At 48.9% G+C, this 71,135-nt stretch overlaps 1 protein-coding gene and 2 pseudogenes across 1 annotated transcript in view; 1 reads left to right on the forward strand and 2 right to left on the reverse strand.

Moving 5' to 3' along the window:
• Window positions 1–8,655, reverse strand: part of LOC138993692 (polyunsaturated fatty acid lipoxygenase ALOX15-like) — a 10,240-nt gene extending 1,585 nt beyond the window's left edge. Inside the window, exons 1-11 of the mRNA XM_070392997.1 lie at window positions 8,511–8,655; window positions 6,728–6,932; window positions 6,330–6,411; window positions 6,116–6,238; window positions 5,852–5,955; window positions 5,509–5,669; window positions 4,716–4,859; window positions 3,115–3,324; window positions 1,021–1,107; window positions 754–923; window positions 454–575 (exon numbers count right to left, since the gene is read on the reverse strand). Of these exons, the coding sequence (XP_070249098.1) occupies window positions 454–575; window positions 754–923; window positions 1,021–1,107; window positions 3,115–3,324; window positions 4,716–4,859; window positions 5,509–5,669; window positions 5,852–5,955; window positions 6,116–6,238; window positions 6,330–6,411; window positions 6,728–6,932; window positions 8,511–8,645 (1,543 nt within the window). The 5' untranslated portion in view covers window positions 8,646–8,655. The remainder of the gene's footprint in view (window positions 1–453; window positions 576–753; window positions 924–1,020; window positions 1,108–3,114; window positions 3,325–4,715; window positions 4,860–5,508; window positions 5,670–5,851; window positions 5,956–6,115; window positions 6,239–6,329; window positions 6,412–6,727; window positions 6,933–8,510) is intronic.
• A 17,418-nt stretch (window positions 8,656–26,073) lies between these two features.
• On the reverse strand, window positions 26,074–39,294 carry LOC138994660 (proline-, glutamic acid- and leucine-rich protein 1-like; annotated as a pseudogene).
• A 378-nt stretch (window positions 39,295–39,672) lies between these two features.
• LOC138994661 (polyunsaturated fatty acid lipoxygenase ALOX15-like) lies at window positions 39,673–54,127 on the forward strand (annotated as a pseudogene).
• Window positions 54,128–71,135: the final 17,008 nt, after the last annotated feature.

Consider the following 71,135-nt stretch of genomic DNA (forward strand, 5'->3'; position numbering starts at 1 on the left):
TCAAGGACTCTGAGGAACTATTGTGGGAACTGACTTGAGCATGAGTTGTGGTGGGAGAAACGGGAACATCTCCTGGGCAGTTCCTACTCAATGAGGTACTGTTATGGCTCACACTGGTTCACACGTGTCAGTTATGTTCAATGTTGTGGTATTTAGCAAGCTGGTTGACATCACAACAGTAGCTACGGTGAAAATATTTACACCAAGGAAGTGGGCAAACGCTAAAAATCAGGGCAATTTTTTTCCCCAGAGAGCCAGTGGTTAAGCATTTATGAGCAAGTACTGGTCCCACTGCCTCTGGGACCTAGAGGGATTCTTCTTGCATAAGAATCTGAAAAGGCCATGGGCATTTTAATAGGGGTTGGACATGCTTCTGGACAGTTTCATAGAAGCAGGGAGGGTTCTGGGAGGAATCTTCCACACTGGAGGTCTCAGAGCAGGGGCTCAACTCACCTTGGTCCTGGGCCCCTAGCAGGCCAATCTCAGTGATCTCTCGACACCAGGTCTGCAGTTCAAGGTCCTCTTTCACCGCCTTGTCCATCTTATAGTGAAGACTCACAATTCCCTCCACATAGCTGTCAGCCAAGGGGTTGGGCCAAGAGAGCTGAAGCTGACAGGGAGCTGAAGGCCCTCTGCTCCTTGCCCACATGGCCAGGTCAGGGCACCCAGCCCTCCAACACAGATCACCTGTTCTCTCAAGCCACTCCCTGACCGCCCACCCTCCCCCCAAGCCCTGCCTTCCCCTTGCCTCACCGATACATGATTTCCCAGAGCCGCAGAGCATCCTGAGCATAGTAAGAAGACTTGACTCCCAGAAGCCCCCGGTCAGACAGGTCATCAGGGGGACAGAATGATCTATAGGTTAAAGAGGTTCTAGCGCACTTAAGCAGCTCCACGTGGCCCCCCCCACCGGTGCTCACCACCTGAGAAGCAAGAATGGGCAGGGTCAGGCAACTCCACCTGCCAGAGGCCAGAGCCAGAGGGAGCATGAGCTCCAGGAGCCCCCTTCTCTCTGCATACCTGGTCAAAAATGCCCATTTCGGAGACCAGCCCATTCCTGGCCCTCACATTAATTTCCATGGTGTAACGCAGGTGGGGGATTATCAGCTGGAGGAAGAAAGCGGGGAAGAACAAGTCAGGAGAGACCTGCAGCAAGTCCCTGCAGGAAATTGGAACTGAAGAACAGGAAAGGTGCCAGGTCTTCAGGAAAAGCAGAGACATGAAGTTCAGTGGTCCCTCGACACCAAGAATGTTCAGTCAAATTGTAATTCATTCCACAAACCATTGACTTAGCCTGACTGGTAGGTTAGCTTGCTGCTGTGATCCAGCCAATTAGGACTGAGCAAGAAGGGCCAGACACATCCTGGAGCCCTCCCGCAGTTCCCCCCTGGCCCTATCATGCACCATTGGGGTCCCTCAGCCTGGCCTGTGCCCTCTCAAAATGCGGGATCCCTAGGGGAATGTGGGAGAGCCGGTTTCAGCCCAATCCCACAGGCCACTCCCCTTGGGAGGGCACCAGAGGCAGGGCTCATGGCTGGCGAGCGCTGCTGCTGCAGCATGAGCCTCTCCAAATCAGAACTGATTGAGCCTGAGCCCCTGGCAGTCACAGTGGGGCTGGGATGAGTGGGAGAGGCAGGTAGGGGCTGCAGGCAGCATTGGACTGCGGGTTTCGGCCCAATCCCTGCAGGCCAATCAGGGGGACCCACCCATTCATGAATTCGTGCACTGGGCCTCTATCTAGTTGCTGTATGATAATGGAAGAAACCATTCTCTTTTTCTTTTCATATACTAGTAAGACTGTTCAAGTTCTAGTTCAATGTTTCTCAATCTTTTTCATTATCACTCCTGTACAGAGCCTTTTCAGATAATGTTTTCTCTCCTGCCCCCGGGAAATTTTAATGCTACACTATACTATATCTGTTATGTACTATATATATGTGTGTGTATATGTGTGTGTTTATTTTTTACTGACTTCAGAGAGAAAGGGAGAGGGAGAAAGGGATAGAAACATCAATGATGAGAAAAAATCATTGATCAGCTGCCTCCTGAACACCCCCTACTGGGGATCGAGCCTGCAACCTGGGCATGTGCCCTTGACCAGAACTGAACCTGGGACCCTTTCGTCCATGGTCTTGACCCACTTTCACCCCCTGGGAGGGGTCTAATTGCCTCCATTGGAATGCATGCTCTACCCCGCCTACCTGCAGAACTTCCTCTCCTCTCTTCTCCCTTTTGGCCATTACACTCACCTCCTTTCCGTTCTTCAAACAGGCCATGCTTGCTCCTGCCTTGGGACCTCTGCACTGTTCTCAGCTATTCCCTCTGCCCAGAACAATGTGCACCTTGATCATCTCAAGGCCGGCTCCTCAGAGCCTCATTCTCTATGTCAGCTCAACAAGGGAGCCTTTCCTGGCCACTCAGTCTGAACTCCACATCACATCGCTCTGCTTGGATTCTCTGCATTGTAGTACTTAACACCGCTGATCTGTCATAATACAGTCTTTATTGTCTGATAGCCCGAAATGGAAATGAAAATCCCCAAAGATCAGGACCTCTGTCTGGCTTAGCACAATCATCTAGAATGGTTCTTGCCCCATTGGAGGTGCCCAAGAAGAAAAGTTAATAAGTAAATACTCAGTTCAAATTGTCTGTTAAAAAAAAAACAAAAAACAAAAAACAAAAAAAACAGGCCACTGTTGTTGACTGGAGCCAGACTAACTGGCCTGTGTGTTACTATTTTAGAACAGGTCAAAACTGGCTGGAAAAGTCTTCTATGTTATTTGCTTGGTCTTCCCTTTTGCGATGGAATCCGCAGTTATTTGTGTGCACTATATACTGTATGTCCATCTATCTGTGTTTTAAACATAAAAAGAGCAACACTTCTCATATCCCACCCCCTCATCCCCCTCCTTGCCAATTAATCATTCCCAGCTCCTTGGGAGGTGATGTCACCTGTTGAAAATGCAGAGCAAGCCACCTCACTCTCTTGCTCCCTTGTCTCTCATTGGTTGGCTTTTCCCCACACCCTGAGACTCCACAGAGAGGGTGCCTCCAGAGGCAGGACTGTGCCATGGGGCAGAGAGGCAGGCAGGAGAGAAGGGGATAAGGTATTACCTTGAAGATAGGGTGTATCGATGGAAGGCATCTCATGGTGGCCATAGCGATAACCTCAGCCATCAAATGTCCCCTCAGAAGATGAGAGACAAGCTCGTGAAGCTGGAAGTCAGAGCTCCGGACCCAGCATTTGGCCAGGAGCCAGGCCATCGCGGGGTCCGTGGGCAGGAAAAGTGGTGGTGGTGGGGATCCCATGCGTGGCAATTGGAGCTGGAGCGAGGATAGAGTGTGGGGGAAAGAGGATGAGTGGCCAGGTGCCCAGCAGATTCCCCCCCTTTTGCATATTTAACCGCTCCCTTCGTCCCCAAATTTGCTTAGCTTTTTCCATCTCACTGCTGCTACTCCCAGCAGCCACTATTCCTTCTCCTGACTTTCCTACCCACTCAGTGCATTAACAATGTACATGCTGCACTGCCCGGCCTTCCACACAAGCTCCTCTTCTACCGACTTCCTGGCCTCCACTTGCCCTTTCACTCCCCTCAGTGTGGACAAGATTCAAACCCTCTGCTTCCTTTATCCCACACTTTTTCAGAAATTTCTGCTTCTCTCTAATCTTTCAAAACCACCCCCATTTTTCTGATTAAGTCTCCAGTTCTCAGCTAGTCACTATCTAGATGTAACAATTTGAGTGTCTCCCCATCTATAATAATAAAAGCTTAATATGCTAATTAGACCGGATGTCCTTCTGGATGACCTTCCAGACGAAGCAGGGGCTGCAAGAGAAGCCCGGGTCCTGGGTGCCTGCCAGTGGCTGGAGAGAAGCCCGGGTCCCAGGTGCCAGAGGGAAGCCGGTGCTAGCAACTGGGGAAAGAAAGGCCTACTCTTGCACAAATTTCGTGCACTGGGCCTCTAGTTACCTCATAACTGCCCAGACAAAGGCCCTCCTGAGCATTTTTTCTTCTTTATTTGTCCTATTTTTGCAGGTGTCTTGCCTAACTCTTCCTTTTCTCTTTCCTTGATTCCAGGCCAGTTTAATTTTCCTCTGCATGCCCACCTAGCTTTCTTCTGCACTCCCACAGCTATTGCCCACGATTGAGTCCATTACCCCCATCTTGGGCAATTGCTGTAACATGACACCCTAATCTCCAGATTTAACATTTCCCTTCTCTGATCCATCCGAAACAAAATGACCCAAAGAATGTGCCTATAGCATCTTTCATAACAGCCTACACCAGCTTCCTGTGTCATACACCTTGATTTGGCATCCACCACCCACTACAGTCTGGACCCTCTCACCTCACATTACCCCCCAGCACAGCAGCCGAATTGTCCACTGACAATCTAACTTCTCACACTCTGCACACCCCATCTCTGCCCAACCATCTTCCCCTGGGAGGAGGTCCTGCTCCTTAGCCAAAGCTCATGCCCACCCCACCTCCCATGACCCCTCCCACACTATCTCCATCCTCAGGTCCTTCCTCCGTACTGGAGCATATTTAGATTTTCCCAGTCTCTCTCTCCAGCTAGATTGCACCTTTCTGCCTTTGCCCATTGCCTCCTTTACTGCCACCTCCAATGCTTTAGCACAAGTGAATCCTCAGTGAATTTCCATGAAGGGCTGAGCTGAGAGGGCCAACAATGGGGAGCAGAAATCCTCTCACCTGGATGACCATGGGCAAGAGTTTCCCATCAGGCTGCAGTTTCAGCATGACCAGAGGGGCAGCCAGGTATTGCTGGCTACATAGGATGACGTTAGCCTTGATCCCATCCAGCAGGGAGAAGTCGGCTTCAAACAGCGTGCCTCCCTGGATGGGGGCGAGGGCTATCAGTATAAGGCATCTTCTTCCCACCCTAATTCCCCAAAGGAAGAAGAACAAGAAAGAAACTAACTTATCCCCATCACCTACTTTGTAACAGGCAATGAATCACATGCTATGGCTTCACATAAGTCTTACAAGCACTTGAATTAACTCCAGGTTTATATATATATAAAAAAAGGAAACATAATAAAATAAGATAGGTAACTTGCCTGAAGTCACACAGTTTATAAACAGCACAGCCAGGGTTCAAACCCAAGTCTGTCTCACCCTATAATCCATGAATTTTCTCTACCCAACCCATCAATTGATCCTTGTTGACTCCTGATTAATAAGGCCACCCCTGATCTCATTCTCTTGCTACACACTCCCCCAAATCCTTAGCACCAAGGCCCAGTTATTTCTTCATTTTGATTGCATCTATCACCCATCACGCACTTCCTCCACAATATGCTTTTCTCAGTCCAGGAGGAAGGCCATGCGGTTGCACACCTCCAGGATCACTCAAGATTTCCCCTGTAGAATCCCCTCTTGCTTCAGGGGGCAAATTGGGCTCATAGTGGGGCCCAGAGCAGCATAAACACTGATCACACTCCCATTTCACTGTGTGGCCTCCTTTGGGCCATTATGTCCATACCTGCAGCTCCTGCTCCAGCTGGGCCTGCACCTCCTCCATCCCAGAAGGGAACACCAGGCGGGCAGGAAGGCGACTGGAGCGCCTTAGCAGCATGGGGTTGGCGCCATTGAGAAACTGGTACCCAAAGAAGGCATCCTCCTTCCAGGAGTCCCGCACCTTCTCTGAGGGTGGCAGTTGTAGAGCTGGTTGTGAGATCTGATCTCCTGGTTCTTCTATCCCCCACCAAACCATTCCCTCTTGCCCTCAGCCCACCAGAGGAACCCAGACCTCAGGTCTCTCAGCCCTGGTTCCCTCAATTGGGTGGTAAGGGTCCTGGGAGAAGTACTGGGATAGGGATACTGACCAGCCAGCTTGTTGTGGTCCCACCAGAAGATCCTATTGAAGTCATCCAGATCTTTCCAGGGAACAAGAACGTTTAGAGAGTCTTTGATGGCTAATTTGGCCAGCCTTCAGGTAAGGATAGGCGAAGGGTTTGACAGTTAGTCTCAAAATCACACATTGTAACTATAAGCACCCCCCTTGGGCTAATCCAACCCTGTCCCTGTTCAGTCCATAGGAGCCCCTGGACCAGGATGCCTCCCTCTCCTCCAGCCCCCACTGCTCTCACCCCTCGACCAATGAAGTCTCAAAGTCAATTCTTTTGTCCTCCAGAAACCTCTCATCTAGCGGCAGGTCACCTAAATTGGCCGCAGCCACATTCAGGATCAGCCCATCCTTCCAGCTACCCCATCTGTGGTGTAGAAATGAAATCAGGCTTTGATGCCTGGAAGGACCAGGACTCACTGCCTGGTCAGGAGGGGACAGGGTGGGGTAAGGCTAACCGGTACAGCTTCCTTCTCTCTTCCAGCTCCTCCTCCCGGTGTTTCTTGAACAGGCCTTGAGGGTCCTCTACCAATGTCCGGCCTAGAAGAGGAAAGACCGCGGACAAGGGCATGGACTAAGAGGCTTCTCCTGAGAACCCCCTATCCCCCTCCCCCAGAACCCCCTCCCCGCCATCCCTGCCAGGGGTGCCTCTCAGCACACCCTTGCAGGGGAGGGGTCACCCTTCAGCATCAGGCTCCTCCCCAGCCTGTGCACCAACTCCAGTAATCCACCTCTTTGGAAAGGAAAGAAGACCAGCCCTCTGTTTCCTGCCCTCACACCCTGTCCCCACTTTTCTCCCCCACCCCCAGCTTCTCTTTGGCCCCAGAGGCCTCCTCACACCCCACCCTGCGCTCACCTGTGCCCTCGGGGAGGCTCAGGACGCCACTGCCCTCCACCCAGCGGTAACACGGGAACCTGAACTCGTCCCCACTGGCCCCAGGGCCCTGCACGGAGATCCAGTTGCAGAACCAGGCGTCATCCTGCAGGAAGTGCCTTTTGCGCACTTTCACGAACAGCAGCGGCCCCAGGTACTCCTTCACGTTTTCCTGGAACTCCATCTCCTGCAGGCAACACAAGCAGCTCAGCATCCATGGCGATCGCCGGGAGCGGGGACTGAACTGAGCCCAGCTCCCCGCCCAGGCCCTTCTGCTGGGCCTCTGGGAAGCAGCGCCAAAGGAGCCAAAAAGAGAAAGGGGGGCGCCAACCAGGTGTTCCCAAGTCCCCATAATGGGCTGTGGAGCTCTACAGCCCAGATGAGGTGGAGGAGGGAAGATGCACTCCTTCCTGCCCTCTTTCCCCCTTGTAGTCACTGATCCAATGCAGCGCTGAGCTGGGTGCTGGGCACTGAGCTGGGCGCTGGGCACCGCCGTGGGCGAGCGCACCATTGCGTGGGGAGATACACTGTGGACCAGGCACTTGCAGCCTAGAGACCCAGGTGCCCCCTCAGCTTGGTGTGAGCGGAGACCTCTAGGTGTGAAGGGTTTAACCAGGGAAAGTGAGAGAGGGGGGAGGTTGGGGAAATGGTGCCAGGGAGAGGAAGCGAGAGTGCTGAGGCTATGCCCAGCACAGAGTGTGTGGGAGATGAGCATGACTAGACGGTGAACAGTCTCGAAGGGTAATCCAAGAATTCGGTCCTGAGAACCGCAAAAGCCATTCAAATGTTTGCAGGGAGGGGCGTGTTAGGAGTGGGGGTGTATTTGGAAGATGTGGATCTGGCTGCAGGAGGGCTTGGAAGGGCAGGAGAGGAAGCGGCTGGGCAGGGAAGAGGCTGAAGGTAGCCATGTAGGTTCAGGCGGACACTGGTGGTCGGGGGCGGGGCGGGCATCGGACCTGGAAGCCGGAATGTCCAGGAGGCAGAATTGACAGCGCTGGATTCTTGGTTGGAGGCGAACAGAGCTGGAAGCTCACGGGACCCCTGGGGGGTGGGGGTGGGGGGAGGCAAGTGGAGAGATGTGGGGGTGGGAAAGGGAGGACCTCCTCTGGTCAGGTTCCTTTGAGGCGTCCTCGGGACAGGCATCGGGATCTGGAGGGTTCTGGAAAGAGCTGGGTGGGCGACGGAAATGTGGGGATGGGAAATGGGGAAGGAAAAGTAACAGGAGCCCGGGGCGAACCAGGTAGATGTGATGAGAGAGGGGAAGGGGCCAGGAAATTCAGCTCTTCGTTTCTCTCCTCCCCCAACCCCCACCCCCCATGCCCCGCCTCGGTGGAAGAGGTTTGAAATAGAATCTCAGAATGGAGGAAACTTCCCGGGCCAGGTAGCTCCCTTGGTTAGAGCGTGTCCTGACACCCCAAAGTTCCACGCTCATCCCGGGTCAGGACACATACAAGACTCAATCACGCATAAGTAAGTGGAACAAAATCAATCTCCCCCCCCCCCCCTTACTCTCTCTTTTCCTCCCTCTCCCTCCTCCCCTCCTCTCAAAATAAAATCGAGGAAACCAGAGACAGGCAGCCCCTTCATGATCTCTGCATAAAGAGAGCTCTGTGAAGGAGGGCGGGCAGGAGCATCCTCTCCATCCCACGGAAGTCAGATGGCCCGAACATTTATTGAGCGCCTGCTGTGCGCCACGCTCTGCCCAACTGGTCTCTTCTCAGGAATGTGAGGGCCTCCGGGCTGGGGGCCAGCTCCCGCAGCTCACCTTGCCCCTCGCTGGCCGCAGGCGCTCCCGGAGCTTGGCTTCCCCGTGCTGGCCCACCAGCCACAGCTGCACCTGGTTGTTGGAGCCCGCGAAGAGCGAGGACCCCGTGGACACGCGGATGCGGTAGACACCCATCTTCCACAAAGACGTTTCCTGCCTTCTGAGGGGGAAGAAGAGTGGAGGTGCTTAATAAAAGGGCTCAAGACCCCGCCCCCCTAAAGCCTTGTTTTGAAATTGCAGACTTGCAGGGTGTGGATGGATGGCAGGCCTCCAACCAACCTGGCCTGGCCACAAGCTCTGGGCAGCCCAGAACTGGGCCCCAGCTCAGGAAGGCGGGGCCTAGGCAGTTTCAGGTGCAGGCCCTTATCTTTGTGGGAGGAGGATGGAATGAGGAAGCAGAGAGGATTTGGGCCCAAAACGTGTAGGAAGAAGAAATTGTCGCCTAGCCCAGCAGGCAGGTGGAGTGTGGCTGGGAAGTTACCTCCATCTAAATGTTAGGTTGGAGAGAGCCCAGGATCAGATACATGCAGATGCGTGATGAGGTAATGGACCTTCCCTGGAATTTCTAACAGATCAGCGAGCCAGACACAGATATGGGCTCCTCCCTGGAATCCACATGACCCCCACACAGATACTGACTCCTACCTGAATACCCTGCCGACCCCTGCAGCAGGAACTTCCTCAGCTGAATACCTGTGATGACCCCCACGGCAGGAACTTCCTCAGTTCAAGTCCCTGCCCCTCACCCAACCACAGTATATAAACAGTACCCCCCTCCCTGTTGGCGCCAATCCACTGGCCCTGTCTTTGGGGTTCGTGGGTCGCCCGGGGACGCAGAATAAAACTTTCTCCTTTCCTATTCTCTGACTGGCTTGGTTCTCCTTATTCTCTGCACCACCTCCTGAGCCACCTAACATTTGGTGCCTTGAAACCCGGGTGGTGCGAGCACCCCATTTGGCCATCCCTCCATGGCTCAGGCTGCCCGCCTCTCCCTCCTCATGGCTCTGGACCCCTCAGGACCGCATTTCTTCAGCTCGGCAGCCTTTTCCCGGTTTGGCAGCATCAGCGGTGAGTCCCTCTTGGCCACCCGCCCGCCGGCGTCTCTGTCCATAAGACGCGTCAGAGATTGCCTTTCAGGACCCTTCCAGGAAGGCTCCTCCGGACCTCAGAAGGTAGCAGAGACGTCTCCACCTGGCACTGTCCCTCCGTCCGTCTGTAGCTTGGGTCAAACTGCTGGGATGCTGGCCTTTGACCTAGACTACAAGCCACAGGTATCGAGCACGGGGAATCCAAATTCTAAACCTGATCTGAGCACACCTCTAGGGTGCGTGCCCGCCAACCTGGCTACACACTAGGCCTGCCCCGGACCTGCGTCCTATTTCTGTAACGTAGCACGGGACTTTGACTTTGCCATCTGTACTGATCTCAGTAATTTCTGCCAGCGAACTGGGAAATATGTCCAAGCCTCTCTCTCTGTCTCTCCCTCTCTCTGCATCCCCGTCCCTCCCCTCAATGCCCCTTCTGACTTCTCTCCTCGCCCCATCCTCCCTCCTCCCCCCAAGCTGTGGCCGAGCTGCATTGTGCACCACAGAACCCGTGGTGTGTGCAGTGCGTGGGGGGGGAGGGGGGGGGAGTGGCAACGGCACGGCCATCGTCCCCGCATCCTCCAACCACCCCCCCAACCCCACCAGAGACCACTGAGAACTCCTCCAGCACAAGCCACCTGTTCTCCCACCGGCGGGTGCTCCTGTCCATCCACACTCTCCCTTCCTCCCTCCCTGCCTGACCCTCCTCCAGCAACACCTTCTCCACTACCTGCTGACCTCACCTCCCCTCTTCCACCTGCCCCGGAGCTGCAGGGAAACTCAAGCAGCTGGGTGACTAACCCCGCCCCAACTCCCGCCTGCTTCCCCAGTCAGTCTTCGCAGGCCCCTGGGAGGTTGTAGCATCTGAGTACAATTGAGAAGTGGCTGGGGTCCTTCTCTGCCAACCCCAACCTATTCACCTGCCCAGGATCATTCATCCCCACCCCTCCCGTTCTCACTCCCCCTTACGACTCTGACATAGAAACCTGTACCTCACGCTAGCCCTACCCTCTGAGAGTTCTAACCATCCACCTTCCTCTGTGCACTCCACCGAATCTCCGCCCCCATGACTGCCACCAATTGAATTCACAGATGGCTGGCCAGTTCCCTTTGCGAGAGGTTGCAGCTGGGAAGGATTTTATCTGGGTAGCCATTCCCTCTCACTCTCTGATCTTCCTCAAATTGATAAATGCCTCAGCTCTTTCTCTTCAGACCCTCTTAACCAACAGCCACCTTCACCCCTCTCCCTGAGAGGCCAAATCCTGAGAACTTGAGCTCCAAAACACCCTTTCCCCTCCAACACTCATTCTCATTCCACCCAAAGACTGCCTTCCTCAACAGCCTCTTCTATTTCTGCATCCATTCTACCCCTGAGGAAGGCAGCAAGAACTGAGGGCATAGTCTGAGTCTATGCCCCACTCTCTATGTCCAGCCTCACAGATTGAGAGGCATCTCAGGTCCTTTTCCACTGACCTGACCACCTTTACCGTAAACTTCCATAAACCCCTAAAAAGACCTCATTAACCTGACCTTTACTGCCGGGAACCAATTCCAGCATGTCATAATTTTAAGAGTTTCATCAGACAGCTCAGGGCATCTTAATCTACATGTTTTTGCCTCCTACTGGCCAAACACCTGAACAGCCGTAGGCTATTCCCCATTCTGACAATGGACTCTGTACCCTTTAAAACCTTACCCTTTGAAGTATATTATCTCCACCTTGCCTTAGGACAAATTGTGTTAATAAAAGCAAGGGTCCTAGATAAGGAGGGACTCTTCAGTTCCTTTAGCTGAAGGTCCTCTGACCCCCAATGACTTTCAAAATTATATCTCATCTCCAGACTCTTTATTAGTCTCTGGATTTCTATGTCATCTGTGCACAGCTTTTCCAGATTCCTGAATCCTTCTTGATGCTGGGACATGAACCCTGGCACTTTACGGTCCTTCATGGCCCTCAGACCCCAGCCCAAGATCTAGTGAACATGGCCTTTAAGATTTTAATGCCCATGAGGAGCAGGCACAGTCAAATCGGGAGGCCTGCCTTCCACAGAAGATAGACCTGCAAACTCATGCCTCAGTTGTGGCCCTGCGGCTGACGGCAGCTGCCATGGCCCCAAGGGGGCTGTGCATGGTGGGGGTGCAACGAGAGAACGTACACCACCCGGAGAATGCTTCAAATGTGGAAATGAAGGCCACTCCGCAAAGCAGTTCCCCCGGCCCTGGGCTCCAACCAAGCCCTGCCCGTTGTGCGGTCAAAGCGGCCACTGGAAAAATGACTGCCCCTGGAAAGGTGGCAGGCCCTCTGCACCCCAGCATGGAGGGGCTGCCTTTCCAGGTCATGACCATCAGCTGGCCATGCTGGGACTGGCTCAAGACTGAAGAAGCACAGCCTCAACGGCCCCCACCACCCTTGTTGAGCCCAGGGATGCGCTGAAGGTAGTGGGTCACCTTCCTGGTCGACACAGGGGCTACCTTCTCAGTTCTGCCCTCCTTTTCAGGGCCCTTTTTCCTTCCACGATCTCGGTCATGGGTATTGACAGCAAATCCACCTGCCCGCTGACTGTTATGACCAGATTTCAAGATTCCCAAGAACCCACATCAGGGAGCCATCCAATCCGATGCAAAAGCATAAGAATCTGTATTTCAAGCTAGCTTGAGCTCTCCATCCACCAGACTCACCGACACATCGGCTAGCCAAGTGGCCAAGAGAGCCAACCCCGCCCAGAGACCGGTTATATAGGGGGGGGGTCGGAGTAAGGGAAGGAGAAAGGACTGTGCTCTGCCGATTGGCCAGGCGCAAGCTGGGTCCTGTTACACAGGATGTGGTCATATCTATGGCGCGCACTTCCCTTGATTGTCACTGGTTAGTTTAAAATCCCGGGCGTGGCCAGCAGAGGCCTGGGCTTCCGGGAAGAAGGCCGCACGTGGCCCCAACATGGAGGATACAGGCAAGATGGAGGGCATAGCCCTCGCCCTTTCACTGACCACTGGACCCTTCCCTGCCTCCTTGATGATAGCCCCATAACCCACTCGTTCTTAGCCATGCCTTCATGCTCCGTGCCCCTTTTAGGATGAGACATCCTCACCAAATTAGCGGCCACTCTGCAGCTCACTCGGAGTCCTTCAGCCTCCCTGCTCCTTCTGCTCCTGGCCCTCTCCCTTCACGGGGACACCAATCCCCCACTGCCAAGGGTCCTCTTATGGGGCCCTGTGGTCCCAGACCACAGTCGCCTACCTCAGTCTCGCTGTGAATGCCTTATCTCTTTATCTCCTCCACGACTGTCCCCTCCTCTGAACAAGAAATGTTCTCCTTCCTCAGACTCACTGGGTATTCTCGCCTCCAGGGTCACAACTGTAGTCTTCTTGCAAACCTCCTCTATGACATGACATGTCGAAGGAACCCCCTCACGGAGCCCATAGATCCCAAGGCCAACATCCTCACCCCTTTAATCCTCTGAATACTGCTCTGACCTCAGCGCCTTCTCATCCCATCCTCCTCCACCCTTCCCAAAGGAAACTTCCTTGAATGCACAGCTTTATTCAACAGTCCAGCTGTTATCAGAAACTGAAATCATTATCTCTGGGGGGAAAAAATGAGGCAACTTTAAAATCCAAGCAGCTAGAGGCCTGGGAACAGGCTGCACGACCTGCTCCCTCCCTCCCCCTGCCTTTTCTCCTGCCTCATATCCAGGTCCCTGGCTTCCACTGCTCCTTTCCTTCCCTTTCTCTTTTCCCTTGGATAACAGCATATTCTAACATTCCCTCCCACTTTCACTGCAATACCTACCTCTCTCAGGCTCATCAAATGCCTCCCACCATTCCCAAAGAAGAATCAGCGACACCATCCAGGACCTGATGACCCATCATTCCTCACAGGCTCTTACCTGGCAAAGGACCCTCCAATTTTTACTCTGGAAAAAGCTCAGGTTTTTAATATTTTCAGGTGAAATGGACATGGAATGATTAGGGAGTCATCAATTCTACTGTCTGGGATAGGAAATCCTCTAGTGTCACTCTCTATTTACAAACCCTGGACCTACTCCTATGCCCACCCTCATCAACACAACTTTCCATCTACTCTCTAACATCAATCCCTCCTCCTCTACATCCTGCTGGATTTGTCTGTCACTGGCTCGAACCCTCATTATAGCCACTAAATTCCAACCTATTGGACCATCTAACTAAACTTTCTGTAGAAATTCGCAGCTCTGGGCTGAACCTCCTGCCCATGGCCCCGACCAGAATCGGGGCTACACCAAGGAGCCCCACCTTCTTAAGCCCTTTTTGAACTCCTATAGGGGAGACCCTTCTTGCTCAACCACCGTCTCCCTACTGAGCCCTTCATCCTGGTGACTCGATCCTCCTTAAGAATCTACATCCCAAAGCCTTGGAGCCTAGGTGGACTGGACCTCACACTGTAATCCTTACAACCCCCACCGCGGCCAAGCTGCTCACCGACCCGTTGTGGCACCACCTCTCCAGACTCAAGAGGACCCGGAGCAGCATGACTTCTATAAATGTGAGGTGTTGGGCCCCACGAAGGTCCGCCTTGGTCGCCCTCCCCCTCCTCTTCTCCTGGCCCTGAGCAACCTACACCCAACTCCACCCGCTTATGTGTGGAGATTCAAGGCCGTGATGCCTCCCGAAACTCCAGAGCCCACCGTGCCCCCACGGATGTGCTACGAGACCAGTAATCTGGTAACTGAGGGACAAGTCACTTGGAACTGCACCCAAAACCACACTGCAGCCAGTCTCACCAAGGCCAGCCCGGGTACCTTATTTTGGTGCAATGTCACCTTAAGCAACTGCGTGAACTCCTCTGACCCCAGGCCTTGCTTTGTGGTCACAGTAGTTCCCCAACTAACCTTATATAGAGAGTCGGAGCTCACCTGGATGCTCCCTCCATCCCGCCCCCTACCCGCTGGGCCGCCTTCCTCCCTGTCATCTTAGGGCCTCCCTACAGTGGCAAGTAACATCAGTAGCCCAGGTAGCCCTACAGAACCAGTGTGCCTCAGACCTTCTGACTGCAGAAAAAGGAGGAACCTGCATATTCCTTCAGGAGGAATGCTGCCACTACATCAACGAGTCCGGAGTAGTGGAGCAAAACATGCAGACCCTGACTAAGCTGAGTGAAGAACTACATGCAAGACACTTCCAGAACAACTCTCCTTTCGGCTGGTTCCAAAACCCCTTAGCTACCTGGGACCTACCCATGATAGAGCCCCTGATTCTCATCTGTATCTTTTTTCTCCTAGCCCCCTGCCTCCTCAAGTTCATCCGCTCCCAGATTGAGGAGCTGTCACGGGTGACTGTGAATCAGCTCCTGCTCCATCCCTACACTCAGATGCCCTCTGATCTGCCTCTGCCTGACCCTGGCCTTTAAACCCCCACTCATCATCCCTGGCCAGCTGGAAGTAGTCAGAATGAGTTAGTGTCCCCTGTCACCAAAAGGCTGGGATGTTAGGTTGGAGAGAGCCCAGGATCAGATACATGCAGATGCATGATGAGATAATGGACCCTCCCTGGAATTTCAAACAGATCAGTATGCCAGACACAGATACGGGCTCCTCCCTGGAATCCACATGACCCCCACACAGATACTGACTCCTACCTGAATACCCTGCCGACCCCTGCAGCGGGAACTTCCTCAGCTGAATACCGTGATGACCCCCGCAGCAGGAGCTTCCTCAGTTCAAGTCCCTGCCCCTCACCCAGCCACAATATAAAAACAGTGCCCCCCTCCTTATTGGTGCCAATTCACTGGCCCTGTCTTTGGGGTTTGTGGATTGCCCGGGGACACAGAATAAAACTTTCTCCTTTCCTATTCTCTGACTGGCTTGGTTCTCCTTATTCTCTGAGCCACCTAATACTACACACACACACACACACACACACACACACACACACACACACACTTGCTGGCCTCACAGGTTGGTTTACGCCCGCCAATGGTCATGCTTAAGGTTGTAGGGGTGGATGGGGAAGCAAGGAGGCCTGGTCTGTATTTGAGGAAGGTACAATCAGGCCACCAAATTAATTAAACCAAGTTGGAACACTTGCATCTATTCTCTGTGCAAGGCTCTGGGGCTCATTTCTTTCTAGTTTACAAGTCCCAACCTCTCTATTGCCTGCAGGATGAAAATTCAAACTTTTTTTTTTCATTTACCTTTGTTATTGAAAGTATTTCAGATGTTCTTTTTCCCCCCCTTTGACCCTCTCCACCCCGCTCCTGCTACCTCCCCAGGCCTTCACTGCACTATTGTCTGTCCATGTGTGTGTTCTTTAATTGTTTTATTGCTTAAAGTATTACAAAGAGTATTACATATGTCTCCTTTTTTTCCCCGCTCTTGACAATCCCCTGGCTTCCCCTACCCCCCAGGGTCTTATGTCCATTGGTTATGCTTATACGCATGCAGACAAGTCCTTCGGTTGATCTCTTACCCTCCCCCCGCAACCCTCCCCGGCCTTCCTGCTGTAGTTTGACAGTCTGTTCGAGGCTGCTATGCCTCTGTATCTATTTTTGTTCATAAGTTTATAATGGTCTTTATTATCCATAAATGAGTGAGATCATGTGGTATTTTTCCTTCATTGACTGGCTTATTTCACTTAGCATAATGCTCTCCAGTTCCATCCATGCTGTTGCAAATGGTAAGAATTCCTTCTTTTTTACATCAGCATAGTATTCTATCATGTAGATGTACCACAGTTTTCTAATCCATTCATCTGCTGAGGGGCACTTAGGCTGTTTCCAGATCTTAGCTATGGTGAATTGTGCTGCTATGAACATAGGGGTGCATATATCCTTTCTGATTGGTGTTTCTGGTTTCTTGGAATTTATTCCTAGAAGTGGGATCATGGGGTCAAATGGGAGTTCCATTTTTCGTTTTTGAGGAAACTCCATACTGTCTTCCATAGTGGCTGCACCAGTCTGCATTCCCACCAACAGTGCACGAGTGTTCTTTTTTCTCTACATCCTCTCCAGCACTTGTGGTTTGTTGATTTGTTGATGATAGCCATTCTGACAGGTGTGAGATGGTACCTCATTGTTGTTTTGATTTGCATCTCTCGGATGATTAGTGACTGAGCATGTTTTCATAGGTCTCTTGGCTTTCTGAATGTCCTCTTTTGAAAAGTGTCTATTTAGGTCCTTTGCCCATTTTTTGATTGGATTCTTTATCTTCCTTTTGTTAAGCTGTATGAGTTCCCTATAAATGTTGGAGATTAAACCTTTATTGGTGATAACATTGGCAAATATGTTCTCCCATGCAGTGGGCTTTCTTGTTGTTTTGTTGATGGTTTCTTTTGCTGTGCAGAAGCTTTTTATTTTGATGTAGTTCCATTTGTTTATTTTCTCTTTAGTTTCCAATGCCCTAGGAGCTGTATCGGTGAAGAAATGGCTTCAGCGTATGTCTGAGATTTTGTTGCCTTTGAATACTTCCAGTCTTTTTATGGTTTCCCGTCATACATTTAAGTCCTTTATCCATTTTGAGTTTATTTTTGTGTATGGTGTAAGTTGGTGGTCTAGTTTCATTTTTTTGCATGTATCTGTCCAATTTTCCCAACACCATTTATTGAAGAGACTATCTTGACTTCATTGTATGTTCTTGCCTCCTTTGTCAACTATTAATTGAGCATATTGGTTCAGGTCTATTTCTGGGCTCTCTATTCTATTCCATTGATCTATATGTCTGTTCTTGTGCCAGTACCAGGCAGTTTTGAGAACAGTGGCTTTGTAATGCAGCTTGATATCTGGTATTGAGATCCCACCTACTTTGTTCTTTCTCAGGATCGCTGCAGCTATTCGGGGTCTTTTTTTATTCCAGATGAATTTTTGGAGAGTTTGTTCTAGGTCTCTGAAATATGCCGTTGGTATTTTAATGGGAAGTGCATTGAATTTATAGATTGCTTTGGGTAGTATGGACATTTTAATGATGTTGATTCTACCAATCCAAGAACATGGTATGTTCCTCCATCTGTTTATATTGTCCTCTATCTCATTTTTCAACATCCTGTAGTTTTCTGAGTAGAGGTCTTTTACCTCTTTAGTTAAGTTTATTCCTAGGTATCTTAATTTTTTTGGTGCGATGGTAAATGTCATTTTCTTTAAGTCTCTCTTTCTGTAAGTTCACTATTGGTATATAAAAATGCCATGGATTTCTTGGAGTTAATTTTGTATCCTGCTACATGGCCGAATTCATTTATCAAGTCTAATAGTTTTTTGATGGAGTCTTTAGGGTTTTTTATGTACAATATCATGTCATCTGCAAATAAGGACAGTTTTACTTCTTTTCCAATTTGGATGCCTTTCACTTCTTCTTTTTGTCTAATTGCAATGGCTAATATTTTCAGTACTATGTCAAATAGGAGTGGTGAGAGTGGGCATCCTTGTCTTGCTCCTGTTCTTAGGGGAAACGGTGTTAGTTTTGTCCATTGAGTATGGTGTTGGCTGTGGGTTTGTCATATATGGCTTTTGTTATGTTGAGGTATGATCCTTCTATTCCAACCTTGCTGAGAGTTTTTATCAAGAATGTGTGTTGGATTTTGTTAAATGCTTTTTCTGCATCAATTGATATGACTATGTGGTTTTTTTCTTTCAATTTGTTTATGTGATGTGTCACATTTATTGATTTGCGGATATTGTACCATCCTTGCATCCCTGGGATAAATCCTACTTGGTCATGGTGTATGATCTTTCTGATGTACTGCTGGATCCGATTTGCTAAGATTTTGTTGAGGATTTTGGCATCTATGTTCACGAGGGATATTGGTCTGTAGTTCTCTTTCATTGTGTTGTCTTTATCTGGTTTTTGTATTAGGGTGATGCTGATTTCATAGAATGAGTTTGGAAGTGTTCCTTCCTCTTGAATTTTTTGTAGTACTCTGAGGAGGATAGGTTTTAGTTCTTCCTTGAATGTTTGGTAAAACTCCCCTGTGAAACCGTCTGGCCCAGGGCTTTTGTTTGCTGGAAGCTTTTTGATGACTGCTTCAATTTCTTCCATAGTAATTGGCCTTTTGAGATTTTTAGATTCTTCCTAATTGAGTTTTGGAAGGTTGTATTTTTCTAGGAATGTGTCCATTTCCTTCTTGATGTCTAGTTTGTTGGAGTAGAGTTGCGCATTGTATTTTTTTTTTACAATCATTTGTATTTCTGGGGGTCTGTTGTTATTTCATCTCTATCATTTCTAATTTTGTTTATTTGGGTCCTCTCTCTTTGCTTCTTGGTGAGCCTGGCTAACGGTTCATCAATCTTGTTTATCTTTTCAAAGAACCAGCTCTTGGTTTCATTGATTTTATGTATTGTGTTTTTGGTCTCTATGTCATTTATTTCTGCTCTGATCTTTATTATCTCCTTCCTTCTGCTCACTGTGTGCTTTTATTGTTGTTCTCTTTCTAGTTCTTTGAGTTGTAGAGTTAGATAATTTACTACCATTTTTTCTTGCTTTTTGAGGTAGGCCTGTATAGCTATAAACTTCCCTCTCAGGACTGCTTTCATTGTGTCCCATAGGTTTTGGATTGTTGTGTTTTCATTGTCATTAGTTTCCAGGATGTTTTTAATTTCTTCTTTGATCCCATTGGTAACCCAATCAATATTTAATAACATGCTATTTAGCTTCCAAGTGTTTGAGTATTTTGGGGGATGAAAACCTCTGTGCCTTAAACCCAAAGGCACCATCATAAGTCAGTGGCAGAGATATTCCAGGCAGTTAAGCTTCCCCTGTCCAGTCCCTGCATAAAAAATCCTAAAGTTGTGAATGTGTTAGAAATGTTTCTGGCACAAAGGCCCTCGCCCATCCTCTGGTGAGAATAAAAAAGTCAAAAGACAAAAGAAAACTGTCAAAAAAATGTAACTCATATACAGACAAAGGGCAAAGTTTCCTACTCTAGAAAAAGCTATGAAACAAGGAACTAAATCAACAACTGAATAGGCAAAGCATAGGGACATTTCAGAAAGGAAAGTCAGAGCACTTATACATATGAAAAGAGAAAACAGCTCAAACCCTCTCATGAGAGGATATAAATTAAAATACATTAATGTGGCCCTACCCGGTTTGGCTCAGTGGATAGAGCGTCGGCCTGCGGACTGAAAGGTCCCAGGTTTGATTCCAGTCAAGGGCATGTACCTTGGTTGCGGGCACATCCCCAGTAGGGGGTGTGCAGGAGGCAGCTGGTCGATGTTTCTCTCTCATCGATGTTTCTGACTCTCTATCCCTCTCCCTTCCTCTCTGTAAAAATTCAATAAAATTTATTTTTTAAAAATACATTAATGTGCCATTTTAAAAATTATTTATCGCTAAAAGTATTACAGATGTCCCCCTTTCCCCCCGCATCAACTCCCTCCACCCTGCTCCTGCCTGCTCCCCAGGCCTACCTCCCACTATTGTTTGTACATGGGTTATGCATATCCTATCTAATAATAGACAAACATGGTAATTAGCCATACCTCTGCTACCCTTCCCATTGGCTAATCAGGGCAATATGCAAATTAACTGCCAGCCAAGATGGCGGCTGGCAGCCAGGCAGTTTGAAGCTAACAGGAGGCTTGCTTGCTTCAGTGACGGAGGAAGCCAACGTTCCCCGCCTGCAGCTGCCGGCCTCTGAGCTTGCAGTTTGAAACATTGTTACAAATATAGAAGCTAAACAAAACCCCAGAAACTTGCTTTCAGCCAGCTGGGATCTCAGAGCTGGAGTTGAAACAGTGTTTCGATTATAGAACCCAAACAAACCAGATACCTGCTTTCAGGAGCCGAGGCCTCAGAGCTGGAGCCAAGCCTCAGAGCTAAAGCTGGCCCAGAATTAAAAAAAAAAGAGAAAAAGGACAAATTGGGAGCTTCAGTCACCCGCCAGCCTGAAAACGGCCCTCAGTCCCTCACCCAGACTGGCCAGGCACCCAGTGGGGACCCCCACCCTGAAGGGGGTGTGACCAGATGCAAACAGCCATCATCCCCTCATCCAGGCTGGCCAGGCGACCCAGTGGGGACCCCCACCCTGATCCAGGACACCCTTCAGGGCAAACCACCCGGCCCCCACTGGTGCACCAGGCCTCTATCCTATATAGTAAAAGGGTAATATGCTTCCCAGCACCGGGATCAGCATGACAGGGGGCAGCGACCAAACCCCCTGATCGGCCCTGCTCTGTGTGTGACAGGGTAGAGCCATAACCTCCCCATCGGCCCTGCCTTGAGTGTGACAGTAGTGGCGCCCCAACCCCCTGATCGGCCCTGCTCTGTGGGTGATAGAGGGCAGTGCCCCAACCCCCTGATCCGCCCTGCTCTGTGTGTGACAGGGGGAGGTGCCCCAACTCCCCTATTGGCCCTACTCTGTGCGTGACATGGGGGAGCTCCCCAACCCCCTGTTGGGCCCTGCTCTGTGTGTGACAAGGGGGAGCTCCCCAACTCCCTGATCAGCCCTGCTCTGTGTGTGACAGGGTGTGGCGCCGCAACCTCCTCATCAACCCTGCCTTGAGTGTGACAGAGGGCGGTGCCCCAACCCCCCAATCGGCTCTACCCTGAGCATGACTAGGGGTGGCATTGCAACCTCCAGATCCGCCCTGCTCTGTGCATGACAGGAGGCAGTGCCCTAACTCCCCAATCAGCCCTGCTCTGAGCCCGACAAGGAGCTGCACCTAGAGATTGGGCCTGCCCCCTGCCACCCGGGAGCAGGCCTAAGCCAGCAGGTCGTTATCTCCCGAGGGGTCCCAGACTGCGAGAGGGCACAGGCCGGGCTGAGGGACCCCTCTCCCCCCGAGTGCACAAATTTTTGTACACCGGGCCTCTAGTCCTATATAATAAAAGCCTAATATGCAAATCAACTGAACAGTGAAATGACCAGTGGAATGACTGGTCACTATGACATGCATTGATCATCAGGGGGCAGATATCCAATGCAGGAGCTGCCCCCAGCCTGCAGGCCCCAAGCAGGCCAAGGCAGGTGCCAGTGTGGCACCCCGCTCCCCCGATCACCCCACCAATTCCCCTGCAGATGGAGGCAACCAGCGGCAGCAGTGTTGGGGGGGGGCTAGCTGGCAAGCGGGTAGTGGCAGGGGCTGGGCCAGCCAGTGAGTGGGCCAGGGCCACCCCACAATCACCCCGCTGGTTGCCTCCAAGGCAGGTGCCAGCAGAGGCCCCCCTCCCAATTGCCCTGCCAGTCACCCCACAGATTGGCCCTGATCACTGGCCAAGCCTAGGGACCCTTCCCTTGCACGAATTTCGTGCACTGGGCCTCTAGTATGCTTATAAAGTCTTTGGTTAATCTCTTCCCCCATTCCCCCTTCACTCTGAAATATGTCAGTCTGCTGCATGCTTCAATGTCTTCAATGTTGTCTACCCCACACACAACAAGGACTTTGTTTCATTCACTGCTCTACTGTTGTAAGACAAGTGCCAATAACTATACCAACAACATGTTCCTGGTTTTAATATTGTACATTAATCATGTAAGATGTAACCATTGGGGGAAACAGGGTACAGGTGCCTTGTCACTTCCTTCCTCTTCCTACTATCATTGTAACCTCCTATGGGCCAATCATTATTTAAAAATACATATATTAATGAGAAATCAGTGCCAAGTACCTAATTGATACTCAATATTTACTGAAACCCACAACTTAGTGAAACTGACATATTAATTAAGTGATAACATACTACCATCTTGTGAAAAATAAAAGGATTTTTTAAAATTAAATATTTATTGTTCAGATTATTACAGTTGTTCCTCTTTTTTCCCCCCATAGCTCCCCTCCATCCGGTTTCCACCCCACCCTCTGCCCTTAGCCCCAACTGTCCTTATCCATAGGTGTATGATTTTTGTCCAGTCTCTTCCGGCACCTCCCACACAACTTCCCCCCTGAGAATTGTCAGTCCACTCCCTTTCTATGGCCCTGATTCTACGATATTCACCAGTTTATTTTGTTAATCAAATTATTTATTCACTTGATTTTTAGATTAATTTGTTACTAGATATGTATTTGTTGTTCATAATTTTTATCTTTCCCTTTTTTGTCTTCTTCCTCTCCTTAAAGGATACCTTTAAGCATTTCATATAATACTGTTTTGGTGGTGATGAACTCCTTTAGCTTTTTCTTATTTGTGAAACTCTTTATCTGACCTTCAATTCTGAATGATAGCTTTGCTGGATAAAGTAATCTTGGTTGTAGGTTCTTGCTATTCATCACTTTGAATATTTCTTGCCACTCCCTTCTGGCCTGCATAGTTTCTATAGAGAAATCAGTTGACAGTCGTATGAGTACTCCCTTGTAGGTAACTAACTGTTTTTCTCTTGCTGCTTTTAAGATTCTCTCTTTGTCTTTTGCTCTTGGCATTTTAATTATGATGTGTCTTGGTGTGGTCCTCTTTGAATTCCTTTTGTTTGGGATTCTCTGAGCATCCTGGACTTGTAAGTCTATTTCTTTCACTAGGAAGGGGAAGTTTTCTGTCATTATTTCTTCAAATACATTTTCAATATCTTGCTCTCTCTCTTCTTCTGGCACTCCTATATTTTGGATGCTTGAAGTTGTCCCAGAGGCTCCTTACACTATTTTCATATTTTTGGATTCTTTTTTCTCTTTGTTTTTCCGGTTGGGTGTTTTTTGCTTCTTCGTATTTCAAATCTTTGGCTTGATTCTTGGGATTCTCTAGTCTACTGTTGGATCTCTGTATACTATTGTTTATTTCAGTCAGTGTATGCTTAATTTCTAGTTGGTCCTTTTTCATATTCTCGAGAATCTCACTAGACTTATGGAGGATCTCACTAAATTTATCAGCGGTTTCTAGAAAATTCTTGAAAAACCTTATAACCATGGTTTTGAACTTGATATCCAGTAGTTTTCTCTCCTCCATTTCTGTCATTTGTGACCTGTTTCTTTATCTCTGCATTTGGCTGCTTCCTTGTGTTGGTAGAGTGGCTTTGTGTGCTAGGTGTCCTATAGGGCCCAGTGCCTCAGCCTCCCCAATTACCTGAGGTGGACACTCTTGGTACACCCTTTGTGGGCTTTATGCACAGTCTTGTTGTAGTTAAGCCTTGATTGTTGTAGGTATCACTGGGAGGAATTGACCTCCAGGCCAATTGGCTGTGAGAATCAGCTGTGTCTGCAGTGGGAGAACTTCTGTGCTGGAGACATCCTTCTGGGGCAAGATTTGCTTCAGTGGGGCTTTGGTGCTCACTGAGTCTGCCTCCTGAGTGTGTCCCTTATGGATCTGAGGAGTTGCAATCTGGATGGTCCACTCTGACCACTGGGTACACTGGCTCTTGGATCTCTAAGGAGGTGCTAATTTAGCCTCTGCCTGAGGCTACCCAGCAGGAGCTATGGAGAGATCTGCAGATTCCTCTTCTTTGTTTGGAGTTTGGAAGTGCCCAGATGAGGCCCAGCTGTGAAGCAATGCAAGCTGCTGTGGGGCCTTGGGCCTTCTTTTGGATATTCTGGGTCTCTCTGACCCAGCTGCATTTAGTTAGGTAATTTTAGATTGCAAAGGGCCAGCCCATTCATATGCAAAAGCCTCTGCTCACAGCTTGGGTGGGGCGGGGTCTCAGGGAATCAACAGGGTGGAGCAAACAGCTATGGCTGATCCTCAGTCCTTCCCTAAGATGCCCTGAGTCTCAATGTTCCACAGTAATCACTGCAGGCACCTCTGAGAGAATGGCACCCTCAAGTTCTGCCCGATGCCAGACAGTCCAGTTTCTCCCCGTATGAGTCTGGGTCCCCAGAGACTCACCTGGAACTGGTGTTCAGAGAAATCAGGAGCTTGTGTCTCCCTCCCGATTGAAAAAGACAACCGCGTCCTCAGTTGCCAGCCCTTTCCGTGTGCGCCTCTGTACCTCTGCACTTTAGTTCCGCACCTCCTCTGAGTTGTGGTATGCTTTTCTGTTTCCCTAGTTGTAGAATTTCCACTCGGCCAGCCTTCCTGTGGTTTTGGATGATGTCTGTTTTGTCTTTTAGTTGTATTTTTGAAGTGGTTGTGCGAGGCAGCAATTTCTGGTGTTTACCTATGCCGCCATCTTGGTTTCTGAATTTTTATATTTAATTGCTTATATATGCTACATTGTCTCTCGAAGAGATAAAAACTGATCATACTGGGTTCTCTAGGTGACAGAGCAACATGGTGAAACTTTTCAACTAACGTTTTGTCTCTCTTGGATTCTGAACCCTGAATATGTTATCCTCTCACAATATAGTGTAAACTTTAAAACTTTCTGTTCTAGCCACTTCCTCAGGGTCAATGTCAACTTTACCTACCCAGTTTCTAGAATTAAGGTTCTTTATTTTTGAAAAATCACTATTACACGAGTTTCCCACCTCACACCTATCCTTGCAATGATCCTTAACCTTTAAATGGCCCTCTCCACCTAATAACACCCTTGAAATTAAATCAAAGGGTGGGGGATGGGGGTGGGGGAGAGACAGCTATCAAAAACATTTTAGACCCCTAACCGGTTTTGCTCAGTGGATAGAGCATCAGCCTGCAGACTCAAGGGTCCCAGGTTCGATTCCAGTCAAGGGCATGAACCTTGGTTGTGGGCCCATCCCCAGTAGGGAGTGTGCAGGAGGCAGCTGATCGATGTTTCTCTCTCATCGATGTTTCTAACTCTCTATCATTCTCCCTTCCTCTCTGTAAAAAAATAAATAAAATATATTTAAAACATTTTAGAGATAAATAGGAAACTTGAATCTCACAATATAGTACATGTAACATTTTATTGCTGTGACTTTTCTTAGGTCTGATAGTGGTACTGTGATTATGTAGAAAAATGTCTTAACCCTGGGAGTTAATGTTGAAGAACTTAGAGGTGAAGGGTCATGATGTCTGCAAGTTTTTACATGGCCCCATACACAAAAAAAATGTGTGCACATATAAATGTGTATTGACTACAGACAGATTTACAAATATAAATACAAGTCTATATGCAGATACAGACATTATAAACACTAACATGAGAAAATGTTAACAATTGATTAACCCATGCAAAGGTATTATACTGTTCCATTCTTCTAATTTTTCTGCAGGCTTGAAATTTTTGAAAAAACAAGTTGAGGGAAACTTTAAAACCCCTAAGTTTCCCAAAATCAGCTCAAACATCACTCCTCAGAATACACCCAGCTGGGAAGTCACTCCCTTTTCTGCATTTCCAAGGCCCTTTCCTAATGTTCACCCTTCAATGGACTGAGTGAAAGAACCAGGGGGCACCTACCTCCAGCCCATAGATTTCAATGCCCTCACGTCTACTCCTCTAGGTTCCTGCTCACACATGCACCCCGGCAAGGCCTAGGATATGCAACTGCTTAAAGGGATCAGACACTGACCAGGAATGTCCAAACCTCAAGAACGGGTCAGAAGGCCTGGGATGAACTTGCCAAATTCCTGCCAGGGAGGTGCTGATGAAGGCAAGGGATAGAAGGGGGGACACAGTTGTGGCAAAAGGCAGAAGCAGCAGTCGATGCCGAAGTACATAACTTTATTGGACACGAGTGGGGTTGTAGGAGACAGCTAGGAATCAGGCTCTGTGACAGGTGGTGGCTTCTCGTCATCAGGGGGACAAGCAATGAAGTCAGCCAGCATGGCAGCTGTGTCATCCTGCTCCTTTGAGGGACAAAGACGTGATTCAAAACAGTCTCACACACATACAGGAGCGGGTCAGACTTGGGCAAAGCCCTTCCCTAACACAAGCAACCCCCTCTTCCTCCAGCCCGCCCCGCCCCACCTTCCCCACCCAGAGATGCCCTCCCAGCCTGGCCCACTCACCTTTTCCTGGGGAGGGGCCATCTCCGTCTCCATTTCCTCAGCTGCAGATGTCTCTGGTGGGGGGAGGGACCTCATCACCCCCACCCTCAGTCCCCTCGTCCAACAGGGCTGGCGGAGGAGCACAGGGCTCCTCTTCCACTAGCTCTTGAGGAGGTGGCCCCGCTGGGGGGCTTCCCCCTTCCTTCTCCAGCTCCTCCTGGGAGGGGAGCACCTCAGGGGCCCCACGCTCCTCCTCAGGCCCCGGCTCCTCCACTTCCAACAGTAGCCCAGGCTCTGGCTCTGGCTCAGGCTGCACCTTGGGGGACTCGGGGGGAGGCAGAGCTGGAGGCAGGCTGGTGGGTGGAGGTCCTCCTTCTTCTACCTCCCCTCCTGCGGAGCCAAACTCCAACTCTTCCACCTCTTCTGACTCTCCTTCCTCCTCCTCCTCCTCTTCCTCCTCCTCCATCTCTCTTCTTCTTCCTCTAATGCACCCTCCTCTTCCTCAAATTCCTCCTCAAACTCTTCCTCCTCTTCAAAATACTCTTCCTCATCCTCTTCTTCCTCCTCAAAATCTTCCTTCTCCTCCTCTTTCTCCTCCTTTACCTCCTCTTCTTCCTCTTCCTTCTCCTCCTCATCACTGCTGTGATGGCATAGCTTCTTCCAGGGCTGGGGGTCCTCCCCCACTAGGAGTTCCTTCAGGCACCAACTGCGGTGGTTGGAGTGTCACTGGGCCAGGAACAGGAGGGGGTGGGAGTGGAGGGAGAGGCCCTGGGACTGTAGGAAGCTCTTCAGGCTCCTCCTTGGCTGGTAGAGGAGGGGAGGCTGCTGGTGGCCCAGCTGGGGCAACAGGGGGTGGGGTGCTGCCTGAGGGGGGTGGGAGTGGCAGGGGCGGCAGCCCCTCAGGCACGATCACCACACTGTCATCAGAGTCGCTTCCCAAGGAGATCTCTACATTAGATGCCTCCTCCTTATCATAGTGGACAAAGGCTGGCCTGGGCACTCTCCCCGAAAAAGATTCATCTGGGGGTATCACAGGTGGGGGAGTGCTACTGGAAGCCAGGATGGGGTCCTCATTTGAGCCTGCCAGGTGCTTCTCAGGGCCAGGAAGGAGCTGGGGGGAGGGGGGGTACAGACACCAGGCCTGGGACAGAGAGGCCTAAGTGGTTGGCTGTGGCTGGAGGTCCAGGACGTGCTGGAGGCACTGGGCCTGCCGGGGGCACGGGGCCTGCTGAGGGCAGGGGACCCACCGAGGGCACAGGGCCAGCTGAGGGCATGGGGCCCGGGGGATGAAAGGGCTTGGCCCTGAAGGGAGATGGGGCCTCAGGAGGAGGAACTGGAGCAGGTGTGGGGCAGGTGGGGCCCTTGGACTGCAGAGGAGGAACCCGGGGATGGGTCAAAGCAGCGCAGGTCACCAGTGCTTCCGAGCATAAGGAAGAGACCTGAGGAAGGAAGAGGAAGCAAGTGTGAGCATCGGGAATACAGGGTGCTATGGTACCAGAGAGGAGAGCCTGCCAGCTCAGAAACAAGAGAACCCTCAAACCAAAGAGATGGACTTGGTCCGTCTGCAGTTACCTCAAGGTTGTCTTCCCTCTGGCCCAGGGAGAAGGCTTGCAGGGCACAGGCGAGAGGAGGTGGGCAGCGAGGAGAAGGCGCCAGCGCCAGCAGCAGAGCCAGCAGCAGACGGTACAGTTCCCGGCGGCAGCGGGAGCTGGTATATGGGGAGCTGCCTAGGACCTCGCCCTGTTGGACACCCATGACGAGGGGTAGGACCAGATCGTGCAGCCTCTGAAAAGGACGCAGGGCACAGGTAGAGACACCACCTCGACGACTCAACCCTTCTCCAGGGCCCCCTCCCAACTTGCAATGGACGCTCCCCAGGGGCACAGCCCTCACAGGGACAGGCAGTGGCCCCACCCCAATCTCCATGGGGACCAGGCTCCACTAACCCTGTGAGTCTCCTCCTTGATAAGTGGCCCGCACATGAGGATGGTCCGGCTGAGGCCTGGGAAGAAGAACAGTGTTTAAGAGACCTGCTACTAACAGGACAGAGAAGGGCTTCTGCAGCAGGAGGTTCAGGCAAGTCACTTAACTGCTCTGAGCTCCTTTCTCCACCATGAAATGAGGATCGCGCTGCACAGGGCTGCGGATGATGTCGGTGCACTGTAAATGTGCACTTATATGTCTGAGAAGCACTGGCTCTCCTCTTCACATGGCTGGGGTGACAGGCAGTGAAATACAGGGAATCCCAAGGAAAGTCACCCACTAACCACACAGGCACTGACTATACTTCTGCTTCCAATGAGCACTTGTGTTGGGAGGAAACCCCAGTGAGCCGCCTGCCTGAAGGGAATGTAAGCACCACAAAGCAGGGCTTCACCCTTCGCTACAGCTGTCCTGGCAGGTGCAGAGGATATGCAACAAGAAAAATGAGACCCTGGGGGCAATATAAACGACCCAACACTAGCACACGCCCCTCCCCTGCCCAGATCCAAGATTTTGCCGCAGCCCTGGGAGCTGCATGGCTGCTTCTGCTCCTTTGGCCTCTCTTGAAGGTTTTCAGCTGGTTCTGCATTTTATCCACACCCTCTACTTCAGTGCCTGGTTTGGGGCTAGAGCCCCAGCCATCCCAGCACTCGGAAGGTGCAGGGCACAGGCCTCACCCACCTCTCTGCGCAGCTGCACACACATCGCTGTTGGCATTGCTATCCCCTTTGCGGTGGCTGGGAGGGGTCGCAGCCTCCCCCATGTCCAGCTTTAGCTTCTTGGGGGCACTGGGCTTCCCGGTCTGCAAACTGCCATCAGGGCTGCCCCAGGGACTGTGCACCTGTTGGCGAAGGGAAACATAAATCACACTCACAGGCAAACAGGAAGGCAGGACAGAGTGAGGGGACGGTGTTGAATGAGGAGGTTCACATGGACCAGGTGTGCAGGATGAAAGTCCTGGCACAGGAGTGTGGGCAGAGCCTCACTCACCTTCAGGGCCTCGGCTGGCGGGGAGATGTCACTGAGCAGGTGGGTGAGCAGGGCCTCTCCTGAGGCTCCTGCCTGAAGCACACCTGCCGAGGCACCGCACACCTGCACCCACAGCTCTAACACAGCGTACACCTTGGTCCGCATGGCACTGTGGAGTGAGCAGGGCGGCTTATGAATGCCTCTCCTCCCTCAGCTCCCAGCCCACCTGCATGGCCTCACCACCCTCTCCCCTTGATCCCCATCCTTGATGGTCACCTGTAAGGCTTCTCCTGGCCCAGAGAGACAGTATCCCTACCAATGCTCCAGGCATTGAGGACCTGGGGAAGCAGGCGGCTGATCAGGGCTCCAAAGCGCAGGAGCCGACCTCCACACCTGGGGGCGAAGACACACACAGTGACCTCCATTCCCGGTACGTCCCAGTCCCTTCATCACACTCTGCCTAGTCCACTCACGCAAGGATGAGCGCAGACAGCAGGTCCAAGGCTTCCAGGTGGATAGAAGGCAGCAGCAACAACCGCAGGGGACCATCTCCAAGCAAGCTCTGCAGAATGAAATTGGCAAAAGGAGCAGGGAAGTGAGACACAGAGGGAAAGGGAGACGGGGATGTGTGTGACTAAATACATATGGACACACATGTAAGGAACCCACCCCGGCCCACCTCTCCCAACAAGGTCAAACCCCCATCCTATAAAACAGAGCCCGGAAGGAGAATGAGGGGAGGATGGCTGCCTCTCGGCAATGTCTGGCTGGCCCCCGTGCTTGCCCTCCCCTCGAAGCATGTGCCACAGGTGTCCTCGCACCAGGGGAGAGAACCCACTCCGTGCATGTGTCGGGAGAACCACAAGGAATAATGACAATCGGACAGAAGTAAGGCGCTGGCCAGACACCTCAGGGATGACATCATTTGGGGAGCTTCAGATCCCACACTACTTTCCTGGTTGCCCTGGGTCCTAAGGACTGGGAACGGAGGACAAACATCACTTACAATATTCTTGACACTGATGCTGAGGGTCCGGCAGATGAAATCCAGGATTTCCTGCACAGGGATGGACACGGGAGCCACAAACTCTCAGAGCTGGAGAGAATCAGAGCAGGGAGGTCCTCAGCACAGGTTCCCCAGCATGACTGGCCCACCTCAACCTCCTTCTTCATGATGTGGAACACACCCCAGATCAATCCCTCCCCCTCCAGCCCATGCTCCCTCCAGCACTCACTCACCTGAGCATGAGCCCCAGGCAGCAGGCCAGACCGGAAAACCTTTGCCGAAGACGGAAAAGGTTATGCGCATCAGCATCTTCGAGGGAGAACAGCATCTCCACCCCAGGGCCTTCATACTGCACAGGAGCTGGATGTAAACACAGCAGCTTCTCACTCCAGGGCTTGTCCGTCCCCTCCCTTTTCATTTCTGGTGGATGACCCACCATTCTGCCTAGAAATCAACTGTCCCACTCTCTGGGCCACCCTACTGGTTCCCTGCTGCCACATCCCCCAACCACTCTGCCACTGCCTACTAGCCATGCTCCCTACCTGGATCTGCTCCCTTGTAGAGAGCCCCTAGCAGACTGTGCAATGAGGCCAGCAAGGTGTGTAGCTCCTGCTCCCAGCTCTCAGTGTGCTTCAAGCCCTGGGAAAAGCCAGCCCCGAGAGAGGGCAGCCGGGAATAACACTCACACGCCAACTGCAGAAGAAAGGTCAGAAGCTTGGTCAGATGGGAATCCAGCCCAGCCAGACACCCCCAGCGCCACCAATGCCAAGACAAGGAGATCACAGACAGCTCTAGGAACATAGAAAAGGGACTATGGGGCAGAAGGACAAAGATCTTGTGCCTCTTGAGTATGCCAACAGGAAGGGAAGTGGGAACGTGGTCCAAGCAGTACCAGGAGAGAAATGCTGTCTGGTTGGCATGGCTGAGTGGTTGAGTATCAACCTATGAACCATGAGGTCATAATTCGATTCCCTGTCAGGGCACATGCCCGGATTATGGGCTCAATCCCCAGTAGAGGGGTGCAGGAGGCAGCCAATCAATGATTCTCTCTCATCACTGATGTTTCTATCTCTCTCTCCCTTTCTCTCTTAATGAATAAAAATATTTTTTAAAGAGAGAGAGAAATGCTAAGAATGAGAAGAGAAGCTCCAACTCATGCCCACGCTTTTCATCTGCCTCCTTTTCCTTTACCTGCTGCAGCTGAGGGCTCAAGGAATCCACCCGAGACAGGGAAGAATGAGGCCAGCTTGCCCTGGGTTGTGGAAAAGAGGAAAAGGCTGGTGAGTCAGCTCCAAGGGCCAGAGACATCCACCCTGTCCCTTCCCAGCAGCAGAATCTAAGCCCTTGCCTTTTTTTCTTTCCTGCAGACACAGGAAGCAAAACATTCTATGGGGTATCATGCCTGGAAGCAGTTATGCTCTCACAGTAGAAAGACATCCTGAAGGTCAGCTCTCATCCTCAGCCTCCCTGTCTGGTGGGGAAAGAGTCTCCTGTTCTCCAGGAGCAGGCCTTCTTTTCTCGGTCTCAGCGGCCCCTTTCACAGCATGAGTGCCCTGTCTGGCAGGTGGGCACGCTGAGCTGTGCGGGGCCTTCTGGAAGTTTCATCCAGGGCTGCCCCAAAGTCCTGGGTCGCCTCACATGCAGATTTGTCATGAGTTCACTGAAAAAAAAATCACGCTCGAGTTTTTGGGCAACACCGGCTGCAGATTAATGAACGTTAGCTATTTCTCCTTCCTCATCACAAGGAGGCAGACACCAAGAATCAGGCAACTGTCACTTTCAGTTCTCCATCGACGCAGGCACAGAAAGCACTGCGCTAGCCCTGATAGTTAGCATAGTAGGACAGGATCAGGACCTATGCTCCTACACTTGGACCAGCAGACAGGATGGAGCAGTGGGTGCTCTCACACCTGGTGCTGTGAGCAGGATTTACTAGGTGTATCAGTTAATAATGAGGATTTTTTTTTTCAATAGATGGAGTTACACATATGTTGATATATATGCAATTTGATAAGTATGCTATTTTGTTGTATGGACAGCAAGCTTCAAAACTTAATATGTCAAATTTGCTGAAGGTGTTAATATCATAGATATTTTTACGCTTAAAAATGTCTAATTTCACCTAGCCGGTTTGGCTCAGTGGATAGAGCATCAGCCTGGGGACTGAAGGACCCCAAGTTCAATTCTAGTCTGAGGCATGTACCTTGGTTGCGGGCACAATCCCAGTAGGGGGTGTGCAAGTGGCAGCTGATAGAGATGTTTCTCTCTCATCAATGTTTCTAACTCTCTATTCCTCTCCTTTCCACTCTGTAAAAAAATTCAATAATATATATATATATATATATATATATATGTTAAAAATGTCAAACTTTGTGCCCAAAAAAGAGCATTTGAGGGAAGTTTTAATTCATTACTTTATTTTTGAAGAAAAAGTTATACTTTGGGAAGCTTATGGTGAACATGCTCCATCTTAAGATAATTGTGAACGCTGGTTGAAACGCTTTAAAAGTGATGATTTCGATGTGAAAGACAATGAATGTCCAGGTCAACCAAAAAAGTTTGAAGACCAACAGTTACAAGCATTATTGGATGAAGATGCATGTCAAACTCAAAAACAACTTGCAGAAATATTTTAAACGTTGCTCAGCAAATAATTTCTGATTGTTTACAAGCAATGGGAAAGATTTTAAAGGAAGGAAAATGGGTGCCACATCAACTGAACAAAAGACAAATGGAAAACAGAAAAGTCATCAGTAAAATGTTGCTTCAACAGCACAAAAGATAGTCTTTTTTCATCAAACTGTGACTGGCAATGAAAAGCAAATTTGTTTTGAGAATCCCAAATGCACAAAATCATGGGTTGATCCAGGTCAACCATCAACATCGACTGCAAGGCCAATTGCTTTGGAAAGAAGACAATGCTCTGTGTTTGGTGGGATCAGGAAGATGTGTTGTATTATGAGCTTCTAAAACCAGGTGAAACTGTTAATACTGATCACTACGAATAATAAATAATCAACTTGAACCACGCTTTGATCCTGAAATGACCAGAATGTGCCAGAAGTCAGGGAAAAGTAATTTTGCTTCATGATAACACACTATCACACACTTCAAAACCAGTGAAAGACATGTGAAAAGATCTTGCCAGGGAAGTATTAATCCACCTGCCATATTCACCAGACCTTCCTCCTTCAGATTACCACTTGTTCTGATTGATGGCACATGCACTTTCTGAGCAGTACTTCAAAACTTATGAAGAAGTGGAAAATTGGGTCTCTGAATGGTTTGCCTCAAAACAAGAAAAGTTCTATTGGGATGGTACCCACAAATTACCTGAAAGATGGGGGAAATGTGTAGCTTGCAATGGATATTACTTTGAATAAAGCACTTTTGATGCTTCTGTTGAAATTATTGTGTTTTCCTTGATTACAAAATCTGCCATTATTAACCAGTACACCTAGTAGGAGTAAGTACTCCAAGAATTAGGTCCTGTTTTGACAATTGGCGTAGCCATCAGCAGATTTCAGAAGAACATATGGACTCAGAGCATTTATGCTCTGACACCATCTCAACATGCCCCGAGCTCCCTGCTTCACACCTGGGGGTGTTAGATCCTCAGCTTCCCCTCTCAGCCCCTCCCAGAAAAGAGAGGGCCCACTCAGGTCCTCTTCCTGGCCTTCCTGATCCCCAAACCTCCAGCCCCCGGTCCCAGCTCAAACCCAGTTTGCCCAAAGCCAAAACAAGAAACTCCCTTCAACGTCCTATGGTGTCTGAGAGATAAAATAATGCACTGTTTCATAAACTGGAACATAATTATTTCCTCAGCTTTGCACAGAGTTTCAATGTGCCAAGCGCTGCACCTCGAGCTTCTCACAGAAATCACACGGGGGAGCAGGAGGGATGGTCTTCCCGGGGTCCTGCCATGCGTAGCATGGGAGGGGCTGAAGCCAACGGCTTGGGACTCGTGGGTGACTGTTCTTTCCAAACAATCCTCTAGAAATTGAGGAAACATTCATTCTGAAATAGGAAACATGAAAAGAGAAAGGAAGAGACGTCAAAAGAAACTAGTACATTTGGTGAAAAAAGGGCTAATATAGCCCAACAGAAAGCTTCGCCTACAGGTTCTGCTGAGCTGAACCCAGAGTGAGCAGAAGCATGTGTGTGTGTGTGTGTATGTGGGGGGTGGGGAGCAGATAATAAAAACAATAAAAGCAATCGCCTTCTTAAAGCTTTACTCTATTTCAGACAGTGTACAGAGCATTTACATTGGAAAATCCCATGTAATCTTCAAAACAACCTTATCAGATAGGTGCCTCTATCAGTTAAGGATGTTTAAGGTTGTAAGTGCTAATATTCTGTAAGGAACTGAAAATGGTTTAAACAGTACAGGAGCCTCCAGCCAAGACGGCAATTGAAGTTCATGCTTTGGGCTCTCCCTCTGAGCCATGGCACTCAGAGATAAAACATAAACTGTGAGAATGAATAAGGCAGAGCCATTTTCAAAAGCAAGGCAAACATCTTTCTGGACTCGACATAGAAGAAAAAACAAGAGGAGGTGCTGGCTGAACTGCAGGTGTGCTGGGATTGGTGCCAAGAGGCAGGCAGAGCTTGCCGGGAGCTCTAGCCCGTGGGGTACAAGGACTAAAAGTGTTGCACATAAGGCAGGGGTTTTGATTCAAACTCACTGGGCCTGGCAGGCGCTTGAGAAAGGAGTTAAGAACACCTGTGATGCACCCCGGCCCAGGGTTGGGTTCGCACGAAGCTCTGTGACTCGGAAGGTGGAGGTAGGGAGGTGCAGCCTTCCAGCCAGGCCCTGGGACACCAGCCAGGCTCTTACGTGCATCCTCTTCCATCCCCTCTGAGAACTGGAGCCTTAACTACCCATCGAGACCAGGTCCTTTGATGGGGGCCTCGGTGGCTGTGGGAGATGACTATAAAGGTGAATGTGTGCAGGGGAGATGGGTGGGCTTCTCATTCAAGATAATCCTACAAAGCCAAGTTCCAAAGGACGTGAGGAAGTCTAACACTAAGAAAGAAAGCCAATTCTCAGGAGGCTAATTCACCCAGGCCCAAGTAGGGTGATAGAGCAACCACCAAACAACTGTTCTGGTTATATAGGGTCCACAGGGATAAAGGAGAAATAACATGAATCATAACAACAAGGAAATGTGAAACCAAAGCAAACAGAAATGGAACAAGGGCGGGTATTGTACTTAAGCAACAAGATGTAAAATCAAAGGAAATGAGTGTCATGCAAGAAACAAAGGTCAACTCGGAAAATGGTAAAAACACATGGACAGCCCTAACCGGTTTGGCTCAGTGGATAGAGGGTGCCTGCGGACTCAAGGGTCCCAGATTCAATTCCGGTCAAGGGCAAGTACCTTGGTTGCAGGCACATCCCCAGTAGGGAGTGTGCAGAAGGCAGGTGATTGATGTTTCTCTCTCATTGATATTTCTAACTCTCTAACCCTCTCCCTTCCTCTCTGTAAAAAATCAATAAAATATATTTTAAAAACATGGACAAATTTGTTTGTTAAATAATTCTATTTAATTACTGTATAATTACTAAATAATAATTTCTAGACCATAAGACATCAGGGTTCTGTGAGTAAAGTATATTATCTGATAGAGAAATAAATAGTGAATAACTTTTGACTTTCTTATAATAATTAATAGCAAAATAGAAATGTCAAAAAATATAAAGGTCATTGCTAAAAGAACAGTAATACTTTATAGTTTCCAAGTCAATGGGAGTAGGGAGGAATAAAAAAAACACCTAACCATCTAAAGACAGTTTAAAAGTAGGAAAACAGAAGTAAAGAAAAACATAAATAAGTTGGTAGACACAGTATAGCAGTAATCACACAAAAAGGTTAGCAGTTAAACTCATCCGTTAAAGAACAGACAGACTACCAGTTTAGATTTTTTTTAAATCCAACTACATGTTGCTTACCAATGACAGAGAAATTTTGAAATAGAGAAAATAAAAAAATAAGACCAGGCAAATATTAAGAGAAAGCAATACTAATATGAGACAAAATTTAAGGCAAAAATAATAATAAGAGAAATAAAGAAGTACAATACATCGTGATTTTAAAAAAACACTCCACTAAAGAGATAATAACCATGAACTTCTATCATCTAAATATCCTGACTCAAAATAAATAGAGTAAAAACTGGAAGAATTACTATAAAATATTGATAATTACCCAAATGCAGAAGAAGAGCTTAGTGCACTCACCAGAAACAAATAGATCAGGCAATAAGACTATAGATCATTTGAACCACATAATTCAAAGATTGACCTAACAGAGAAATATGTAACCCTGCTCCCAAAAAGCCTGGAATGTAAATTTTTTAAAATTATTTTATTGATTTCAGAGAGAAGGGAGAGGGAGAGAGAAATAGAAACATTAATGATAAGAGAGAATAATTGATCAGCTGCTTCCTTCCCATCCCCCATTGGGGATCTAGCCCACAATGGGGCACGTGCCCTGACTGAGAATTGAACTGTGACCTCCGAGTTCATAGGTCAACACTTATCCACTGAGCAACACAAGCTGGTCTGGAATATAAATTTTTTCAGGCACATAAAGCACATTATAAAAATTGACTTGGAATAAATAAATAAATAAAATAAAAATAAAGTTTCAAAAATTGACTTTGCACCAGGTCGCAGAGGTAGTATTGACAAATTGGAAATAATCCATTTCACAGACAATAGGGTGATTAAGGCCTGGGATGATATGGGAACCAGGTAGAGGGGGGAAATAGAGGGAAAATGAGGGACATCTGTAATATTAACTACAATAAAGGTTTAAAATATATATATCCATAGATGATTATATTAACAAACAAACTTCCGCCCTAGCAGGTTTGGCTCAGTGGAGCGTCGGCTTACAGACTGAAGGGTCCTGGGTTCAATTCAGAGTACGGGCATATGTCCGGGTTGTGAGCTCCATCTCCAGTAGGGGGCGTGCAGGAGGCAGCTTCTTCTCTGAAATCAATAAAAATATATTTGGGAAAACAAGAAAGAAACTTCCAAGTTTATTTTTCCAAAATTTAATAAGATACAGAAGTTGGAGTGTATTGTTTCCTTTGTTGTCCCTCATTAAAATAACTATGAGATTTTTACTATCTTCCCAGTACATTATTTTTATTTGGAGCCTCCCAGCTGGTGAACTGCAAATGGGTTGTAAATATGGGCCCCTCAGACTGAAGCGCCAAGGCCAAATCCCTCCAGCTGGGAGCAGCTTCTTGGGTTTCACCACTTTACTTCCAAGTGTCATTTTCTAAGTGAGCCACAAGTGAAAATCTTGAGAACTGCCGTGTCCATGGTCTGCCCTGTGTTGTGTCTGGCTTCAGGACGTGTTAAATCCCACCGAGTTAAAAAGACGTATTGTAGATTCTTTGGCCAGTGTTTGATTTAGGATAGTTTTATCTAATTTCGTTTCTTTCACTAGCCTAAAATATCTTTTTTATAGTTAAACTCAAAATTATAAGCATGTGGAGTAATATGTATTATTGCCCTAGTCCAGTGAAACCATTTATAGAAATATGACTACTATCTGCCCTTTGGGAGAACCCAGTGATGAGGGAGGAAGGAATGACAATAGGAAAAGAGGGAGGAATAAGTGGAAAATGAGGCCCCTAGGTATGTGTCTAGAGTACAGTGTGTTCACTGTGGGCACACAAAAAGAAAAAGGGACTCCCTATGGTGGGTGGAGATAGAAAGGGGCCTGGCTGGGAGCAGAAGACTGAAAGCTCTAAGGGATGGGGCTGTGGGTTGGGGGAAGAGATGCTGAAACAACCACGGGCCAAGGGTGCTCATATGGCCACACTGTTTTCCACTCTGCTGGGTCGCAGGTACTCGTAGGGCATATCCAGCTTTGCATTCCGGATCTCAATTTCCTTATCCAGGGCAGCCAGCTCCTCCCTGAACTTCTTCAGCACAGCCTTGGGCTCAGGGCCTGAAAAATACTCCTCCTCATGCTGGCCCAGAGCCACCTGAGATGGAGAGAGAAAAGCAGCTGAGAGCCTTATGAACCCCAGTTTGTAGCTCCACACCTCCTCACAGCTGCCCCCTTCCTCAGGGACCAGGCCACCTGGCTCTCAAACTAATGGGCTGACCTCTGCCCAGTTGCCAGGTAATGGACATCTGGAGAGAAGCCTGATGAAAGTTGGGCAGTGTGGCCATCACCATCTCCGGTGACACATCCTTGGTGGTTGGTGAGGGCAGCCACATTGTGCAGGGTGCGTTAGGTCAGATAGAAATAAATACCACATGATCTCACTCATTTGTGGAATATAATGAACAACATAAACTGATGAACAAAAATAGATCCAGAGACAGAGAAGCATCGAACAGACCCTCAAACCTCAGCCGGAAGGCAGTGGAGAGTCCGGGGGGAGAGTAAGAGATCAACCAAAGGTCTTGTATGCATGCATAAAGCAGAACCAATGCACACAGACACTGAGGGGGTAAGGGCATGTGCTGTGGGGTGGGAGTGGCTGGGGAGGGGTCCATGGGGGAAAAAGGAAACATATGTTATACTGTAAACTATAATAAAATAAAAAAATACAAAAATTCCTCTTAGTAAAATAAATAAATAAATAAATAAATAGCTAGTGCTCTTTCTGGGTCCCAGAACAAAGCGCCCCCTGACCTCTAGATACGGAGGAACAGGCAGGAGCTGCCCAGTATGTCAGGATTTCTAATGCCCAGACCAACTCTGTTGGAGAGGTGGGAGCCTTGGCCTGGAATTCTGAACATTCCTGAACTCTGGGCTCTGAATGCCATGGACATTGGGGAATATCTGCCACTCCATGGACATCAGTTCCCCGATTTTGCATGAGGGTTGGGCTCAGAACTGCATAAGCCTGAGCTCAGAACAAAGGGCCCAGCTCCCTCCACCCTGGGTGGGTCTTGGACAGAGGTGGATGCATGTGGTTCCAACTCTGGCCTCCTTTTCAGACAAATACTGGCCAAATGCCCATCTTACCTGCTGAATGCTCACCATCTCCCCCATGCCTCTCCATATCTGTGCATGATTCCACCAGCAGATCCCTTTCCAGAGCCCCTGAGGAAACCTGGGTGCAGCTAGGATCCCAACTATGAGGACACACCGCTGGGTTCATCTCAGGCTCTGTTGGGCTCAGTATCTTGTTCATTTATTTCTAAATACCCTTCTGGAATATTACCCTTCTGGAAAAAGCATGTGTGGGTGTCACTGATCTCATCAAACAAACAAACAAAATACCTCTCCCTATCAGTTGAATTGGGGCAGATTTTATTGGCAAAGATAGATATTTGCTAATATTGCTATAACATTCCCTAGTTGGAAACAGGTTTTGATTAAAAACAGACATTGGTTAAATATTCCTGCCATTTACACAGAAACTTTACTATGAAGGAGAAGACCATTAGTTGGATGGGGTTAGGGACAAATAGAATAGCCCCAGTACGTACAGGGGTCTTCATGGCTTCTCTTTCTGTGATAATTTCACCTGCTCCCAAACTATCAGTGAGAAGGGGAAACACCCTTGGGTCAACGCTATGGTGGTTTTGTGTTGTTGTTATTTTCCTTTTTATAAATCCTATTTCAGTTTCTTATGATTCTAACAGTGGACAGACTTCTCTACAGGAATTTTCTTGCAAACCTTATTTAGAAAGTGTGTTGCATTTGCTGGCAGAAACCATTAGCTATATTAATTGGAATCGGTTAGAATAGCCAGGATTGCATGTTCTAACAGTTAAATGCCTTTGTGAACCCATCAGGGTCATTGAGAAAATCTGGAACAATTGCTGGTTCCTCTCTTGCTGAGAGCAGCTTTTCTCCAAAGGGAACTGTTAGAATTCCTATTCTCATTTTTCTTTAAGTCAGTAGGAAGTGGTAGTGGAGGGGACTGAAGGGGAAGGAAGAAGGGATGGGAAAGTGCAAAGGATATAGTGGGGGAGCTAAAGAAAGCAGAAGAATGGGGTGGTGGCATTTATTAGCTTCACAAGAGTTCAGAGACAGTCTCTAAAATTTCTAATTCCTTAATTGTTTTTAAAAGAATTTATCTGTGCTTCTCCTTAGAATCTCCTGATTTCCAAATCAAGATATGCTTCCATTCATTCATTCAGTTTAATGTTAGACCTGGCATTTTTCTTATTTTTATTGCATGCCAAAAATTAATTTAGGCACACAAATAAAACTGCATTTTGGCCATTTGTAGGTGGATATTTTCTAGTTAAATCATAAAGCTGTACCGGTTAGCCTTACCCCACCCTGACCCCTCCTGACCTGGCAGTGAGTCCTGGCCCTTCCTGGCATCAAAGCCTGATTTCATTTCTGCACCACAGATGGGGTAACTGGAAGGATGGGATAATCCTGAATGTGGCTTCAGCCAATTTAGGTGACCTGCTAGATGAGAGGTTTCTGGAGGACAAGAGAACTGACTTTGAGATTTCACTGGCCAAGGGGTGAGAGCAGTGCCAGTTACCTATCTTCTTTTATCATGTTTCTTTCTTTTTCTTTTTTAATAAACCTGGAGGAGAGGGAGGTATTCTGGCCCAGGGGCTCCTATGGACTGAACAGGCGGGCTTAGCCCAAGGGGGGTGCTGATAGTTACAATGTGTGATTTTGAGACTAACTGTCAAACGCTTCTCTTATCTTTACCTGAAGGCTGGCCAAATTAGCCATCAAAGACTCTCTAAATGTTCTTGCTCCCTGGAATGATCTGGGTGACTTCAACAGGATCTTCTGGTGTGACCACAGCGAGCTGGCTGGTCAGTATCCCTATCCCAGAACTTCTCCCAGGACCCTTACCACCCAATCGAGGGAACCAGGGCTGGGAGACCTGAGGTCTGGGTCCCTCTGGTGGGCTGGGGGCAAGAGGGAATGGTTTGGTGGGGGTTAGAAGAACCAGGAGATCAGATCTCACAACCTGTTCCACAACTGCCACCCTCAGAGAAGGTGCGGGACTCCTGGAAGGAGGATGCCTTCTTTGGGTACCAGTTTCTCAATGGCATCAACCCCATGCTGCTAAGGCGCTCCAGTCGCCTTCCTGCCCACCTGGTGTTCCCTTCTGGGATGGAGGAGGTACGGGCCCAGCTGGAGAAGGAGCTGCAGGTATGGACATAATGGCCCAAAGGAGGCCACACAGTGAAATGGGAGTGTGGTCAGTGTTTATGCTGCTCTGGGCCCCACTATGAGCCCAATTTGCCCCCAAATGAAAGAGGGGATTCTATAGGGGGAATCTTGAGTGATCCTGGAGGTGTGCAACCGCATGGCCTTCCTCTTCGACTGAGAAAAGCATATTGTGGAGGAAGAGTGTGTGATGGGTGATAGATGCAATCAAAATGAAGAAATAACTGGGCCTTGGTGCTAAGGATTTGGGGGAGTGTGTAGCAAGAGAATGAGATCAGGGGTGGGCTTATTAATCAAGGGTCAACATGGATTAATTGATGAGTTGGGCAGAGGAAATTCATGGATTATAGGGTGAGACAGACTTGGGTTTGAACCCTGGCTGTGCTGTTTATAAACTGTGTGACTTCAGGCAAGTTACCTATCCTCTTTTATCATGTTTCCTTTTTTTATAAACCTGGAGTTAATTCAAGAGCTTGAAAGACTTATGTGAAGCCATAGCATGTGATTCATTGCCTGTACAAAGTAGGTGATGGGGATAAGTTAGTTTCCTTCTTGTTCTTCTTCCTTTGGGGAATCAGGGTGGGAAAAAGATGCCTTATACTGACAGCCCTCGCCCTCTGCCCCCATCCAGGGAGGCACGCTGTTTGAAGCCGACTTCTCCCTGCTGGATGGGATCGAAGCTAACGTCATCCTATGTAGCCAGCAATACCTGGCTGCCCCTCTGGTCATGCTCAAACTGCAGCCTGATGGGAAACTCTTGCCCATGGTTATTCAGGTGAGAGGACCCAGGATTTCTGTTCCCCCATTGTTGGCCCTCTCAGCTCAGCCCTTCACGGAAATTCACTGAGGATTCACTTGTGCTAAAGCACTGGAGGTGGCAGTAAAGGAGGCAATGGGCAAAGGCAGAAAGGTGCAGTCTAGCTGGAGAGAGAGACTGGGAAAATCTAAATATGCGCCAGTACCAAGGAAGTACCTGAGGATGGAAATAGTGTGGGAGGTGTCATGGGAGGTGGGGTGGGCATGAGCCTTGGCGAAGGAGCAGGACCTCCTCCCAGGGAAAGATGGTTGGGCAGAGAAGCTGAGGTGTGCAGAGTGTGAGAAGTTAGATTGTCAGTGGACAATTGGCTGGCGTGCTGGGGGGTAATGTGAGGTGAGAGGGCCCAGACTGTAGCGGGTGATGGATGCCAAATCAAGAAGTATGAACACAGGAAGCTGGTGTAGGCTGTTGTGAAACATGCTGGATCCAGAGATTAAGGTGACATGTTACAGCAATTGCCTAAGATGAGGATAATGGGCTCAGTTGTGGGGAATAGCTGTGGGGGTGCAGAGGAAAGCTAGATGGGCATGCAGAGGAAAATTAAAGGATTCAAGGAAAGAGAAAAGGAAGAGTTAGGCAAGACACCTGCAGAAATAGGACAAATAAAGGGTAAAAGATGCTCAGGTGGGCTTTTGTCTGGCCAGTTATGAGGTAACTAAAGGCCAGATGCACGAAATTATGCAAGAGTAGGCTTTTCTTCCCACGGCTGCCGGCAGCGGCTCCCTTCTGGCCCCCAGCATCTGGGCTTTCCTCCAGCCACCGGCAGGCACCCAGGACCCGGTTTCTCTTGCACCCCCTGTTTCGTCTGAAAGGTCATCCGGAAGGACGTCCAGTCTAATTAGTATATTATGCTTTTATTATTATAGATGAGGAGACACTCAAATTGTTACATGCCAGTGACTAGCTGAAAACTGGAGACTTAATCAGATGAATAGGGGTGGTGTTGAAAGATTAGAGAGAAGCTGAACTTTCTGAAAAAGTGTGGGATAAAGGAAGCAGAGGGTTTGAATCTTGTCGACACTGAGGGGAGTGAAAGGGCAAATGGAGGCCAGGAAGTCGGTAGAAGAGGAGCTTGTGCGGAAGGCCGGGCAGTGCAGCATGTACAATGTTAATGCACTGAGTGGTAGGAAAGTCAGGAGAAGGAATAGTGGCTGCTGGGAGTAGCAGCAGTGAGGTGGAGAAAGCTAAGCAAATTTGGGGAAGAAGGGAGGGGTTAAATAAGTAAAAGGGGGGGAATCTTTTGGCACCTGGCCACTCATCCTCTTGCCCCCACACTCTATCCTCTCTCCAGCTCCAATTGCCACGCACGGGATCCCCACCACCACCACTTTTCCTGCCCACGGACCCCCCGATGGCCTGGCTCCTGGCCAAATGCTGGGTCCGGAGCTCTGACTTCCAGCTTCACGAGCTTGTCTCTCATCTTCTGAGGGGACATTTGATGGCTGAGGTTATCGCTATGGCCACCATGAGATGCCTTCCATCGATACACCCTATCTTCAAGGTAATACCTTATCCCCTTCTCTCCTGCCTGCCTCTCTGCCCCATGGCACAGTCCTGCCTCTGGAGGCACCCTCTCTGTGGAGTCTCAGGATGTGGGGAAAAGCCAACCAATGAGAGACAAGGGAGCAAGAGAGTGAGGTGGCTTGCTCTGCATTTTCAACAGGTGACATCACCTCCCAAGGAGCTGGGAATGATTAATTGGCAAGGAGGGGGATGAGGGGGTGGGATATGAGAAGTGTTGCTCCTTTTATGTTTAAAACACAGATAGATGGACATACAGTATATAGACAGTGCACACAAATGACTGAGGATTCCATAGCAAAAGGGAAGACCAAGCAAATAACATAGAAGACTTTTCCAGCCAGTTTTGACCTGTTCTAAAATAGTAACACACAGGCCAGTTAGACATGCTCAGGTCCACAACAGTGGCCTGTTTTTTTGTTTTTTTTTAAACAGACAATTTGAACTGAGTATTTATCCATTAACTTTTCTTCTTGGGCGCCTCCAATGGGGCAAGAACCATTCTTTTTTTTTTCTTTTTATAAAATATTTTTATTGATTTCGGAGAGGAAGGGAGAGGGATAGAAACATCAATGATGAGAATCATTGATCAGCTGCCTCCTGCACGCCCCCTACTGGGGATAGAGCCTACAACCCTTGGCCAGAACCGAACCTGGGACTCTTCAGTCCATAGGCCGACGCTGTTGCAGTAAAGTGGAAAGAAGTTAACCAGAAGAGGACGCTCTGCCGGGAGAAGGCGTGAGCCTGCAAGCGGGCCGGGTCAGAACAAAGTCTTGCACGCGAGACTTATTGTTCGAGGCAGAACTTTCCTTGACGTGATGAATAGTCCATGAGGGCATAGAAAGTCCAGGGGAGGGTGCACTGCTGCCGGTGGAAAGAGTCTTTGTATAACATAGGAAATTAATAGTGTAATGTATAACTTAGCTTTGATGATTTCTTAAAGCATGTTTGTTAATCATTGTCACTTGCTGTACTCCATTGTTATTTGCTGTGCTCACCCCCAATAAAAGCCAAAAGGGATCAGAGGATCTTTGCTATTCGCCTGAGCGAGCGGTAGCCCTCTGCTTCTCCGTATCCTGTCGTCCGACTCATCTCTGCGCCTCCGTTCACCAAGAACATCAATATCTGGCACCCGAACAGGGACCAGGGGTGAGTCTAAGGGGCGTGGGACCGAAAGGGAGATGCCAGCGCCGAGTACGCGGAACTTTCGGCAATAGAAGCAGAGTATGGGGACTAGCCCGTCGATGCAGAATCAATATATAGCTGTCTTGAGATTATTGTTAAAGAGTTCAGGGGTAAAAGTGAAGAATGAGGCTTTAAAAAAAATTGTTTGAGGCAATTCAGCAGCACTGTTATTGGTTTAACCCAGAAGGAAAACAGCAGTTAAATCTTAAATTGTGGAAACAAGTTGGAAGGTCATTAAGGAGGGTTCACCAACAGGGAAATGCTATAGAGGCTGATGTATGGGCTGTTTTTAATTTAGTAACGTTAGCTTTACAGCCTTTTCAGTCTGATTCTGAAGATTGTAAAGAAATTCCTATGAAGTCACAAAGTGCTGCTCCAGGAACAGAATGTTTAAATCCTGAGCCTCTCCCTCCTGGGAAATCACTACCACCCGAGCCGCTCCCGTTAGAGGTCACTGAACCAAGGGAGTCAAATAAAGGACAGAAAGCTAGGGTTAAAAATGAAGTAGGGGGTTATGAAAGAATAACCTCAGCCAGCGATTCAGAGCTGGATGATTCATCTTCTGCTGGTTCGGAAGATGATCGATGCCCTCACCCTAAGTTAAGGAAAAGAAGAGTGGCGAGAAGGGAAACAGAGATGAAGAAAATTTTAGGAAGTTTAAAAGAATTATTACTTACAGTAGTAAGGAAAAGAAAGAGAATAAAAGCCCTCAGGAGTTGGCTGCACCGCCGCCGAAAAATGAAAGTAAAGCGGCACTAGCCATTAATCTGGAGTTAGCAGCTGAGCCTCCACCCACCTCCTGAGGACACAAAGAGCTGCTAATGCTCAATACCCTCAAAGGTTATATGTATTATTAATTATAATATTATATATAATTATATATGTTATTAATTTTTATATATTAATATAAAATTAATTTATACAGATTATAAATTAATTCCTTATACTTGGAATGCTATAGCTAAGGCAGTATTAGCCCCAGGGCAATATCTGAAATTTAAATCCTGGTGGTGGGAAGAAGCCAGGAGAGTGGCGATGATTAACGCCCAAGAAAACCCACCTAGATGTAATTTTGACCAGTTAACAAGAACTGGAACACATAGTAGCTTACAGCAACAGGTGCTGTTAGAGAATGCTGTTATTGCACAAATTAGAACTTGTTGCTTAAAGGCTTGGTCAAAAATAGAGGAGGCTAGCATCCCAGTCCAATCATTTTCTAAAGTTATATAAATAATATTAATATAATAATAATAATAATCTTATTAAAATCTTATATAAATAATTAATAATAATAATACTCTTCTTGCTGATGCATTAAAAACTGCAATTCCCATCCTGCTAAATGCTATGGATGTGGGAAAGTGGGACATATGAAAAAAAAAAATGGTCTGAAGGCAAAAGTCCCACAAGGGAAAGCTAAACATGCTCCTGGAGTTATTAATGCAAATTATGAAGGAGAAATATAAGTTATGATGTCTGCTTTTAGTATTATAAATATAAAGGCTGGAAAAAATGGCACAGTTATTATTACTTCCCTATAAACAAATAGGGCATACAGCACCAGTTAAGCAAACTAGAAGATTTAGTAGCACAGGAAAAAAGGTTTTTTAACATACAATTTTAGGAGGCCAAAGACCTCAATTTTTACAATTTATTCCCGGAGGGAATAAAAATTATCAACCTAGTGGATTCTAGGGCTGATGTAACTATAGTTTCTACTTTGCACTGGCCTCAATCTTGGCCGGTACGCAAGGTGAATGCAACTTTTACAGGTTGTAAACCTCACTGAAATTTTACAAAGCTCTAATGTACTTGAATATCAAGGGCCTGAAGGACAAAAAGGCAAAATACAGCCATATGTTGCCTCCATTCCACTATCTTTGTGGGGAAAAGATCTTTTACAACAATGGGGGGCTACAATTATTATACCTTCTTTACAGAAAGGTCATAGACAAATGATTTGTCAAGCTGGTGTTGGCATCACTGGCACCAGTGTTCAGGACCAAAATTTATAGAGGGGGCCACTTCAAAGCGCTTCGCCCTGCCTTTAAAATGGAAAACAACTGAACCGGTTTGGGTAGAGCAATGGCCCCCAACAAGAGAGAAGTTGGAAGTGCTCCAAATTATTATCAAAGAATAAATACAACTAGGGCATATAGAAGCCAGCTCTAGTCCATGGAATTCCCCTGTCTTTGTTATAAAAAAAAACCCAGATAAATGGAGAATGTTAACTGATTTAAGATGGATTAATGAGATTATTAAACCTATAGAACCTTTACAACCTGGAATTCCAAATCCAGCATTAAAGCCTTTGCTGTAATGGGCAAGCCCTGAGCCATTAAAACTGACAATGGTTCAGCATATTTATCAGGTAAGTGTCAACAATTTTTTCAACAATTTGATATTAAACATATTACAGGAATTCCTGGAAACAGTACAGGTCAAGCAATTATTAAACGACAGAATCGCACCCTTAAGGAAATGCTGCAAAAACAAAAAGGGGGAGAAGAGCTGGTATCAAGCCAGACTCCCAGACGAAGATTATTAAGAGCTCTATTTACTTTAAATTTTTTAAATTTGAATACAGATGCAGTGTCAGCTGCCGAAATGCATTGGGGACATAAAAAGAAGGTCCCGGTAGAACAACCTATTATGTATCAAGATGTCACTACTAATCAATGGTGCCCGACTACCGTTTTAAGGTGGGGTCGAGGCTATGCTTACGTTTCCACAGGAACTAAGAAGTTCTGGATTCCTGATAAAAGAATCAAGCTAAGGCATGGCGAGCAAGAGGAAGCGTGATGAGGCGGGACTAGAAGACCGGTTTGCACAGCTAACCATCCAGAGAGAACAAACAATTCGCACGCAGTTGCCTCGCACCCGAAACATTTCTCCACCTACATGGGGACAGGTGAAGTGCCTATGCCAGGAAGGGGAACGTCTTGTGACTGCCCATGGAAGGCCCTGTAACTAAAGACTCTAATTAGATACCTGGACTTTTTAAAGATCGTGGGCCTTTGAAACCAGATGAAAAAGGGTCCAGTCCAATGGAATCAAACTGCTGGAGAAATATCTTGTTTTAATTGTACTTTGTTAACCTGTGTAAATAACTCTGTACCTTTTCATCACAGTAGAGAGAGCTTGTATCTATTGCGGAAGGAATATTGAAGAGATCAAAAAGGTTTATTGGCATACTAATTGCTGCAATTCTAGGATTGATTGCTGTGACAGCAACTGCTGCAACAGCTGGGGTGGCATTGCAGCGATCAGTCCAAACTGCTACTTTTGTTCAGGAATGGCATAAAGATTCAGAACAATTATGGAATTCTCAACAGAAAATTGATAGTGAAATTAATGAACAAATAGCCGATCTTGAACAAACAGTAGCTTTATTAGGGGACCAAATTGTGAGCCTGCAAAAGCGATTACAGTTAAAATGTGATTGGAACCATACTGGTCTGTGTATCACCCCTGTGCCTTACAATGAGACAGCTTTTCCTTGGGATAAGGTTAAGAAACACTTATTGAATCATGGCAATTTAACACAAGAAATTCTTGATCTTCAAGATCATATTCACACAACATTTCAAAAAAAAATTAGAGGAGGTAACCGAACAGCAAATTTTACAAGGTCTTATAAATGAGATACAGAATATGAATCCTATTCCACATATTCAAGCATTAATGAAAACCTCCTCAGGGTTATTATTGCTAGTATTGATACTTTGCTTTGTTCTATATTAAGTCTGCAGAAGATCCCGTAAAGCCGCAGCAGTGAACAATTAACACAATGCTATTTTTTATGTCATGAACCTGAAGCAAAACAAAAAAGGGGGAAAATGTTGCGGTAAAGTGGAAAGAAGTTAACTAGAAGAGGACGCTCTGCCGGGAGAAGGCGTGAGCCTGCAAGCGGGCCGGGTCAGAACAAAGTCTTGCACGCGAGACTTATTGTTCCGAGGCAGAACTTTCCTTGACGTGATGAATAGTCCATGAGGGCATAGAAAGTTCAGGGGAGGGTGCACTGCTGCAGGTGGAAAGAATCTTTATATAATATAGGAAATTAATAGTGTAATGTATAACTTAGCTTTGATAATTTCTTTTTTTTTTTTTTTTTTTTTATTTATTTTTTTTTTTTTTAAATTAAATCTTTATTGTTCAGATTATTACATTTGTTCCTCTTTTTTCCCCCCATAACTCCCCTCCTTCCAGCTCCCACCCCACCCTCCACCCTCACTCCCCACCCACTGTGTTCATCCATAGGTGCATGATTTTTGTCCAGTCACTTCCCGCATCTCCCACACCCCTTTTTCCCCCAAGAATAGTCAGTCTATTCCCTTTCTATGTCCCTGATTCTATTATAATCACCAGTTCATTCTGTACATCAGGTTATTTATTCACTTGATTCTTAGATTCATTTGTTGATAGATGCATGTTTGTTGTTCATAATTTGTATCTTTACCTTTTTCTTCTTCTTCCTCTTCTTAAAGGATACCTTTCAGCATTTCATATAATACTGGTTTGGCGGTGATGAACTCCTTTAGCTTTTCCTTATCTGTGAAGCTCTTTATCTGACCTTCAATTCTGAATGATAGCTTTGCTGGATAAAGTAATCTTGGTTGTAGGTTCTTGGTATTCAGCACTTTGAATATTTCTTGCCATTCCCTTCTGGCCTGCAAAGTTTCTGTTGAGAAATCAGCTGACAGTCGTATGGGTATTCCCTTGTAGGTAATTGAGCCTCTTTCTCTTGCTGCTTTTAAGATTTTCTCTTTGTCTTTTGCTCTTGGCATTTTAATGATGATGTGTCTTGGTGTGGTCCTCTTTGGATTCCTTTTGTTTGGGGTTCTCTGCGCTTCTTGGACCTGTAAGTCCATTTCTTTCACCAGGTGGGGGAAGTTTTCTGCCATTATTTCTTGAAATAGGTTTTCAATATCTTGCTGTCTCTCATCTTCTGGGACTCCAATGACTCTGATATTAGACCGCTTAAAACTGTCCCTGAGGCTCCTTACACTATCTTCACACTTTCGGATTCTTTTTTCATTTTGCATTTCCAATTGGGTGTTTTTTGTCGAATCTTTTGTTTGATTATTGTACTCCTCTGGTCTGCTATTGGGTATAATATTCTTTATTTCAGTCCGTGTATGCTTACTTTCTAATTTCTTTATCGTAGCATCGAGGGTCTCATTAGTTTTCGTGAGGCTCTGCACAAATTTATGGCAAGCCCTCAAAATTGCGATTCTTAGCTCCATATCCTCCATTTCTGTCATGTTTTTTTGTCTCCGCATCTTTTATGCTTTCTTGGTGCACCCCCTTGTGGTCTCTGTGCGCAGTCTTGTTCTAGCCAAGCCTTAATTGTTGTAGTTAACACTAGAGGGATTTGACCCCCAGGTCGACTGGCTGTGGAAATCAGCTGTGTGGAAAACGTCTGCCTTCTGGGGAGGTGCTAGTCCAGCCTTTGCCTGAGGCGATCGGCAAATGGCTGTGCGCAGGCTTTGGGCGGGGCGGGATCAACAGGGCGGGCGGAGGGAGCAGTTATGGCCACGCTCAGTCCCGTTCCCAGAGGCTCTGCTTCTCAGAACCCCAGCAGCCGCTGCAAACCTCGGAGAGAAAGCTGCCCTCAGGTTCCAACTGATGCCGGATAATCCCGCTTCTCCCGTTTGAGTCTGGGTCCCTAGAGACTCGCCCGGATCTGGAGCCCAGAGTCTGAGACTCACTCCCGACAGAAAACGACAACCGCGCCCTCAGCCACCAGCCCGCTTTGCGCGCGCACCTCGGTACCTTTGTATTTTCCACACTGCGCCGCCTCTGAGCCTCGATTTGCTGTTCTCTTTCCTTCTAGTTGTAGAGTCTCTCTTCAGCCAGCCTTCCTGTGGTTCTGGGTGATGTCCGTTCAGTCTTTTAGTTGTATTTTTGAAATGGTTGTTTGCGGCAGTGGTCTCCGGTGTTTACCTACGCCGCCATCTTGGTCTCCCCAGCCAGTTTCTGATAATTTCTTAAAGCATGTTTGTTAATCATTGTCACTTGCTGTACTCCATTGTTATTTGCTATGCTCACCCCCAATAAAAGCCAAAAGGGATCAGAGGATCTTTGCTATTCGCCTGAGCGAGCGGTAGCCCTCTGCTTCTCCGTATCCTGTCGTCCGACGCATCTCTGCGCCTCCGTTCACCAAGAACATCAATAGACGCTCTATCCACTGAGCCAAACCAGCTAGGGCACAAGAACCATTGTAGATGATTGTGCTAAGCCAGACAGAGGTCCTGATCTTTGGGGATTTTCATTTCCATTTCGGGCTACCAGACAATAAAGACTGTATTATGACAGATCAGCGGTGATAAGTACAATGCAGAGAATCCAAGCAGAGCAATGGGATGTGGAGGTCAGACTGAGTGGCCAGGAAAGGCTCCCTTGTTGAGATGACATAGAGAATGAGGCTCTGAGGAGCCGGCCTTGAGATGATCAAGGTGCACACTCTTCTGGGCAGAGGGAACAGCTGAGAACAGTGCAGCGGTGCCAAGGCAGGAGCAAGCATGGCCTGTTTGAAGAACGGAAAGGTGAGTGTAATGGAGAAAAGGAGAAGGGAGGAGAGGAAGTTCTGCAGGTAGGCGGGGTAGAGCATGCATTCCAATGGAGGCAATTAGACTCTGCCCAGGGGAGTAAAAGTGGGTCCCAGAACCATGGAAAACTTCTAGGGTGCAAAAACTTAGAATATTTTATGTATAAAGCACATATATACAGCTCTAGCCAGTTTCGCTCAGTGGATAGAGCATTGGCCTATGCACTAAAGGGTCCCAGGTTCATTCATTCTGGTTAAGGGCACATGTCCGGGTTGCGGGCTCAATCCCCAGTAGGGGGCGTTCAGGAGGCAGCCGATCAATGATTCTTTCTCATCATTGATGTTTCTATCTCTCTCTCCCTCTCCCTTCCTCTCCGAAGTCAATAAAAAAATAAAAAAAGCACACACACATATATAGTACATAACAGATACAGTATAGTGTAGCATTGAAATTTCATGGGTGGGGAGAGGAAACACTGTCTGAAGAGGTTCTGTAGAGAAGTGATAATGAATAAAGGTTGAGAAACATTGAACTTGAACAGTCTTATATGAAAAGAAAAGGAGAATTATCATACAGCCTCAAGTCAATGGTTTGTGGAATGAATTACAATTTGACTGAACACTCTTGGTGTCGAGGGACCACTGAACTTCATGTCTCTGCTTTTCCTGAAGACTGGGCACCTTTCCTGTTCTTCAGCTCCAATTTCCCGCAGGGACTTGCTGCAGGTCTCTCCTGACTAGTTCTTCCCCGCTCTCTTCCTCCAGCTGATAATCCCCCACCTGCGATACACCGGGAAATTAATGTGCGGGCCAGGAATGGGCTGGTCTCCGAAATGGGCATTTTTGACCAGGTATGCAGAGAGAAGGGGGCTCCTGGAGCTCATACTCCCTCTGGCTCTGGCCTCTGGCAGGTGGAGTTGCCTGACCCTGCCCATCTCAGGTGGTGAGCACCGGTAGGGGAGGCCACGTGGAGCTGCTTAAGTGCGCTAGAAACTCTTTAACCTATAGATCATTCTGTCCCCCTGATGACCTGACTGACCGGGGGCTTCTGGGAGTCAAGTCTTCTTACTATGCTCAGGATGCTCTGCGGCTGTGGGATATCATCTATCGGTGAGGCAAGGACAAGGCAGGGCTTGGGTGGAGGGTGGGCGGTCAGGGAGTGGTTTGAGAGAACAGGTGATCTGTGTTGGAGGGCTGGGTGCCCTGACCTGGCCATGTGGGCAAGGAGCAGAGGGCCTGGAGCTCCCTGTCAGCTTCAGCTCTCTTGGCCCAACCCCTTGGCTGACAGCTATGTGGAGAGAATTGTGAGTCTTCACTATAAGACGGACAAAGCAGTGAAAGAGGACCTTGAACTGCAGACCTGGTGTCGAGAGATCACTGAGATTGGCCTGCTAGGGGCCCAGGACCAAGGTGAGTTGAGCCCCTCCGCCGAGACCTCCAGTGTGGAAGATTCCTCCTGGGAACATCCCCAGAACCCTCCCTGCTCCTATGAAACTGTCCAGAAGCATGTCCAACCCCTATAAAAATGCCCATGGCCTTTTCAGATTCTTATGCAAGAAGAATCCCTCTAGGTCCCAGAGGCAGTGGGACCAGTAGTTGCTCATAAATGCTTAACCACTGGCTCTCTGGGGAAAAAAAAAGCCCTAATTTTTAGCGTTTGCCCATTTCCTTGGTGTAAATATTTTCACTGTAGCTACTGTTGTGATGTCAACCAGCTTGCTAAATACCACAACATTGAACATAACTGACACGTGTGAACCAGTGTGAGCCATAACAGTACCTCATTGAGTAGGAACTGCCCAGGAGATGTCCCCGTTTCTCCCACCACAACTCATGCTCATGTCAGTTCCCACAATAGTTCCTCAGAGTCCTTGACACCCTTTCTTCCCTCTCGTATTCTCCCTGCTCAGCCTCTCTGAGCTCTGTTTCTGTTCCTGGCCTCCCAGCTTCTAACTCTCCTTGCCTCTTGCAGGATTTCCCATGTCCTTAGAGTCCCGGGACCAGCTTTGCCACTTTGTCACCATGTGCATCTTCACCTGCACTGGCCAGCATGCCTCTGTCCAACCCGGGCCAGGTACTTGTTATAGGGAGGCAGTGGGCATTTGCACCTGGAGTGGGGGCGGGGGTGGGAGCTGTGTGCAGGTGGCTAAGGGGTTTTTATGCTTAGCAGACTTTGATTCTGGATATCTGCCCCTTCTTAGCTGGAATGGTATGCTTGGGTCCCTAATGCACCCTGCACAATGCGGCAGCCCCCACCGACCACCAAGGATGTGACACTGGAGATGGTGATGGCAACCTGCCCAACTTTCATCAGGCTTCTCTCCAGATGTCCATTACCTGGCAACTGGGCAGACCTCAGTCCGTTAGTGTGAGAGCCGGGTGGCCTGGTCCCTGAGGAAGGGGGCAGCTGTGGGGAGGTGTGGCGCTGCAAACTGGCGTTCATAAGGCTCTCAGCGGCTTTTCTCTCTCCATCTCAGGTGGCTCTGGGCCAGCATGAGGAGGAGTATTTTTCAGGCCTTGAGCCCAAAGCTGTGCTGAAGAAGTTCAGGGAGGAGCTGGCTGCCCTGGATAAGGAAATTGAGATCCGGAATGCAAACCTCTATATGCCCTACGAGTACCTGCGACCCAGCAGAGTGGAAAACAGTGTGGCCATATGAGCACCCCCGGCCTGTGGTTGTTTCAGCATCACTTCCCCCAACCCACAGCCCCATCCCTTAGAACAGTGGTTCTCAACCTGGGGGTCGGGACCCCTTTGGCGGTCAAACAACCCTTTCACAGGGTTCGCCTGAGACCATCCTGTATATCAGATATTTGCATTATGATTCATAACAGTAGCAACATTACAGTTATGAAGTAGCAACAAAAATAATTTTAGGTTGGGTCACAACATGAGGAACTGTATTTAAAGGGCCAGAAGGTTGAGAACCACTGCCTTAGGGCTTTCAGTCTTCCTCTCACAGCCAGGCCGCTTTCTATCTCCTCCCTCCCTAGAGAGTCCCTTTTGCTTTGTGTGTGCCCACAGTGAACACACTGTACTCTAGACGCACCACCTAGGGGCCTCATTTTCCCTTTATTCCTCCCTCTTTTCCTATTGTCCTCCCTTCCTCCCTCATCACTGGGTTCTCCCAAAGGGCAGATAGTAGTCACATTTCTATAAACGGTTTCACTGGACTAGAGCAATAATACATATTACTCCACATGTTTATAATTTTGAGTTTAACAATAAAAAAAGTTATTTTAGACTAATGAAAGAAAGGAAATTAGATAAAACTATCCTAAAACAAACATTGGCCAAAGAATCTATACTACGTCTTTTTAACTCAGTGGGATTTAACACGTCCTGAAGCCAGACACAACACAGGGCAGACCATGGACATGGCAGTTCTGAAGATTTTCACTTTGTGGCTCACTTAGGAAATGACACGTGGAAGTAAAGTGGTTAAACCCAAGAAGCTGCTCCCAGCTGGAGGGATTTGGCCTTGGGGCTTCAGTCTGAGGGGCCCATATTTACAACCCATTTGCAGTTCACCAGCTGGGAGGCTCCAAATAAAAATAATGAACTGGAACGATAGTAAAAATCTCATGGTTATTTTAATGAGTGACAACAAAGGAACCAATACACTCCAACTTCTGTATCTTATTAAATTTTGGAAAAATAAACTTGGAACTTTCTTCCTTCTTTCCCTCCTTCCTTCCTTCCTTCCTTCCTTCCTTCTTTCCTTCCTTTCTTCCTTCCTTCCTTCCTTCCTTCCTTCCTTCCTTCCTTCCTTCCTTCCTTCCTTCCTTCCTTCCTTCTTTCCTTCCTTTCTTTCTTTTCCAAATATATTTATATTGATTTCAGAGAGGAAGCTGCCTCCTTCACACCCCCTACTGGGGATGGAGCCCACAACCCGGGCATGTGCCCTTGGCCAGAATTGAACCCAGGACCCTTCAGTCTGTAGCTGACACTCCACTGAGCCGAATCAGCTAGGGTGGAAGTTTGTTAATATGTTCATCTGTGGATATATCCTATCTAATAAAAGAGAGACATGCAAATTGACCATACCCCCAAACACTTCCCATTGGCTAATCAGAAGGATATGCAAATTTACTGCCAACAAAGATGGCGGCCGGCAGCCAGACTGCTGAAGCGAACAGGAGGCTTGCTTGCTCCAGTGATGGAGGAAGTCAATGTTCCCCGCCTGCAGCTGCCAGCCTCTGAGCTCTAGTCTAAGAAACATTGTTACAAATATAGAAGCTAAACAAAACCCAAAAACCTGCTTTCAGCCGGCAGCGGGCTCAGAGTTTAGAGCGGCAGTGATGGCAACAGAGTTTCAATTATAGAAGCTAAACAAAGCCCAGATATCTGCTTTCAGCAGCCGAGGCCTCAAGCTGGAGCCGGCCTCAGAGCTAAAGCCGGCTCTCAGCTCCAGTGACAGCCATAGAAAGTAAATAAATCCCAGAATTAAAAAAAAAGAAAAGAAAAAAAGGATAGGCTGGGAGCTTCATTCACCTGCCAGCCTGAAAACGGCCCTCATCCCCTCATCCAGACTGGCCAGGCACCCCAGTGGGGACCGCCACCCTGATCCAGGACACCCTTCAGGGCAAACCAGCTGGCTCCGACCCATGCACCAGGCCTCTATCCTATACTACAGGCAGGGCAGGACAGCACGAGCTACCATCCGGGCCCCGTGTGCAGCCCTGGGGAGTGGGGCATAAGCCCCACCCCCAGCCGGGACCCCTATGTGCCGCCTGAGTCCCCAACCGGGACCCCCGTGCCGCCTAAGCCCTGCACTGCTAAGCCCTGCCCCCAGCTGGGACCCTATGACTACTGGAGAGCAGGAAAGTGCCGCTGAGCCCTGGGTCACTGTGGTGATCCGGCCATCGGTAAGTAGAAAAGTGTGGCCTGTAGGCAGTCCCCGGCTGTGACTGATCAGGGAGCAGGAAAGCCCGGCCTGAGGTCAGCCCCCAGCTGGGCCTGCTCCCCCGTCGCCATGGCGATCCTGAAGCAGGAAAGCCCGGCTTGCAAGCAGCACCCCCATCCTGGCCATAGCTCAAGGGAGAGTACAACATGCAGAGGAGGCCAGGAGCCTGAGAGATCAACACAGAGGGGCTTCTGCTCCAAGCCTCCATGGTGTGGCTGGGGGCAGGCCCCCAGCAGAGACACACACACACACACACACACACACACACACACACAGTGCCTGCTCTGAGCGTCCAATGTGGCTGGGGGAAGAGACCCCCAGTGGGGACACACACACACACACACACACGGGAGGGGGACGGCTGGTTTGCCCTGAAGGGTGTCCCGGATCAGGGTGGGGGTCCCGCTTGGGTGCCTGGACAGCCTGGATGATGGGCTGATGACTGTTTTAGGCTGCCCGCACCCCCTTCAGGGTAGAGGTCTCCACTGGGGTGCCTGGCCAGTCTGGCTGAGGGGCTGAGGGCTGTTTTCAGGCTGGCAGGTGACTGAAGCTCCCAGTCTATCCTTTTTTTTTTTTATTCTGGGATTTATTTACTTTCTATGGCTGTCACTGGAGCTGAGAGCTGGCTTTAGCTCTGAGGCCAGCTCCAGCTTGAGGAGATATCTGAAAGCAGATATCTGGGCTTTGTTTAGCTTCTATAATTGAAACTCTGTTGCCATCACTGCCGCTCTAAACTCTGAGCCCGCTGCTGGCTGAAAGCAGCTATCTGGAGCTTGTTTAGGTTCTCTAATTGCAGCTTTGTTGCATCCAGAACTCAAAGCTGGGCTGCTGCAGGCGGGAACCTTGGCTTCCTCCATCACTGGAGCAAGCAAGCCTCCTGTTCACTTCAGCTGCCTGGTAGCCAGCAGCCATCTTGGTTGGCAGTTAATTTGCATATTCTGCTGATTAGCCAATGGGAAGGGTGTTGGGGTTATGGTCAATTTGCATGTTTCTCTTTTATTAGATAGGATGTTTCTATCTCTTTCTCCCTCTCCCTTTCTCTCTGAAGTCAATAAAAAATTTTTTAAAAATTACATTCCATGATTTTGGGAGCAGGGTTACATATTTCTCTGTTAGGTCAATCTTTGAATTATGTGGATCAAATGATCTATATTCTTATTGCCTGATCTATTTGTTTCTGGTGAGTAAACTAAGCTCTTCTTCTGCATTTGGGTAATTATCAATATTTCCTAGTAATTCTTCCAGTTTTTACTCTATATATTTTGAGACAGGATATTTAGATGATAGAAGTTTATGGTTGTTATATCTCTTTAGTGGAGTGTTTTTTAAAATCTTGATGTACTGTACTTCTTTATTTCTTTTATTATTTTTTTGTCTTAAATTTTGTCTCATATTAGTATTTTTTTTTTAAATTTTTATTGTTCAGATTATTACATTTGTTCCTCTTTTTTCCCCCCATAACTCCCCTCCTTCCAGCTCCCACCCCACCCTCCACCCTCACTCCCCACCCACTGAGTTCATCCATAGGTGCATGATTTTTGTCCAGTCTCTTCCCGAATCTCCCATTCCCCTTTCCCCCCCAAGAATAGTCAGTCCATTCCCTTTCTATGTCCCTGATTCATTATAGTCACCAGTTCATTCTGTACATCAGGTTATTTATTCACTTGATTCTTAGATTCATTTGTTGATAGATGCATATTTGTTGTTCATAATTTGTATCTTTACCTTTTTCTTCTTCTTCCTCTTCTTAAAGGATACCTTTCAGCATTTCATATAATACTGGTTTGGCGGTGATGAACTCCTTTAGTTTTTCCTTATCTGTGAAGCTCTTTATCTGACCTTCAATTCTGAATGATAGCTTTGCTGGATAAAGTAATCTTGGTTGTAGGTTCTTGGTATTCAGCACTTTGAATATTTCTTGCCATTCCCTTCTGGCCTGCAAAGTTTCTGTTGAGAAATCAGCTGACAGTCGTATGGGTATTCCCTTGTAGGTAATTGAGCCTCTTTCTCTTGCTGCTTTTAAGATTTTCTCTTTGTCTTTTGCTCTTGGCATTTTAATGATGATGTGTCTTGGTGTGGTCCTCTTTGGATTCCTTTTGTTTGGGGTTCTCTGCGCTTCTTGGACCTGTAAGTCCATTTCTTTCTCCAGGTGGGGGAAGTTTTCTGCCATTATTTCTTGAAATAGGTTTTCAATATCTTGCTGTCTCTCATCTTCTGGGACTCCAATGACTCTGATATTAGTCCGCTTAAAGCTGTCCCAGAGGCTCCTTACACTATCTTCACACTTTCGGATTCTTTTTTCATTATGCTTTTCCAATTGGGTGTTTTTTGTCGAATCTTTGGTTTGATTCTTGCACTCCTCTGGTCTGCTATTGGGTATAATATTCTTTATTTCAGTCCGTGTATGCTTACTTTCTAATTTCTTTATCGTAGCATCGAGGGTCTCATTAGTTTTCGTGAGGCTCTGCACAAATTTATGGCAAGCCCTCAAAATTGCGATTCTTAGCTCCATATCCTCCATTTCTGTCATGTTTTTTTGTCTCCGCATCTTTTATGCTTTCTTGGTGCACCCCCTTGTGGTCTCTGTGCGCAGCCTTGTTCTAGCGAAGCCTTAATTGTTGTAGTTAACACTAGAGGGATTTGACCACCCGGCCGACTGGCGGTGGAAATCAGCTGTGGGAAAACTTCAGTCCTCAGGGGAGGTGCTAGACCAGCCCTTGCCTGAGGCGGTCGGCAAATGGTTGTGCGCAGGGCCTGGGCGGGGAGGGCTCAACAGGGCGGGGGGGGGGGGGGGAGGGAGCAGCTATGGCCGCTCTCAGTCCGTCCCCAGGGGCTCTGCCTCTCTGTCCCAGCAATCGCTGCAAACCTCGGAGGGGCCGTAGCCAGACAGTCCCGCTTCTCCCGTTTGAGTCTGGGTCCCTAGAGACTCGCCCGGATCTGTAGCCCAGAGTCTGAGACTCGCTCCTGAGTGAAAACGACAATCGCGCCCTCAGCCGCCAGCCCGCTTTGCGTGCGCACCCTCACCACCGCACCGCCGTACCTTTAAATTTTCTACACTGCGCCTCCGCTGAGCGTCGGAATGCTGTTGTTTTTGCTTCTAGTTGAAGAGACTCTCCTCAGCCAGCCTTCCCGTGGTTCTGGTTGATGTCCGCTCCGACTTTTAGTTGTATTTTTGAAGTGGTTGTCCACCGCGGCGGTCTCCGGTGTTTACCTATGCCGCCATCTTCGATCTGCCCGTCTCATATTAGTATTGCTTTCCTTTAATATTTGCCTGGCCTTGTTTTTTTATTTTCTCTTTTTTTCAAGTTTTCTCTGTCACTTGCAAGCAACATGTAGTTGTATTTTAAAAAATCTAAACTGGTAGTCTGTTCTTTATCAGATGAGTTTAACTGCTAAACTTTTTGTGTGATTACTGCTGTACTGTGTCTACCAACTTATTTATGTTTTTCTTTACTTCTGTTTTCCTATTTTAAACTGTCATTAAATGGTTAGTTGTCTTTTTTTTTATTCCTCCCTACTCCCATTGACTTGGAAACTAAAGTATTACTGTTCTTTTAGCAATGACCTTTATATTTTTGGCATTTCTATTTTGCTATTAATTTTTATAAGAAAGTCAGAAGTTATTCACTATTTCTATTCTCTACCAGGTAGTATACTTTATTCACAGAATTCTCATGTCTTATGGTCTAGAAATTATTATTATTTAGTAATTATACAGTAGTTAAATAGAATTATTTAGCAAACAATTAAATCTGTCCATGTGTCTTTACCAGTCTCTGAATTCACCTTTGTTTCTTGCATGATATTCGTTTCCTTTGATTTTACTTCTTGTTGCTTAAGTTCAATACCTGCCCTTGTTTCATTTATTTTTGCTTTGGTTTCACATTTTCTTATTGTTATGATTCATGTTATTTCTCCTTTATCCATTGTGGACCCTATATAACCAGAACAGTTGTTTGGTGGTTGCTCTATTACCCTACTTTCTGATAAGCACCTATCTGATAAGGTTGTATTGAAGATTACATGGGATTTTCCAATGTAAACGCTCTGTACACTGTCTGAAATAGAGTGAAGCTTTAAAAAAGCGATTGTTTTGATTGTCCACTCTCCCCCTCCCCCCACCTGCTTCTGTTCACTCTGGGTTCAGCTCAGTAGAACCTGTAGGCATGGTTTTCTGTTGAGCTATATCAGCCTTTTTTTCACCAAACGTACTAGTTTCTTTTGATGTCTCTTCCTTTCTCTTTCCATGTTAGCTATTTCAGAATGAATGTTTCCTCAATTTCTAGAGGATCGTTTGGAAAGAACAGTTACCCACGAGTCCAGAGCCGTTGGTTTCAGCCCCTCCCATGTTACCCCTGGCAGGACCCTGGGAAGATCACCCCTCCCGCTCTCCCATGTGATTTCTGTGAGATGCTCAAAGCGAAGCGCTTGGCACACTGAAATGCTGTGCAAAGCTGAGGGATGTTCCCATTTATGAAACAATGCATCATTTTAACTCTCAGACACCATATACCATTGAAGGGAGTTTCTTGTTTTGGCTTTGGGCAAACTGGGTTTGAGCTGGGACCGGGAGCTGGAGGTTTAGTGATCAGGAAGAGGATCCGAGTGGGTCCTCTCTTTTCCGGGAGGGGCTGAAAGGGAAGCTGAGGATCTAATACCTCAGGTGGGAAGCAGGAAGCTCGGGGCATGTTGAGATGGTGTCAGAGCATAGCTGTTCTGAGTCCGTATATTCTTCTGAATTCTGCTAACGGCTATGCCAAGTGTCAAAGCAGGACCTAGTTCTTGGAGTACTTACTCCTAAATCTTCCTCACAGCACCAGGTGTGAGAGCACTCACTGCTCCATCCTGCCTGCTGGTTCAAGTGTAGGAGCACTGGTCCTGATCCTGCCCTACTATGCTAAGTATCAGGGCTGAGCCCCTCTGCCAGGGGCTGGACCTTCTTGGACGCCAGGTGGTAGACAGAGAAGCCATGAGAAGCTGTGGGTGTATAAGCAGGAGTCTTTATTGTAGGAGCCAGTGGCCATATGGCCATCAGACAAAACAGTTCTTCACAACAAAGTCTCCATAGGCAGCTGCACACCAGTTGATGAACAAATACATCTTTCCCACAAAGTAGCAGTAGCCTCTGTACCTACAAGTCATTATCTGAGCAGCCATACGCTGCCTCTAGACCTACCGCCTCACATAGCAGCAGCACCTGAGCTCCTAACCTCAGCAGCCTCAGTAGCCTCTCTCCAGCCTCTCCAGCCTTTCCCCCTTTTCCACACCACTCTAGCTAGTCAGTCACGTGGATTATAGCACTTAGACAAAGAGGCCTCTTGCCAATAGTGACATCATATTTTGGCTACTAAAAGGCACATGTGCACAGTGTACCGTGAGATTGCTGTCCTTGCACCCGTGTATGGCATCTTAGTTTTAAACATACTGATTAAGATTCCCATATTCAGAGTGGCCTTGGCCGTTGGTGTGCTAACAGCATGGCCTTCACTCTCTAATTGACCTTGAGTATCCGGTGACTCTGGCATGGCTCCCACAGATGGGAATGGTGGTGGTGGCGGCATCATTCCCATTTTAAGGATGACTAACGGAGGCCAGGTAGCTGAGCTACTTCCCCCAAAGCCACACGACCGAGGCAGCTGAACGAGAACTTGAAGGCTTGGCCCTGAGCACAGTGCTTTCTGTGCCTGCGTCGAGGGAAAACTGAAAGTGACAGTAGCCTAATTCTTGGTGTCTGCCTCCTTGTGATGAGGAAGGAGAAATAGCCAATGTTCATGAATCTGCAGCCGATGTTGCCCGAACCCAAGTGTGGATGAAACCTCCTGAAGGCCCCGCACAGCCCAGCGTGCCTACCTGCCGGACAGGACGCTCAGGCTGTGAAAGGGCTGCTGAGGCCGAGAGGAGAAGGCCTGCTCCTGGAGGATGGGAGACCTGGGTTTCCTCTCACTCCTGGCCTGGCCATGGGACCCTGTGCAAGCCGCCTGCCTCTCAGGGCTGCAGCTGCCGTGTGTGCTCTGCCTCCTCACAGGGCTGTGAGGGTTTGATGGGATTGGAAACACGGACTTGCTTTGTCAGCTCACAGGCCTGTGTAGTGTCTACACAGGAGCTATGGCTGTGATGTCCCTGGGTCCCAGGCCCAGAGGCAAGGCTGCCCTTGCCAGGCAGGGACCTGGTGTTGGGGAGAGCGGACAGGCTCAGAGTTCGCAGTCGCCCCATGGCCGTGCTGGTGAGTTCCTCTGAAAGGAGCCTCTGGCCCATGGGGTGAGCCAGGGCTTGGGGGCAGATGCAGGCTGGTCGGTGCTTCTACTTGGTGGCGTCTCCTCCATCAGACCTGCCAGCGCTGAGTGACAGGGGAGACTGGCCTCTGTGACAAGAGGACCCACCGGAGTGTGGCTGCCCCGAGAGGGAGTGGGGATGCTCACCTGCACTGGAACCAAAAGGCAACCTGACTTCTGTCACTGGCAGCGGCCAGAGCTTCTCTTGGAGTCGGGAGGGCTCGGAAGGAGCTCCCTGGGGAGGAGGACTAGGTGGTAAGGCAGGTGGCCACATCTGGCAACAGTTGTGTCCCCATCCGTAGTGAGAAGCGGACACCAGGAGGTAGGACATGGTGCCTCTCCCCTCACAGCCCCCAGCAGCCTGTCATTTGGGTTGGCCACCCTGGGAGACCCCTTTCATCAGACCCAGCAGTAGGCTCGGTTGGTGCCCAGGTGCCAGGATCAAGCCCGACGTGAGGCGGGAGGTGTCCAGCCTCCCCCTCTGGGCTCAGTATTGGTCCTGCCATCATCTTATCAGACCCTGACGCCGGGGCTGAGTTACGCTAACCAGACCTCAGCCTTCATTGGAGCCCCGGCCCTTCCCACTCCTCCCTGCAAATGTCATGTGCTCCCCTATCTCCCAGCTGGGCCCTTCCCCACTTCACCTCTTTTAGTTAATATTGGGCCCCGGTTCCCTCCACAGGCTGAACCCCCCTTGCCCTTGTTGGCCCCCCCCTTCTCAGGGGCAGTGACCCGTCCTTGGACCCCAGCCCCATGTCGGTGCCTATGGGCCCAGGGACAGGAAGCAAAGCCACATGTGCTGAAGGCATGTTTTCCTCCTGGTTCTTTATACAACACAACAGCCCGATGAAGTGGGTTTTAATTCTTCCCATTTCACAGAAGAGGAAACTGAGGATGAGAAAGGCTAAGTGACTTTCACAAGGTGACACGAGTGGTGGGGACCAGATTCCAACCCACCGCCACGGGGCTGCAGGGCTGTGCTGGGTGCTGGTGCAGTGACCACAGTGCCCTCAGCCCAGGGGGCTGTTTCCCGACCCAAACATCTCCCACTGGTGCCGGCTCCTCCACAGCCTGTCACTCACCACAGGTTTCCCGTCAGGCCAGCTCTGTGACGAGGATTCAGATGTTCTTTCTGGAAGCTTAGCCTTGACTCTGTTTCTCTGCCCCGCCCAGAAATTCCAGGCAGTCCTTAATGTGAAAGGAAGAGTCAGAGGCTAAAGCATTTATAAAAAGAAAAAGAAAAAGAAAAAAACCAAGGGAGTCAGACTTCCGGAGGAAATAACACAACAGGAATTTCAAGAAGAGAGCACAGAGCAGACTTGCCCAGGTTGCTGCTCGGGCCCGAGTCCATTCATAGCGGGAAGCAGCCACGCACTCCTGGCTCTAATGCCCTCAAAGGCGGGACTCACTGTCAGGCATGGGCCGCAGAAGCCGGGGATGAAGCGGGCGTCGGTGAGTCAGCCAACCCCAGGGAAGGCCAGGGGCTTCATCTGTTCTGGCCAAGACCTAGACTGGGGGATCTTACTTCTGGTTTTGGTTTCCTGGCTGGGAGACACGTTGCGCTCACTTATTCATGACAGTAGCAGCCTCATGTCCGTGTTCTCGCCACACTGGTCTATTTGTAGGATCCGCTGTTCTGTCTGAAATGTGGACTTCCTTGCATATTATTCTCTTTGGATGCATCTGCTCCTGTCCCACACCCTTCACCTGGATACTTAACCACTCCTGCCCCCCAGGCTAAAATCCCAGCCCAGCGCTCCTATGAGACCTGACCTTCTAGTCTTGGCACTTGCCACACTGAATGGCGATTGCTTCCTGAGTTGCCTGTCTTCCCCACCAGCTGTCAACACCATCAAGTCAGGGACCATGTGTGCTCTGCTCTCCATGATATCCCACCGCCTGGCGTAAGTCTGGACACGGCAGGTGCTTGATGTGTGTATAGGACTGAAGGAAGGAAGGAGGGGTAATGAGGACAAAGCCAAGAGCAGAGAAAGCCCATGCGGGTAGATAGAGACCTTCCCGCATGTTGATCCCAAGTCCCCTTTAATCGACACCCTGTGGCCGCATCCCGTGCAGGGAGTTCTCCTGGTGAGGGGTCGGGTGAGGAGCAGACTGTGGGAATCTTACCAACTGCAGCCTTACCTTGTCCCCACTTCTCCACCTTGTCCATGGAGAGAGCGTGGGAGACGTTACCAGCTGCCTCGCCTGCCTCGCTGAATCCAGGGACATTCCTGCTACCAAACCAGGGAGTGAGCTCGACTGGCGTAACCGGTGTCAGGAAGAACAGAGAATGCCAAGCTCAGCTGTGTTAACACTGTCCCTCCTCCCTGAGAGACGGCAGGGATCGGCTGGAGCTCACCTCCCTGGGTGGGCAGACAGCAAAGACCTGAGCTCTAGTCTTCCATGTGGGGCTGTGTGACTTGAGGCGAATTTCCTACCCTCTCTGAGCTTCCTTTTCATGTTACCTAATTGACAGGGCCATTCTAGGACTCATCTCTCATTACTGTGGGGCTGGGGAGGGGCAGGGCCTGGGTTCTCTAGGTGGGGCTGCCTACTGCTCAGCATGTGGCCTTGCCCATTAATAACAGCCCTGAAAACGTGACTGTTGAGCTGAAAAGCTCTTTGCAGCCCCCCCTCCGCCCCCCAGATTCCAGACTTTAAAAACCCTTCATGACTGAGGCGCTTGAGCCGGGCCCTGAAATGTACTCTGTCCTCACTAACTGGACAATTGCCGCATGTCACTGATGTGTGTTATTATTTCCGCTGCTACAACGCGTGTCCTTTTAGAAGAAAATCAGGACTGTCAAACACCATTATGTGATGAACCCCGCAAAGGGGCAGCGAAAGGCAGCTCATCAAGCTCACATCCGGCAGAGGTAGCCACAGGGAGTGTTCGCCTGGGGCTGTCACCGCTGATGTGAGGACAGCTACACACAGAGGTTTCCCTCTCAGGGACTCTCTCCCCCTGGTCCCTGCAGCGGAGGGAAGAATTTGGTACGATCTCTGGCTTGAGGACAGAACCCACTTCTGAAGGTGCCCAGACTCCCCTGCCCGCCTCCTACTCAGAAACCTGTGCAAATGAGAAAGGCTGAAGGGCAGGCAGGCACGTGATGGGAATGTCTCCCTCAGGCCCCTCAGATGTCATGGCCCCATCGTGTAACCCTGAAGAGGGCGGTCCCTTTTGGATCTGAGCAAACAGACTTGGGAAGAGCGGAACTGGGCGCGTCTGCTCTCTCCATGCACCTGCTGCCTGCCTTGTGGGGCCTGTGAAATATGGAGGGGGAGGCCAGCGAGGGAGGGGCACGGGGGCTCTTACGGAGGGTGGGAGGAGGCCAGCCTGGGACTATAGGGATGGTTGCTGGAAGGGGCCACCCTTTCCTTGTCCTGGATAGACAGGACACACGGTCCTGCGGTGGTGGCTAAGGAATGGCTGCTTCGCGCTTCGTCCTCACGGGCCTGCTCAGTGGCCGAGAGTCCCATAAGCCCCACACTGTTCTCAGGGCTACCCTGTCCCTTTGCTGCTCTTCCTCCTCCCCTCCCTCTTCCTCCTCTACTCCCCTCCTCCCCTGGGACAGCACATGTAACTGGGAGAAGCAAGGGCCGGCCTCACATGTGAGGGAATAAAGGCTGAGCTGTGACGGTCCTGTCTGCCTCACAAAGAGAGGTTTCATGTAGTTTTTGGCATTTACAAATCCTTCGTGGAAAGGTCACCTGTTCTTGGAATCCTTTATTAATGCTGAAGACTGGCCCCAGAAATGTCATGTCTTTTTACCATGATATTTACTCAAAAAAGTATGACTAAGCATTTGGGCCTGGACTGGGCTAGGGGATCCTCAAGGGACAAATGGATGCCGATCTCCCTGGAGCTGTTGGCGCTCCACCTCCCCACCCAGAGCCCGAGTGAGGGAGGAGAGAGGGACAAGGGCCACACACCCTGGGCATCTGCTGCCCACTTCTCCCTGTCATCCCAGCTCTTTATCACCTCCATGGGGAAGACCCACACGCTAGAGCTGAAAAGGATCTTGGGATCAATGCCTTCAGTTTATTTATTTATTTATTTATTTATTTATTTATTTATGTACAATTTGTTATTGTTGAAAATATTACATATGTCCCCTTCCCCCCTCCCCCCATTGACTTCCTCCAGCCCACCCCCACCCCCTACCCCTGAGATACCTCTTTGGAAATTCAGTTGCTGTCTGTGGGCGCCTGGCCAGCCCTTTTGTGCCTCCAACCCTCCTACCAGTCTCGATTCGGTCTCACTTTTGGTCCTCGGGTGTCAGGGTTCTCTTCAGCGAGTCTTCTGTTGACTATTCAGGAATTTTTTCTACGTTTTAGTTGTAATTCCAGTTTGTTCCTGGGAGCGTGTCTGTGCAGCATCCCAGTCCTCCGCAGCCATTGTTAATCTCCCCGCCTTGTCAACGCCCTCATTTCACAGATGTGGAGACTGAGGCCCCGAGAAGGGGAGGTACCTGCAGTGACCCCAGCAAGTAGGGGGCAGAGCGGAGACTAGGACCACGAGTCCTGGCTCCCGGGCCAGCTCCCTTTCTCCCAGGCTGTCACCGGGTCTCACTCTCACGCTGAGCCTGGGAAGAGGCAAAAACTTCTCCTTGAGTCTGAGGGTCCGGTTCCTGCACCCAGGATCCAAGGCAGTATGTGTCGGGGAGATGTGGGATGGGCGACCCTATCCCGTGCCCTCGCCTCCCCCCTTCCATCAGCCTTCCTCCTCCTGGGCACATAGTGCGGGAGGCCTTCCCTCAAAGTCCCCCCTGTTCCCCTTCCAGATGGTCTTGGCGGGGTTTGGGACACAAGGGGTAAAGCCTGCCCTACTGAGTGGAGTCAGCCTGTCATAACCAAATGCCATGGACTGGGTGGTTTAAAAAACACACATTCATTTTCTCATGGTTCTGGAGGCAGGAAGTCCAAGATCGGTGCCAAGTGTGACAAGCCCCAGTGGGGACATTCTTCCTGGCGTGCAGGGCCCCCCTCCTCACTGAGTCCTCACATGCCTCTTTGCATGCATGTGGGGTGGGGAAGGCGGGGAGCAAGTGCTCAGGTGTCTCTTTCTCTAAAGGCACAAATACCATCATGGGGCCCCACCCTCATGACCTCATCTAACCCTAGTTATGTCCTAAGGGTCCCATCTCCAAATACCACTAATTTGAGGATTAGGGTTTCAATGTGTGAATTTTGGGGCAACACAAACATTCAGGCCATAGCACCTGCCCCTTCACAGGGGTTGTTGAGGGCTTGAACTGAAGACACACCAACATCCCTGTGAAATTAATGTGTAATTGGTAGACTGTATGTGTCTGTACATTTTTATTATTGTTTTACCTTCGGGAGGAAACCAGGGAGAAAGAAGAAGATGACTCAGCCCGCTCAGCTTATCAGGGAGCTTGGTTACATCCCAAGAGAAGAGTGAGCCTCCAGCAAGGAGACCCTGGCCTGGGGAAGCGAGAAGACATTTGCTCTTTGCTCCCCACCATCGATTTCCCCTTCGGATCATGAGACCAAGGTCTGAGCCAACCACCATATCCCGTTCCCCTGGTTGCAGTTTTTGGTTCAGGAGTGGGAGCTTGACCCCTGGCTGTCTAATCAGGGTTTCAAGGACTTTTGTGGGGACCATCTTTCCTGATGGTTTCGAACCAGAGAGATGGTGTGACAATGCACATTCTTTATGCATCTGGGTCTTCAAAAGGGCAGGGGTTTTGCTCATATGCTAAGGCCAGTCACTGCCTGGAACATAGACATATGGATACGTATTTGCTACATAATATATTTTAGAGCCCCTGTATCCCGCCATGCTTGACACCCACACTTAAGGGCAGGGCACACATTCACACCACACGAGGAAGGTGGGGACCATGGGGAGTCACTGAGGAGGGAACTGTTGACCTGAGAGGTCCATGCCTTGCCCAGAATCACAGACGGTCAGAATGCAGAGGCTGAGATAAACCCAGCTGTGTCCTCAAAGGGGGGTCCGAGGTGCCCCCAGGTTTCCTCAGGGGTTCTGGAAAAAGCTGTGCTGGTGGAATCGTGTATAGACATGGAGATGGCATGGGGAAAATGGTGGGCACTAGGCAGACTAGACAATATTTGTCTGAAAAGGCGCCCAGATCTGGAAACACGAAGGTGCACCTCTGTCCACAACCCACCTGCAGTGGAGAAAGCCGGGTCCCCTTATGCTCAGCTCATGCTTATGGAGTCCTGAATCACATCCTCTTTGGATAATTGGGAAACGGAAGCCTGTAGTCAGGCAGGGAATGGACAGGGTACATGGCATTCAGAGCCCAGAGTTCAGGAATGTTCAGGCCTTCTAGGCCAAGGCTCCCATCTCCCACAGAGTTGGCCTGGAAATTAGAAATCCTGACATACTGGGCAGCTCCTGCCTGTTTATCCCTATGTGAGGGCATTTTGTTCTGGGATCCAGAAAGGGAGCATTGTGCGCGTGCGAGCACACACACACACACACACACACACACACACACACACTCTGGATGTGATGACCTTGGGTGAGATTAGAAGAAAAGAAGACACAGAGGAGGTGACAACAGGAAGGAAAAAGAGGTTGGAGACACTACCTACATGTGACTGTTCTCCTCCTCGTACTTTATAGCTCCTCCCCCACATGAGCCTGAACAGCCCTAAGAAGCTCTTGCTCCATAACCCACTGCAGGCAGGAGAGAGACGGGCCCTGACAGGCACAATGACTTATCCAGGATCAAGACGAGGTAAGAATGAGGGGTTGAGTCTGAACCCAGGTCCGTTTCCTCAAGTCTGGGACCCTGGCTGCACCCAGAGTTTCTAGGGACCAGGGGTGTGCTGGTGCCACTGTGCACAGATAAGGTGTCTCATGGAGAAGAGGGGTCTGCAGCTAGCAGCCCACAGGACTACTTGCATAGCTGTCATGAGATGAGGGGACTCAGGGAAGACAATCCCAGGTATGAGGTTACTATCCAATAGGACTTGCAACCCCTGTAACCAGGCAACCACATTTTAGCCCACAAGGCAGCTCACTTGCCAAGAGGCATTTGCCAGAGCAAGATGTTCTCTTCCTGTGTTTCCAGTGATGGGTGCTCTTGCTTCCGGAGACTCCGCAGTGAGAGCTTTTTCAGACGGTGCAGATGTTGGTTCAATCCTCGTCCCTGACCAATCTGTCCACTTTCTGGAATTTGGTCTCAGGTAACACAAGGTGGCCTGGGTCAGACCCATTCAGGCCAGGCCACCTCTGTGCGCCATCCCTGTGCAGGCCACGTTCCCTCCTCTTCATGTGTTGGGAAGAGGGACCTGAAGGAAGAACCTTGGGGCATGAACGGCTTTCAGGGCAGTAGATCCCCTAGAGGTCCTGCTGTGATCACACCCAGGACAGGGCAGGCAGGTGGAGATGGGGCTCCAGAGGGGTCCCTTATCTGTGCTGATGAGAATCCTAGCCCTCAGGTGGTCACACCTTTTCCTCAACAGTGGAGGTCTGAGCGAATCACACTCTGTGTGTGTGTGTGTGTGTGTGTGTGTGTGTGTGTGTGTGTGTGTGTCTGGAGTGGAGGGTCACAGAACCAGCAAAACAGGGCTCTGAGGCTTTCCTCCTGGTGACTGGGAATTGTCTTTACAGAGCTCCGCACAGGAGAACAGAGAGGAGCTGACTGATGGCGTCCTCATCTCCATGTCTCTGCAGGAGGCACAGGTGCCCCATACATCGTCCAGCGTGCAGCACGGCCGCAGGGTGAGTGCAGGTGCTGAGGTGACCCAGACTCCAGGGTCCATGTAGTCAAAGGGAGCCCTGGATTCCAGAAGCTGCCCTGCTACTCCCCTAGGTGCCTCCTAGAGTCCAATTTCCAAAGGATTCTGGGGCCCGTATCCTCCTCACAACCCACTCTCACTGTCCAGCCCCTTTCAGATGAGATGCAAAGTTACTGCCCACAAAGTTTTAGGAATATCAGAAGACTTTGCTCAATTTCACTTTATAATAAAAAAGAGTATTTTTGCATTTTTCTACAGACTTTCCCTTTTTAATGCCCATCTCCAAGTGTCCATGTTTGCCTGACAATCCTTACACACCTTCTCCCACTCTTACACATCATCATGATTAGTGGGGATGCTTTTCCCAGAAGGACATGGGGCTCAAGGTACCAAGTTTGTTGCCTTGCCTTTTGCTGCCCCGAGGACCACATTCCTGTGGTCCCTCCAGGTCAGGAGCCGGGGCCTCCTCAGGGCTGGCGATCCAGCTGTTCACTGCTGTGGGACCTGGACGTGACCCCCTCCTGTTGTCATGTCAAGGTGCTGCCCTGAACAACCCACATGTCTTAATATCCAGACCCTCCCACCCCAGGAAAAGCCTCTGTGTTCCCATCTTAGAGTGGGATGTTCTGTCAGAAATCCCAGGGTGACCTTGTTAACACAGGGAGGTGCTGTCCATCCTCTGCTAAGAAATGACTAAGAAACCAATGTATCTCATCATAACTCACCCCCAAGTCTACGGTGCCTGCCGA

This window comes from Myotis yumanensis, unplaced genomic scaffold, assembly GCF_028538775.1.
Source record: "Myotis yumanensis isolate MYYU_CA2020_CCGP unplaced genomic scaffold, mMyoYum1.0.hap1 SCAF_16, whole genome shotgun sequence".
Taxonomy (NCBI): domain Eukaryota; kingdom Metazoa; phylum Chordata; class Mammalia; order Chiroptera; family Vespertilionidae; genus Myotis; species Myotis yumanensis.